Source organism: Mus caroli, unplaced genomic scaffold (genome assembly GCF_978045245.1).
Source record: "Mus caroli unplaced genomic scaffold, Mus_caroli_1 scaffold_15, whole genome shotgun sequence".
NCBI lineage: Eukaryota > Metazoa > Chordata > Mammalia > Rodentia > Muridae > Mus > Mus caroli.
This window is the reverse complement of record NW_028227270.1, coordinates 57380557-57451920: the sequence shown is the minus strand read 5'-3', so window position 1 is coordinate 57451920 and position 71364 is coordinate 57380557. Positions and strand designations below refer to the sequence as shown.

Here is a 71364-nt window from a genome sequence, read left to right as displayed (position 1 = left end):
ATATTTTTTTAATTGGCCAGTCTGGGATAAGATGAAATCTTAAAATAGTTTTAACTTATATTTCTCCTGTGGTGTAGAACACTGAACACTTAAAAAAAAGTTTCTTGGATATTAGTATTTCATCTTCTGATAACTTTCTGTCTAGTTCTATGGCTCATTTTAATTGGGTTGTTTGTTTTCTTGACATTTGTCTGGTTTTTGTTGTTGTCGTTGTTGTTGTTTGTTTTAATCATCTTAGTATTTTATTTTTTAGATAGTGTCTATATAGAGCTGACTGTCCTGAAGCTCACTATGTAGAGCATGTTGTCCTGAAACCCACAGAGATCTTCTTGCCTTTGTCTCCTAAGTACTGAAACTAAAGACCTGTGCACCCACACCACACTTGGGCTTTTTGTTTCCATATGTATTCTCATCATTTCCTTACAGAGATATACATAAGATAGTTCTCACATCAAAGTGAGTGTATCAATGTTTATGCCATATTTGCCAAGTTATGCTTCTATTAAAGCTAGCTAGTTCCAGAATATTCACTTGGTTCAAAACAAATTCTATGTCTTTTCTCTGCAGGTTTCCTCCTCCTGTCCCATTATCTGTGCTCTATTCTAAAAGGGTCCTATAAAGAAAGTCATAAAGTAGGTAACTTTATGTCTGCCTTGTTGATCTCACACAATGCTTTTAACATTGTAGTGTTTTAGGATCTTTTAATTATTGCTAAGATATTTCATTATAATAGTATAAATTGTGTTCATGCATGCTTCAGCTGATGGACATTTGCTGCAATTTGTGGCCAGTAGGATCAATGCTGCTAGAATAATTGTGCCTTTGAGTACACATTAATGATCACCTTGCTTGTTTGTTTTTGTTTGTTTGTTTGTTTGTTTTCAAGATAAGGTTTCTCTGTATAGCCCTGGCTGTCCTGGAACTCACTTTGTAGACCAGGCTGGCCTCGAACTCAGAAGTCCGCCTGCCTCTGCCTCCCAAGTGCTGGGATTAAAGGCGTGCGCCACCACTGCCCAGCTCATTTCATATATTTTTTTAAAGGTTTATTTATTTATTATATGTAAGTACACTGTAGCTGTCCCCAGATACTCCAGAAGAGGGCATCAGATTTTGTTATGGATAGTTGTGAGCCACCATGTGGTTGCTGGGATTTGAACTCGGGACCTTTGGAAGAGCAGTTGGCACTCTTAACCACTGAGCCATCTCCCCAGCCCTCATTTCATATTTTAAGATGAGTATCCACTGTGAAATCACTCTTGACCCATGCCTTGCAGATGCAATCCTTAAGACACCATCTCCTGAGAAACTAGATTTACAGGCTTGAGCAACCAGTTCCAGCTTGTGCTAGACTTCCCAAAAGCTGGGGCTGTGCTTGGGTTTTTTTTTTTTTTTTTTTCCTTGCCTGCTGTCTGTAATAGTTCCTTAGTTCCTTGATCTGGCTATCTACATCCGAGTCAGCAGTCACAGGGAGTTTGAAAAAGAAATCGGAACTCTTACATTATCTTACCAGTATAGTATTCTTCTCTAGGACCATTAGCAGAGTCCTTTGATTCAGAACTATGAACTCAGCTGTAAATTTCCAACCGTCAGACAACAGTGGTGGTGTTCAGTATAACATGTATCTTCTATCCAGTATCAAATTTGTCTATGGTTCTTCTTTCTGTGTTTTAAAAAGGACCCAGTAACCTGGGTCCACAATACTTAGGCTCCATCCCTATGCCAGTATAACCTTGTTTCCATTTCCTAGAGGACTTTTGGGAACTGCCCCAGGTTTGTTACACACTGGATTATCTATCTGACCAGCCACAGTACGAGACCAGATCTAGCATGAACCAATGCTTTCTTTGTAACTTGTATGGCTACACTTATCAATTTTTGGAGATGTTCAGATTCTTATGGGCTGATGGGTTACAGCTCTAGTCATTTCCCCTCCCCTGCGGTTCTCCAGCAAACTTTGGCTATAATATATGTACTGATTTAGTCCTTTTGATGATGTCCTTTGACTGAGGACTGTGGCCTGTTAAAAGATAGGTATTTTTCCAAGGACCATCAATCTATACTGGATTACTTATGTAAATGATGGTCCATTTCTGCTCTGTAACAAGTGGGAGAATTTGCACCAGAACAGCTGTTGCTACTTCTCTGGCATTCTCAGTACCGATGAGAACAGCTTTTATTCGGCTAGGATATGGTTCACAAACAGACACCTGACCCTGGTGCAAGAGGTCTTGTAAGCAGAGTCTATTTGACAGTCCTCACCTGGGCAGGTGTCTCTTCTCTGTGCTGGTTCAAGGAATGGGACAGGGCATGAGTGGACAGAACACTTTTTACTGTGGTGGTTAATCCTTATCGTAGGAACAGTCAAGTTGCCATTTCTAAGGTGGGCCTCTCTTTCTCAGTGAAATGAGTCATGTATTATTTATTTTCTATTGTACTATCTGGGGGAACAACACTTGGCTCACTACAGATTTTAGTCTTCTTTGCTCTCTTGTGAGATGTATACTTTGGATGTACATAATTTACTTTGTATTAAAACTTTTGAGTCTATAAGACTACCTACTTCCTGTAATTACTAACCAGTTTCCTTGGCCAACCTCACATATGTCTTCTGATGGCTCTTGTAGTATCTGAATGTCACTTGAGAGGGGAATTGTATGGTTCCCAAAAGATTTTTGATAATTTCCTTATAGTTTATGAGTGAACTCTTGGCAATTAACCATTCTCCTCTTTCTTGAAGACCATGAAAGCATGCTTTAAAGAAGTCCAGATGTTAACTCTTTTTTCCTTCCCCGAAATAAGTCCCCTTGTTTGGTATATTAGCTTAGCATTCTTGGCCAACAAAGAAGGGGATATTGACGCCACATCAAATGCTGCTTTTTGGCTGACCACTCTGTATCATGTCTTGTTCTTCATTTAAAGGTAACAACTCCCATCAGTAAACCAGTCTCTTTTGGACTGGCTAGATTGTTCACTTAAGTCCCACCATTAGGCACAAGTGAAGCAGATGGTTTCAGTACACAAGTGTTCTACATTAGAACAGCTTCGGTGGGCATAAGCAATGTGGGATTGAGTGCCACACATTTTAATAGCTACATCTGGGTTGTCTAGGAGGGCTGCCTGAAGAATAATTCTGGTCTGTATGACCTTTACCTTTTAAGATGTGAATGCTTTTAATGACTACCCCAAAGATACTTTACAAATTTCTTCAACTGACAGTGTCATAGCAATGGCAACTGCTGCCCAGTGGGGTCTCCCTGATGTTACATCTTGTTTCTTTGAAGAGGAAGCCAGAGTTCTCAGTTCAATCACAGACCTTAAGTCAAAATGCCAAGGGCCAGGACTTGCTTTACTTCTTCAAATAAAAGAAGGCCTTTTGAAGATTTGAGAAATCCAATGTTGAGACTTCTTCAAAAGCCTACTTAATTTGATTTAGGGATGTTCCAATTGAGAAGCTGTGAATGTGGGAACTTGGTGACTTCACATACAGGCTCTTCCATTAGTCAAAAGTCAGGAACCCACACTTGACAAAAGCCACTGGTCCCAAGATGAATAAAAGCTGTCTCTTTGTTCTTGGGGGGAAGCTACTTTAATCAAATCATGACAAGGACAATTGTCCTTCCCTGAGAGTCAAGATATGTGACAAACATTGTATTTGTGTGGAGTTATCTGGAATCTTTCAGGGGAGCAATCTAAAAGCTTTGGGAGAACAGGGAGGTTGGGGCTCTGATGGCACTGTTGTCTAGGCTTTCTACAGTACAGCTACATATTTAAATTTCATGTTCATATCACAGAGTGGCTCTTGGTAGGAAAACTAGGTCTGTAAGGATTTTGCTTATTTCTCTAGCAAGTGCCAAATGTTAGTACATAAAACATTTTCATAATGTTCTAGCCTAAAGTTGGGCTGATCCTGGACCCTTGAAGTAGAACTTTCCAAATGTACTCCTGGGACCCTCAAAAGCAAGCAAGTACTAAGTGGCTAGGTGTGAAGGATGGCAGAAAGCAGGCATATTTCAGCTCTGATGCTCTCCCCTTAGACTGAGGGAGCTGAGGTAGGATAGAAAGGAGTGTACAGGAGAGTGGATAAGCATAAGGTCTTGTGCTATAGCTGTCTGGATGTTTTCACTATGTTCAACTTCTAGAAGAACCCAAGTGTTTCATAGGTAGTGGTAAGGGATCAACAGGACATGTTTTGGAACTCATCTTGAGTGGGTGTTGGTTTTGTTTGGTGTAACTTACATAGGATTTAAGTGAATTTTTATTTGACATGCAGGTTTCTCCTTAAAGATTTACTTTTGTTTTTTATTTAAGTGAATATCCGTGTGTGCAACATGTGTGCATGTGTCCCAATTCTACAATATCCTGAATCTTATTTTAGCCCCAGCACCTGAAATGGCCCAAGATATCCTAACAGAAAAAGAACCTAACTTTCTTACAGTCATGTGTAGTGGCACACACTTTTAATCTCAGCGTGCAGGAGACAAAGACAAGAAAATATCCATGAGTTTGAGGCCAGCCTTGTCTGCATAGCAAGTTTCATGATTTCCAGGACTACATAGAAAGACCCCATCTCAAACAACCAAACTGCTTATCAAGAGGCTCAGAGATAGCTAAATGGTTAGGGAGGCCTGCTACTCTTCTAGAGGATCCCAGAACTTACTTTGGGCAGCTTACAACCACCTATAACTCAAGTTCCAGGAGCTGTTACCACTTCTGGTCTACGTAAGAGGGAATGATTGAAAAACACCTCTTCTATTCTGTATAGACCCTGTTGGAAAGCTCCATTACTCACTCACACTCAATCTGAATTACCTTTTTTTCTGATTCATTGGTGTAATTGGGAAAACATGGAGTTGGCTTGGAGCACTACTGCATGGGATAAGATAGTTCATCTTGGGGTTACGGCCCATTATACTCTCTTTGGAAAAAGGGCTGGAACACAAACTAGCCAAATGCCAAAGGTGTCCCCTTTAGTTCTGTCTTTTGATAGTCCCTTTCCTGGGTGAGAGTCATGAAAGTATACATAAGGCCCTTTAAACTCTTTCTCTGGACTCCTACAAATAGGTCCAGCTTCGGAATAATGTAGCTTCGATTTCAATTCTTTGACCAACATTCCTTGTCATCCACTTTGTACTGAGCCTAAGGCATCACACAACAAAATATTGGCCTCTCTTCTTTAGAGTCTCAGAATCAAGTTTATTCCAATCTTCAGGATACACTATATCAGAGAGTTCAAAAGAACTGATGGTGAACTTTCCTTGATGACTCAAAGAAAGAAAGAAACAAAGGAAGAAAGATAGGTAGAAAGAAAGAAAAAAAGAGAAAAGAAGAGAAGAATAGGAAAGAGAATGGGGAGCGTATGAACTGGTGTGACTAAGGCAGCCCTCCAATTCATTCCATGTCCTCAGAGACTCGATGGGCTGGAGCTTCCTCTTTCCAGCTATCACAGTCTGGACAGCCTAGTGTAACAGCAAAGCCCCAGAAGAACTGAATACACTGCTGTGAGGATTAACTCTTCTGGGATTACTCTTTCCCCTGCTAGGATTTGAAGCAATTTCCTGCATTATCTCTTGTTGCAGTGCAGCTGCCTCTGAGGTAAAACCATCCATCCTGGAGAGAAGATTATTTGAGTGACACAGCTGCCTTTGGGTCATTTCTGCTCTTGTAAGTAACCCCAGCAGAACTCCATAGTTCACCAAGCTGCACTTCTGTCATATCCATACATTGGTTTCCTATCTGAGGTCAGTAGATATTTGTCTACATCTCCAGAGGAATAATGTCACCCAACATCTATCCCCCTGGACAACATCCCACAATATTTGGATGCAAGTTCCTGCAATATGCACCTCTGAGGTTATATGTTTTACCTTGGTAGAATAAGACCTCTTTCTTCAGAGGCTAAAAAAAATACATAAATAAATAGCCGCCCATACTATCAGGCCTCTAGGTTTAGAGAAGAGGCTCACTTGCAAAACACTGGCTTTTGTTTTGCTTTGCCATCCAGGTAAAATGTGGGAATGGTTGTGATTTTATCTCTAATTTAATGGTCATAGAAATGTCTTAGGATTGCCTATAGTAAACGAACAGGCAGAATTTGAGAGCAGTTGCAATATGATGAAATAGATATAACCAAGACATCATGTAGGGACAGGAGAGGGGTGAAGAGAGGAAGAGCATGCCTGACTTGCATCCTGGTTCCCAATGCCTGGACAGCATTTGGCTTGGCTTCCTTTCCCCCAAGGAGTTGATCTTATAGGACACCAGAACTCTGGCGGGAAGCAGGTTCCTCCTACCCCCTTTATTCCCTCATGCCCTCTGCCCGACATATGGGCACCATTCTTTTTGTTTGCCATCACACAGCTTCCATCAGTAAATTTAATTATAGCTGTCTTTTGCCTGCAGTTGGTGGGGTGTTCCACTCAGTCATGAGCTTAATCTCTTCTTGGGCTTCTGGAGTTTTCCAGTCTTTCTCTGCCAACTTTGTCTTCATGTCTCTAGACTCTCTCCCTCTTTCTTCACCCTACTCTACCTCGGGGCCACTGTGGAACCCCAACAGTTTGACTGGCTAGAGGTCTCCATAGCAAATATCATCTATATTTCCTCTAACTATGGGCAGTTACAACCTTCATCTACACATTCACAGATGTTTAGCAGGCAATTGGGTAGGCATAGGATATCTGTGTAACAAAGTATCAGTAGCTATCTTGCTGGGTGGGAACTACCACATCCCAAACCAGGAGTTGTTATCTTGGCTTATGTACCAGACAGGATTTCCTACCCATTAGGTTCTAATCCAATTTTTAAAAAAAGGGGGGGTGGGAAACACCTAGAACAGCCATCCATCTGTTTTATCATCAAACTCATCTTGGCAGTAACACACAAAGGTGACAGTTCTATAGCCCACTCTGCCCAGTGCCTTTTGGAACTACAAGTGCTACTGGGCATCAGGGAAGCTTCCAGATCAGCTTGCTTTCTCTGCTTAAGCAATCCTTACTAACTAGTATGCCTGCCACCAACAGCAGTGGGAATAGGCTGTGTGTTTTAGAGATTCCTTCATCTCCCTAGCAACAAATCACAGAGAAGTAGTTCCCCCATAACACTGGGGTTTTGTTTGGTAAGTGTATTTCTTTTCTTTTCTTTTCTTTTCTTTTCTTTTCTTTTCTTTTCTTTTCTTTTCTTTTCTTTTTTCCTTTCCTTTCCTTTCCTTTCTTTTAACATTTATTTATTTACTTACTTAATTATTTATTTTATGTGAGTACATCACTGTCTTTAGACACACCAGAAGAGGGCATCAGACCCCATTACAGACGGTTGTGAGCCACCATGTAGTTGCTGGGAATTGAACTCAGGACCTCTGGAAGAGCAGTCAGTGCTCTTAACTGCTGAGCTATCTCTCCAGCCACTTCCCATTTACATGGAGGTCCCTGTTTAAATCACTTGGCTGCCTTTTTTTTTTTTTTTTTTTTTTTTTTGCAGTTTTCAAGAAAGATTTCTAAATGTGTAGCTTTCTAGGAGGTCAGCATTACAGCATCTGTGCCGAGACCTCTTTCCCCAAGCGGACAAGATCTCTGAAAGTCCCTTGGAGAGAGAGGTGAGTTGTAGACTGGAAATCAAGCAGCTAAGGAAATATGATAATGTTAGAAGACCTGGAAGAGCTCGAGACCCTCACAGTACCTGACTTGTTGAAAAGTAAATTGATTGGTTTCTGTGCATGTCCATATTTTCCCGGAGTCCTTACTTGATATTGATATCCAGCCTTTTTGAAATGTGGTTGGAAAATATGCATGATTTGATTTTGATTCTCTTTAAGTGCGTTGTGACTTCTTTGTGGCCTGTCCTGGTTTTTCCTGGAGAATGTTTCCACACTGATGAAAAGCCTGTGTCATCATCCACTGCTGGACAGAACGTTCTGTAGGTTTCTGTTACTACCATGTGGCCTAAGATTCCATTTAACTCTTCTGATCTTTTTGTTTTTAATCTGGGTAGTCTGTCCATCTGTGACAGTGGGGTGCTAAGGCCCTGTCACTACTGTGTTCTAATCCATCCCTTCCCTGAGCTCTAGGGATGTCTATAGGTCTTGGCGCTCTGTCCTCGGTACACACATATTTAGAACTGTTGGCTGTTGGCTAAACTACTAACCTTGACCTTTGTCTGCCCGTCCCTTCATTTAAAGCCTGTTTTATCTGATACCATGAGGGCAAATTCCACTGTTCCCTCAGCTTCAGTCTACAAAGGCAAGGTGAAGATAATTTGCTGTAGTTATGGCACAGTTGGTCTGTTTCTATTCATTCGTCTTGACTTTAATTGCAGTATTTAATCTAATTTTATTTAAAGCCTTTATCAAGAAGACATTGCTTAAAAGCACTTTTAAACTTATTTTCTAATTTTATTGTTTACTTTTTCCCTCTTTCTCCTCGAGTATTCTTTACACAGTAAGATGATTTACCCTAATCTTGTATTTTTAACTCCTTACTCAGAGAAGTTATAGTTCATAAATTGTGTTTGTTTTGTGGTTGCCATAGACTCATAAGAAAAAAAAAAAATCTTAGCTGGGCAGTGGTGGAGCACGCCTTTAATCCCAGCACTTGGGAGGCAGAGGCAGGTGGATTTTTGAGTTGGAGGCCAGCCTGGTCTACAGAGTGAGTTCCAGGACAGCCGGGGCTACACAGAGAAACCCTGAATCAAAAAACCAAAAAAAGAAAAAAACATCTTTGGACTGTATCAAGCTATTTTGATCTGGTGGCTGCTACTTAGCAGAACCATACAAAGAAGAAAATTAAAAAAGGAACTGGAAAAAATTTACATGTTACTTGCTGGGCCTGAGTCTTATCATCTAAGTGCTGTATAAGCTTTCCTCTAGGATAGTGAGGTGCACTGGTACCAATGGTGCAAGTTCAAACAGTCCTCTGAGGGGAGAGTGAGGATGATTACAGAAAAGACAGAAAAGAAGGCTCAGAGACAAAGGTTAGAAATCAGGAGGGCTGTCCAGTCAGTACTAAGCAGCCCTGAGTTGAATTCTCTTAGGCTTTATAGACTTTACAGTATCATGGGAAGCAAAGTCACAAGCCACAATGGCTGCTGTACATTCGATATCTGTACCTAGCCAGAGGTCTCCCTGTTCCTTCTGCCAAGATTAACAGAACATTCAGCCCCTTTCCTTGGGATAAGAAATAAGATAAAATCCTTGGGATTTCTTATCATTCCATGCCTCTGTCAGTAGACCCTGGCCTGACTTGACTCTGTCTGACCCGTAGGCTTTCACAGTAGCAGGCAAACTGGCTCCCAGCTGTGAGGGAGGCTACAAGATAAACTGAGAAAATGCAAGCTGCAGGCTCAGGGAGAGTCCTGCCTTAAAGTGATAGAGGACAAACAAGGACCTCTTTCAGCCCCCATACATAGACACTTGCATATTCTCTCTCCCCACCTCTCCCCCTCCCTCTCTCTCTTATTCCCTCTCTCCTTTTCCCTCTCTCCTTCTCCCTCCCCCTCCCTCTCCTTTCCCCTCTCTCCCTCTCCCTCTCTCCTTCTCCCTCCCCCTCTCTCTTCTCTCCCCTCTCCTTCTCCTTCCCCCTCTCTCCTTTCCCCCTCTCCCTCTCTCCCTTCCTCCCTCCCTCTCCCCCCACCCATACACACACATTCACACACAATCTTAAAAAACAAAACAAAACAAAACAAAGGAGAAGTGAGTGTGGTAGCCCATGACAGGGGCAGACAGAGCTTGCTAGTGAGAAAAATAGCAAAGAGAGACACACACACACACAGGGAAGAGGGGGAAAGAGATTTTTTTTTTAAAGATTTATTTATTATTATACATAAGCGCACTGTAGCAATCTTCAGATGCACCAGAAAAGGGCGTCAGATCTCATTACGGGTGGTTGTGAGCCACCATGTGGTTGCTGGGATTTCAACTCAGGACCTTTGGAAAAGCAGTCATTGCTCTTAACCACTGAGCCATCTCGCCAGCCCAAGAGATGTTTTTTAATTTAGTTACTCAATTAAAAAAATGTCTAGACAGATTAGATAAATGTATAAAGAAAATTGGAAAAAATATAACAAAGTAAAAAAAAATGGTAGAAATAAAACCTTAACAGAGGAAAAAGGGAGGGGGCAAACCTAAGCGCAGAAAGGTGACAAACAGACCAAATGGTGCACAAGGCAATTACCACCCATGCCTCATTAGCCTAAGCACAGAACGACTGACTGACCAACCGGGAGAGCTCTTCAGAAGGTTCACTGAGACATTCAGTCATTCCTCAGAAGACTGTTACAAGGAGGCTTGTTGGTGGCAACAGATCACTGTGAGGTGCTTGGAGCCTCTCACCTCAGTGACTCATTCCCCACAGAGCAGAGGCTGGTCTGTGAAGGAGAGCATCCTCCTCTGTACATACCATCACCAGTCACATTGTGATATGAATCTGTGATATTTATTGGTTTTATTCTCCAGGCACCTGAGGCATCTATTCCAATGCAAAGTGCACCAGTCAGGATCAGGACCACTGGTGATCAACGCAGAATCTGATAGAAAGAAGTACTGGCTGGTCAAGAACAAGTATAGACTGCCAGAAATCTTTATGCTTCCAATTCCAAAGGGATTTCTGTTGCAGATCCCAGAAGCTCTATCCCAAACTATCAGTGTATGGTCATAACATTAAGACTCTTGTCGTGGTTGGCAGGGTTGTGATGGAATTCGCACCACTGTATTTCTGGTTCTGAGCCACGTGTGGGTGGAAGACAGCCTGTCTGTGCCCCCGGGTGGTTTTCACAATCCTCTGTGATATGACCGGAGGTATTCAGGAGTTGATCCTCTGCCTTTTCTGGATCTGTCTGTTAAGTGTCACCTCTGGTTCAGTGTTTAAGGGAGATGGGTATGTGAAGGCTGTGTATTCTTTCTGTTTAAGGGTGAACATGCTTTTCTTCGAGCTGGGGTGAAGACTGGCTACGTAAAGATGGCCATAGACAGGAAAGACAACTGTGGAATTTCTTCAAATGCTTGGTATCTTGTTGTGTGAGCTGCTGTACAGTAAAAAGAAAGAAGTAGGCTGTGGCATGTACAGAGGAGGATGCTCTCCTTCACAGACCAGCCTCTGCTCTGTGGGGAATGGCAGCTGAGTCACTGAAGGTCCACATTGTGATATGAATCTGTGACGTTAACTTATTAAACACTACTGCTACTTTAGGAAAAAAAGTTCTGGGTTTTCATTTTTAAAAAGATATACAAGATTATATCCTTAAAAATAAGACAAAATGGGGCTGGTGAGATGGCTCAGCGAGTAAGAGCACTGACTGCTCTTCCTAAGGTCCTGAGTTCAAATCCCACCAACTACATGGTGGCTCACAACCATCCGTAATGAGATCTGACGCCCTCTACTGGTGCATCTGAAGACAGCTACAGTGTACTTATGTATAATAACAAATAAATCTTTAAAAAAAAAAAAAAAAAAAAGACAATGCCGGGTGTGGTGGTGCACACCTTTAATCCCAGCACTTGGGAGGCAGAGGCGGGTAGATTTCTGAGTTTGAAGCCAGCCTGGTCTACAAAGTGAGTTCCAGGACAGCCATGGCTACACAGAGAAACCCTGTCTCCAAAGAAACCTGTCTCAAAAACCAAAAAAAAAAAAAAAAAAAAGAAAGAAAGAAAGAAAGAAAGAAAGAAAGAAAGAAAGAAGAAGACAAAATGAAGTTGAAGTTGGCTTTTTTTTTCTGTTATGTCTAGTGACTAGTGACTTTTTTGTGGTCAAATCTGTAATTAAACCTGAAGTCAGAAGCAAGTATGATACTGATATTCTAGGAGAAAGGATGTGTGGCTCTCCCAGTTCTCAAGTCAGAATTCCACTCCAGTTATGTTTGCTTCCTAAGATTTTCCATATCATGGTCTGAAAACACTAGATCGAAAAGCCCAAAATTTTTAAAGTGTGTATTAGTATGCTGTTGTGTGCCTGCAAATACTTTACAAATTTAATTGATCAATTAAATACATATATACTTGATCAACTTCATATATATATATATATATACATACATATGTATATATATAAGTATATATGTGTATATAGGTATATATAGGTATATATGTATATGTGTATATATGTGTATATATGCATATATGTGTGTATATATACATATATATATATAAAGTTTTATACATACATATCAACTATCTTTCAAACCAATTGAGATTTTAGAGGCCTATACTTGCTTACTCTTGACATAATTTGACCAAGGGTGGAGCCATTTGACAAGTTTGACTAGATTTTTGTTAAACTCTAGAGCAGTGGTTCTCAACCTGTGGGTCACGACCCCCTTGGAAGTCAAATGATCCTTTCACAGAGAGTCAGATATCGGATATCCTGCATATCAAATTTTACATTATAATTCATAACACAATTAGTTATGAAGTAGCAACAAAATAGCTTTATCACTGGGGATCACCACAACATAAGGAACTGTATTAAGGGGCTGCAGCATTAGGAAGATTGAAAACCGCTACGCTAGGGTCTTTTATAATAGTTCCCCAAAAATGAATATGCCAAAATTGAAAACTGTAAGCATTCAGTTTAAGTATGAACTCTACGTCGTATCTGACTTTGCGGAAAAGTAACCGTATTTTCTATGTGGGCTGCTTACCATCCAACTCACACTCAAAGGGGCTCAGGGAAAGACTCAGCATTTCATAGCCTGAGATTCCTGACTCAAGACCAACATAACCAGCACCTGCATCTGCATACCCTATGTTTGTGAGCAGAGGAAGAACCCAGTTAAACTTCATACACTCTTTGACTGGTCACGTGACTTTCCCACTAGGTGGATGGGGGCCTATATTGCCCACTTAGGATGTTGTTCATGACAGAAGACCCATGACAAGAATTCTTTTCACATTCATATTTTTATTTTAGTCCTTTGACCGTATCTTTCTTTACCCCTGGCTTCTAACCCTGTCCTTAGCAGCAGGGCACTGTTCTGACCGTGACCTGTGTCACTTGGCTTCTTTGCCTTTCCTCCCATCTCCATTGCTCATTCATCTAGTTTTTCAATTGACAAAGACAAAGGGAAGCAGGCTCATGGGTTCAGGCTCACTACCTGCCTGCCTGGTTTCTCTGCACACAGCTGAGATACTCTTGCACATCCTCGGGGGACCCCAGAATGAGGGGGACTCGCTGGTGAATACTCTCAGGCTTCACATCCAGTACTGGCTGGGTGCCTGTGGTTGCCATACCTCCTGCTTGCTCAATGATATAGGCCACAGGATTGCATTCATACAGGAGCCGGAGCTGCAGAACAAGGAAAGGGGACAGGCATATACATTTTTCAAGTGGTCAGACACTCCACCGTCAAGACATGCCCCTAAATACTAAGAACAGTGTGAACTGCTGAGCTCTCTGTGTGAATCCTGGGTCTGTCTGAGTGTTTTTCTGGACCCATAGGAGCCTAGGCATGGGCTGTTGCCTACCTCTGGGTGCCATGGGCTAGTAACCTCTTAGGAGGCACCACTGACCAGGTGAAGCTCGAGCAATGTAACAGATAACACTTATGCCTATGTGAATGCTCAGTTTTTCATTTGTTTGTTTTCTGGCATTTATTTATTTATTTATTTACTTACTTACTTATTTATTTTTGGTGTTGCTACTGCTGCCTCAAGGATACAAACAAAATGTCTTCAGTCTCCAAGCAGTGGTGGCATCCGCCTTTAATCCCAGCACTTGGGAGGCAGAGGCAGGCAGATTTCTGAGTTTGAGGCCAGCCTGGTCTATAGAGTGAGTTCCAGGACAGCCAGGTTTACACAGAGAAGCCCTGTCTCAAAAAAACAAAACAAACAAACATACAAACAAACAAAAATGTCTTCAGTCAAGGCTGAAGAGACAGAGCAGGTTCAGACTCTAGGGGAAATGACTAACATGTCAGCCAAACACTTAGGATGCCTTCACTAGAGATCCTCATAGTAGCAGGCACCTGACAGAAGGTCTGACACACACAAGCACCCCTGGGACCTAATCATTAGCTTTCTGATCATCCACAGGAGGGACACTGGCAGCCACTCTGTCCTGACAGTTCAGCCAGGCAGATCTTTATCTTGAGTGCTTCTAAGCTTTGCTCTTCTTTTTTTTTTTCTTTTTCTTTTTTTTTTTTTTGGTTTTTTGAGACAGGGTTTCTCTGTGTAGCCCTGGCTGTCCTGGAACTCACTTTGTAGACCAGGATAGCCTCGAACTCAGAAATCTGCCTGCTTCTGCCTCCCGAGTGCTGGGATTAAAGGTGTGTGCCACCATGCCTGGTTGGCTTTGCTCTTTTCTTCCACCCTTTCTTTGTCTCGGGGTCTTGAGGACAAGTCAGACTATAACCAGTTTGTCAATTCAGATCTATTTCAAAAGCTCAACAGTAGCACATAATGTGATTTTGACGATGAGGATCTCAGATATCTTAGTTGTACATAAGTAGCCCTCACCGGAAAAAATTCATGGTGCTTTGGATCATATGGTCTCCTTTCTTCGTGGTGGTGGTGGGGGGGAGCATTTAAGATCTCAGCCATATGAGCCAAGCACAGAAAACAGGGATGTGAGTGTGCACATGTGCACATATACATGCACATGAACAAGCGCATGCTCATGCACACACTCATACACATAGACTCATGCACACACACATAGGCTCATGCACACACACATAGGCTCACGCACACAATGATGTGGTCACAGAGAGCTAAAATGTGGAGATCAGGAATTGAGGGTATCCTCAGCCTGGATAACAGTCATGATGCAGTGAACACATCTCTACATGGAACTGCCTGTGTCTTCAGGACACATTTATGTAACTGTATGTGGACATTTTGGGGATCATTTACAGTCATTCTAATAAACTTGTCTGTGTTCTACCTGCTGGAATTAAGCAGGTGGCAAGTGTAAGTTTATTCAAGAGTGTTACATCTTCTGCACAGTCTCATTTGATTCTCTGCTGTGCTTTTTTTCCCCTGTGGCCCTCTTGTGTAGACTTCTCTGTGGTCATGAGGTCAGCAGGTCCGTAAATGTGAGCTAAACACTCACAAAGAGAGGTGCCCCATACACAAACCTGTGTGTGACAGTCTTTGTTCAGACTTATGGGCTGTGATAAAGTTATCTTTGCTTTGAATCTGGCACTCCAATAGTGGAAATCTCAGAAGTCAGCTTAGAGGAAAATGCATGGCTTCTGTTGGCATGAGGAGCTAGCTGTGGCCAAAATACAGATACATTTCTGTTGACAATTGTTGCCATGATAGAAGAATTTGGATCATAAGGCTTCCACTTAACAGTGGCTGTTTTCAATATTGTATCATAAAGTTGTTACTGGCTCTTCTGGAAGCTACTTTTCTAGAGACATGGAAGGGGCTCTGAATAGACAGCTTTATTCTGACTTCTTGTGTGGAGCTCATGGCATATGTAAACCCTCCAAAACAGGTGCAAAGACCATGCTTACAAAATATTTTTCTCTGGGAAACAGATTTATTCCCTGGGGCCAAAGGTCCCAGGTCAGTTATTGCTGATAAAAATCAGACAGAGCCCACAAAAGTGAGGGAGAGATATGAATGAACCTGCATCTCTAGAGAAAGTAAGAGATGAGCACATGACTACAGAGAGATGAGCACGTGGCACGTGATGAGAAAGAGAGAGACAGAGAGACAGAGAGAGAGAGAGAGAGAGAGAGAGAGAGAGGGGAGCACATGACTGTTGCAAACAATGGGCCTGTAAGACTTGCCAGCCATAATCATAGCAGCCTTTTCTTCCCTAAAGCTATCACAACTTCAAATCTCACGGAAAGGAATAGACCTTATTTCTCTTTCTCTGTGATCTGAAGGACATACATGCCCAGGAGCAGCTCAGTAGCCACATAGCTTGCCAGGAGCAGATGAATCCCCATAGCTCGCTGACTATCATGGCAGCTAGTGGATGCAGACAGTTACCTTGCCATTAGGACTCTTCTGGTTGGCTGGGTACATGAAGATTCCTCCATAGACCAAGGTGCGATGCACATCAGCCACCATGGAACCCACGTACCTGGCTCCATAAGGCGCACTGCCATCCTGAAGGGCAAAATGGGAAGAGATCAGAACCACTAGGTTTAGCAGCTAGCTTGCACCAGTGCCGGGGTTAGAGGCCAAAAGGGCCTCAGCATTCCTGGGCCTGGAGAGATGGTTCAGTGATTAAAAGCACGGGGTGCTCTTCCAGAGGACCTGGGTTCCATTTCTAGCACCCAGATGTCAGCACACACCATCTGCAACTCCAAACCCAGGGGATCCAATGCCCTTTGTTGTCCTCCATTGGCACAAGTCATGCAAGCAGTACACAGACACACATGTAGACAAAACACTCATAAACATACAATAAAATAAAATAAAATAACTATATTTAAGAATTATTCGCCAGGCAGTCGTGGCACATGCCTTTAATCCCAGCACTTGGGATGCAGAGGCAGGTGGATTTCTGAGTTCGAGGCCAGTCTGGTCTACAAAGTGAGTTCCAGGACAGCCAGAGTTACACGGAAAAACCCTGTCTCAAAAAACCAAACCAAACCAAACCAAACCAAAACAAAAAGAATTATTCAAAGACCCCGTGGGGCAGGGAAGATAGCTAGATTAGGTAAGTGCTTGCATCCAGAAGTTTAATCCCCAAAACCCACATAAAAGTGGGGTATGGAGAAACATGCTTGTAGTCCTAGTGCCAGGGCGGTAAAGATTGGTAAACTCCTTGGGATCACGGTCCAGCCAGCCTAGCCTCCTTGGCAAGCTCCAGACTGGCAAAAAACAGATAGATTGCACCCAAGGAACTGTGTCCAAGGTATCTTCTGTCACACACACACACACACACACACACACACACCCCTCTATAAACACACACATACACACACAGAGAGAAAGACAACGAAAGGTTGTGCTGTTGAGCAGGTAGACATTTTTCTCTCCGTTCTTCTCTATACTGTAAGATGGTGTGGGTGCAGGGGGCAGCTCAGTCCCTCACTGCTTTTGCAGAATATATGCAAGGACCTGACTTGGAGCCCTGGCATCACAAACAATAATGACAACACAGGATTACCCACAGCTGGCAGCAAGATCCATGATAAGATAACCTGTAAACTGAACTGTCAGATATAATCATATTCCATCCTAAAGCAGAGTAACTGGGTATCCAATATCTATAGATTACAGCTTAGCAAACATGACCTGAGAGTGGTTCTTTCTGGCTGAAGTTATGAATTCTGAAAATGTGGGTCCTGACAAATTCCTAGAGGGACTGAATTGGGCAGTATTCATTTTAATATGTAACTTTTAGGTACAAAGAAGACTGATCATTTATGAAGAAGGGCAGAGTCCATCAGACTCATGCAGACGAGAGTTGTAAACATTGGTATCAACCCCTTTAAAGAGATGAAGAAGTCATACACATAGCACACCACAGAGACAGCCTGCTCCCTGCCACTGGCCCAGGCTGCCTTCACTCACCTCGGGGAATTTCTTTTTCTGTACATACTCAGCGGTAGCAGCATCAAAATACTTGGCATAGCCCTCGTTGAGGCTAAAAATTTTCCCTTTCTTCTTAATCCGGACATCTTTTTCCACTAGCACAAATTCTCCAAGAGCCTGAGGAGACAAGAGACTTCAGGAAGATGACCCATGCCAGAAAACAGAAGCCAGTAGCACATCACACAACGGTCAGAAGATGTTAGAAGATAGCAGCCTGCTAGGAGGGCCTGGGGCTTCCCTGCAGTCATCTGGAACCTGCCATGTGATATCTTCATAAGTGATAGGAAGAATAATATGATATGCCATCTTCACAGAGGCCCAACAGTAATAGAATAAAGAATAAAACTAATCAAAGGAAAGAGGTTGTGTTCTTTTTCCTTTTCCTCCATGTTTTCAATATCTTTTCTTTAAAAAAAAAAAAAAAGATTTATGGGCTGGAGAGATGGCTCAGTGGTTAAGAGCACCGACTGCTCTTCTAGAGGTCCTAAGTTCAAATCCCAGCAACCACATGGTGGCTCACAACCATCTGTAATGAGACCTGATGCCCTCGTCTTGGGTGTCTGAAGACAGCTACAATGTACTTACAAAAAAGAATTATTTATTTATTTATTTATTTTATGTATATGACTACAATTATCAGACACACCAGAAGAAAGCTTCAGATCCCAGTACAGATGGTTGTGAACCACCATGTGGTTGCTGGGAATTGAACTCAGGAACTCTGGAAGCCATCTCTCCAACCCTCAATGTCATTTCTAAGCCACCTAGTTACACTAATCCCCAGATTCTCTTCTCCAGTTTAATGTCTTGAGGGAGCCAACAATGAAAGAAAGAAACTACATAGATAAGAGATTATATGGTTTTACTATCAGTTTGTGGCTTAATTATTTTATGTTAATGGTTCTCTCTTGAAACCCATTACTATTTCCTGGTTTTCTGGACACTTCTACCTGGAAAAAAAGAAGAAATGCCTCCAGTCCATTACTGGGTTCACCCCACAAAAGGAGATAAATGGCAAAAACAAGAAGAGCCCTCAATAATTGTTAATAAACCTGTGCCCAATGCCCCAAGTTCCTGAAGAATATCTCTTAAGCAACTCTCCACCTAGTTCTGGTTATCACCTCCCTAAGAACTGATGAGGCGGTCATCCCATTAAACATTACTGTCTGCAGGACCTGGAGACCAGACCTGTGTTAATGCTGGTAACAGCTGGAAGAATGTGAAGGACTGACGTATGTACCGGTTCACAGCTGATGGTCAGGCTAGAAGCTGCCCAAGGAACACCAGTTTCATTCCCCAAATACATAAACAAAGCTATGCCAAACATGTCTGAAACAGGACAGAGACTAGAAAACTCAGCAACTGCAGGAAAATCTACCCCTTCCTCTCTCCTGATAAAGAGTAGTGAAGCGGCTTCCTTCCCAGGGAGTCTGTGTTCCTTAATCTGCCTGCCTGAAAGACGCTAGATGAAGATACCCAGTCCTGAGTTTCACCCACATCTAGACAGCATCTCATCCAGAACTGACTTATTCCTCCTCAAATTGCCCTAAGAATCACCAAGTGCTATAAGAAACCATCTCCTTTTCACAACTCTCTCTCCTTGCAAGGAAACCCAACTTCTTTTTACTGTAAGTCAAGTGTGCTCCTGGTAGTCTTTGGCTCCTGATATCAATCAGTCACTGTGGGCATCTTTATTTTGTGATAGCCTGATTTTATTTTGTGATATGCCACACTACCTCCAGTAGGATCTGTGTGACAAGTTCCACAGACTGGGGTGATGATTGTACTGGCTGGTTTTGTGTCAACTTGACACAAGCTGGAGTTAACACAGAGAAAGGAGCTTCAGTTGGGGAAGTGCCTCCATGAGATCCAGCTGTGGGGCATTTTCTCAATTAGTGATCAAGGGGGAAAGGCCCCTTGTGGGTGGTGCTGTCCCTGGGCTGGTAGTCTTGGGTTCTACAAGAGAGCAGGCTGAGCAAGCCAGGGGAAGCAAGCCAGTAAAGAACATCCCTCCATGGCCTCTGCATCAGCTCCTGCTTTCTGATCTGTTTGAGTTCCAGTCCCGACTTCCTTTAGTGCTGAATAAACCCTTTTCTCCCCAATTTGCGACTTGGTCATGATGTTTGTGCAGGAATAGAAACCCTGACTGGAACCGGTTGTGGAACTCTTCGCTGGAGAAAAAAATTTTGAGCCGTAGTTCTCATGGCAATCTGTTTTGTTTTCTCTTATTCCTTTTCTTATTTACATGTTCCTGGTAGCCTAGGCTAAGATCTTAAGGGAGAATAATGGGTAAGAAACAATTCCTAGAGATGGGGCCACTAACATGACCTTATCCCCAGGGAAACCAACTTTACTTTCTAAATCATTTACAAAACTGCTCTGATAAAAACTTTCCCAACAATAAAATTTCATATGGCTACACGTGTGTCATTGGAGGTGGGTTTTGGTATATGGTAAAGAAAGCCTTAATTAGAAAGAATTAAAATAGTTTAAATTTATACATTGAAGATTATAAAAAATCAGGCACTAGATGTTAAATAATAATTGACCACGGGGCTGGGGAGTTAGTTCAGTGGTTAAGAGCACTGACCATTAAAGATTTATTAACCTGCTCCTGGAAATATGCCACTAGCCTTGGACGACAGCGCTCACTGACTACATCCTTTTAGAATTGTTATATTTTGATGGTTTATAATGATGCTAACTGTTCTGTTTGTGATTCATTGAATACATAGTTTCAGAGTTGTAATGCTTGGATGATTTTTTTGTGCTTTACTGTGCCAAATGATTTTTGTTGGTATCTGTGATTGTTTCACTGGATATAGTTTCTAAGAGATGTAATGTTTGTTTGGGTTTTTTTTTAATGTATAAAATTCCCTGCTTGAGAGCTGAAGAATACACTCAGATCAAACTGTCTCTATGTTTGTTTCTGTTTGTCACCGCTGAATCCTTACCCACCTCGCTTCAAGGACCCTCATTTCAGGGGCCCCCATACCTGACTGGGGTGGTCCATGGCAGTGACAGCCTGATGTTTAGTTCAACTCCTTTATTTGTGTGTGTGTGTGTGTGTGTGTGTGCGCACGCGCTTATGTATGTGTGAGGGGTGTTTGCGTGTATGCATACCTGTGTGCTCATGTGTATGTATACCTGTGTATTCATGTGCATGCATACCTGTGTGTTCATCTGTGTGTATGTTCACAAGTTTGTATGTTTTTAAGTGGGTGAAGGTTGTTCATGTGTGTGCACACCTGTGTATTCAAGTATATGTGTGTTTCTGTGTACACACCTGTGTGTTCCCGTGTGTGTATATGCTTGTGTGTATGTCTGTGTGTATACCTATGTGAGCACTTCTGTGCATGTGTATGCACTTGGGTGTTTGTGTGTGTGCATATATATGTATGTATGCTGTTGGGAGCCATTAAGATAACACAATTGTCCTGATCTCTGAATTGGGCCTCTACCCCAGAGAAGAAAAGGGGGTCAAAAGCAGGCCACCGACACACCGATTCCAAGAACAACCACAGAATATTCCAGCCCTAAGTCATCGCTGATGTCCTGACTACACCCTGATACCACCAAGTTCCTGCTTCCCCGTGTAGCTGCCAAAAGAAAAAATTTCTATTGCCCTCCCCGCACTGATAAGTACTTCTCCTTTTGCTTGTGCAATTCTATTGCCCCACCCCTCCCGATGATAAGTATCTGTACTTCCCCTTTTGCTTGTGCATTTAAACCTTGGGCCTGGCTAATACATTGGGGTCTTGATGCAATTCAGAACGTTTCCGTGTCGTTATTCGCACAAAACCCTTGTCTCTCTCTATCCCCCATTTGGTTCTTAGAAGAAGGTCCCCTCGAGACCCTCGAATAACTGGACCTGCTGGACGGGTCAGTGTGCAAGTGTGTGAACCTGTGTACAGGAGTGTTCATATATGTGTTCATCTCTGTTTGTGTTTGGGTATATTCATGTATGTGCACAGCTGAGTGTGTTTGCAAGTGTCTTCATGTGTCTACAACCTTGTGTGTGTGTGTGTGTGCAGACACACATGTGCCACAAAACATGTAGATGTCAGAGGAGAACCTGTCAACCCTTGCCTATCATACTGCCTGAGATGCGATCTCTCATGCTCACTGCTGTGTCTGCCAGGCTAATTGGCTCATGAGCTTCCAGAGATTCTCTCTCCTGTGTCCTCCTCACAATCCTGGGGATGTCACATGGGGATCACAGATGCCTGTGCCTCTGCATCTACATTTTACAGGGGTGCTGGGGACCTGAACTCAAGTGTTCATGCTTGTAAAGCAAGTACTTTACCCACTGAGCCATCTATCTAGCCCCTGGGTTCACCCTTTAAGAGATCCCTAACTTTTTATAAAGAAGTGTTCTTCTGCCAGGTGTGCTGGTGCTGGCTGGTCTGTAGAATCCTAGTGCTCAGAAGACTGAGACAGGAGGACCATGATTTTGAGGGCAGGCTGGGCTAGATAGTGACAACCCATCTCAAAATTAATGTGTGTTTCTTTCTCTCTCTCTCTCTCTCTCTCTCTCTCTCTCTCTCTCTCTCTCTCTCTCTCCTCTTTTAAAGGTTTATTTTATGTGTATGAGTACACTATAGCTGTTTTCAGGCACACCAGAAGAGGGCAGGCATCAGATCTCATTTACAGATGGTTGTGAGCCACCATGTGGTTGCTGGAAATTGAACTCAGGACCTCTGGAAGAACAGTCAATGCTCTTAACCCCTGAGCCACCTCTCCAGCCCCAATGTGTTCTCTTTAAATGCCAGTCTAGGAAGTCTCTGATTTTAGCTGTTGTGGATATGACATATCCTAAGAGTTGGATATTTCTTCCCAAGCCTTGAAACTGAGCAAGAGACACATAACCAGTGTGCAGCATCAAGACCTGGCCAGACAAAATTCAAGTCTACTCCTAACCTTACTGTTTCATGTTCCTCTAGACCTATTCATGTCTGGCCTGGGTCCTTAGCTCTCCCAACAACACATTACCACCTTTTGCTTGGCTGAGGCTGGATCACTTTTCTCTTGCTCATCATAAATGGCTAAGCACTAGCATAGTCATCTAAACAAGGATATCCACCAGCCAGGCTGCACACAGGGGCGTGTCTTGCTTCAGTATGGCCATGGAAAGCTTTTCCCTATCCAGGCTGAGTTGGGTATGGGGACCCTCAGGCCTTGGAGTGTTGTTCCTTGTAGTAGGAGTTAGCTACAGAAATTATGCTCCTCTATTCTGACTGTGAGGTCACCAATAGTCACTGATGGTCACATGGCCTGCCACACACTTCACCAAGAGCACCTGGTTATCAGGAAATAGGCCCTTGTAACTTAGACCTACTATCTCCCACTTACAAACAAATTCCCTGAGGCTACAGTTTGTTTTCTCAGTTAAGAGTTTAGTTAACATGCATGAATCCCTCTGTGCCTGAACAAAAGATGTCATCCAACCAAATCAGGTTATCAGTCTGCAAATCCTAGCATCTGGCAAGATCTGGCCGACCCACCAGAGCACACTCTTCTGCAAACTTTGCTGCAGAACCTGTTGGTCACTCTCGAGGGAATTCCCATCTATGAAAACTGCCAAAGCTTTTTCAGCTTGAAGTCCCCATCCCAAAGAGTATAAAAGTGTCATAGACTTTTCACTGTGCAAATTTATTTTCAGCAATGAGGTGTAGCTCAAAGAAAGATCTGGAAAGATTGTGTTATAGTCTATATCTCTTTCAGATACAGAGACAAGTTCTCTTGCTTATCTCATGCTGATCTCTATTCAAACTGTCTTGGCTGCAAGAGCAGAAGACTGCCTATGTGTCCTAGAATTGGCTCTGTGTGTCCTATGGCTTCCCGAACCTCTTCAGAATATGATCGAATATGGCTTATAGTCAAGGGAGGAGAGTCAGAATTCAGCCAGTGACTAATATGACCTGAACAGTTCCTTTCTGTCAATCACTCACTCACTGTACCTTGCCTGACTCCTCAGAAAACTGGAACAAACAAGAATGACAGAGGGTCCCTCATTGGGCTGCTTTGACATCTGTAGGTGGAAATGGCACCACTTAACTGGTAGGCTGAAAATGCAGAAGAATTTTCTAAAGGATTTTGCCCAAAGGTCATGTTTGTGAAGCACAGAATCTCTCAGGGCTTTTCTTCTTCAAAATTAAAGAGAAGCCAGGACATTAGCAAGGTGGTAGGGAAGTGGGCTGGGTCTGTGGGGTCAATAATGAAAAGCTTTTATATCTGAAAAGCCACTGGGTGAACTGTATAGTTGCCCTGTTGGCTGACTCTGGGATTTCCATCTGAAAGCCTTTATCTCTGCTGTCTAGAGTGGCACTTTGGAGTACTGAAGGTGTTCAGCAAATATTTTCAAACTTGAAAACTGAAGGAGGGAACTCAAGTGAGCTGCAGCCATGATGGAAGAAGCTGAGATGGAGACAGCTCCGAGTCTGTCTTCCACGGATAGCAACTCTGTGCTCACCCTTAAGCAGTTCATGGAGCTAATACAGCACTTCCAGACAGACCCTGAGCCTAACGAGGAGACTCTGGAGGCCTCAGCTGAGTCACTGGAAATGACCAAAAGAGACACTAGGCTTTGGTTCCTGTATCGAAGAGGTGAGATGGAGCTCCAGCGGTTGTCTGAGGCCCACACATCTGAGCTGGGGTCAAGGGAACCCACCCTTCCGCCTCCAACTGTCAGAAGCTCTGGGTCAGACTTTGGCCTAGGAATTAGTTTAATGTACAGATGGGAAAGGAGTTGGGAAAAGTACACAGGGATATTTTCAAACCTGAGTTAAAGTGAAATGCTGAGTTTTCCACTAAAGTGAGTTCTGCAGTCTCTGAAGCAATCTTTGATCATAATTTGGGATTTTTCATAAAAAGCTCAGCCTCTTCAACAAAGCATATTGCCACTGGTAGGTGAATCTCCTGTCATTTAAAGGAGAAATTCTATAACTTGGAAATACTTTTTAATTTTTTTTCTCTGTTTTAATTTGCCCACCTCAGAAAAGATTAGTCTTCCTTTTAGAGGCGCTGTCTTTACCCAGCTTTTTCTTCCTTTGGTCAGGACTATGCTGCCACAGCTCTCATCTGTCCAGAGACCATACCTCTTCATTTCCTACTGCCGTCATGAACAGTGAGGAGAATAACACAGTCCTGGAAGGGACCATTTTCCACCCACTCTTCTTGCACAGTGGGGAAAATTCTCTAGGCCCTTGTTGTCCACAAGGGAAACCACTAGTCATGTGGGCCTACTTTAATTAATATTTTAAGTAATGTAAACCTCCCTTCTTTCATTTATACTGGCCATACGTCAAGTGTTCAGTCATCACAGAAGTGGGCTGAGGGACCCATCATCTCACAGAGGCTTAGGAATGGCGCTGCCCTAAGGATCTATGACATCATCTGGACATTGGTCTGGGACTATTACCTCTCAATGCTCTGTAAACATGTAAACAGGGTGAGTGCTTTTGTAGAGAAGAAATTCTACTCCGGAAGCTATACAAAAGGAGGCTGAATGTTTTCACCAAAGAGAAATGATAAACATCTGAAGAAAGATATTTAACATGATTTATACATCCAGAACATTACATGGGACCCATTGGGTATGAGCAATTTTATGTTTTTATGTTTCTGTTACAATAATTTACTTATACAAAACATTGCATGGAGGCTCTTCATATTGTTCATGATAGTGTTCTCTAACTCCAAAAACATGTACTCAGAATGACTGGGAAATTATCCCAGGGAACAAGAATTCAAACACAGGAGCCCATAGAGCCCCTGAGAACAAACAACACCGTATTCAGTGCCTACCGGGTCCAGCATGAAGAGATCCACTCCTTGTCCTGTGGAAAGAGCCACCAGGGTTGCACTACCATACAGTGCATAACCCGCAGCCACGATGTTGCGGCCAGGCTGCAAGGCATCCTTCTCAGAAGGCTCATCCTCCGTGGTCTGTGGAAGACAAGAAGAAATGCACAGTGCGTTATGCCTGGAGAGCCAGCCCTTCCTTCACCAGGGGCTGCCCCTCAGAGCTCCTGAACAGAGTGAGAAATTTTTCAAAAAACCCGAAAACCCTTCCCCATTTTGCCTGTTGCAATTGCTTTTCACACATCTTAGCCAGTAAGCATCGTCAAGTCTTGTCCTCGACAGGAAAGTTGAGATTTGCTCCACCTACTTGGCTGCAGTTGTGAACTGGGTATGAAGTGGCTTTAGCTCCAAAGGCCCGTGTGTGAGGTAAGGCTGGGTACACAGCTCATGGAAATATTTGGGGGACATTCTGGAAACTTTGCAATGTTGGACAGCACATCTTCATCAGTGTGTTTGCAGTCTACCTTTCATTAGCGACATCAGAAGAGGGGCTCAGAGGAAGGAGGCCAACGGTGTTATGACTTTGATGGCTCTCTCTTTTCACTCTCTATGTCTCTCTCTGGTTCCTATCCTCCATCATATGAAGAATCTTCTCCAGCATACACTTCCACATGATGATGTCTGTCCAAGTGTGTGGCGCCAAGCAACCATAGATTGAATCCTCTAAAACCTATAGCCAAGGCAAAGCCTTCTTCCTCCCTGTGAAGTATTCTATCAGGAGTTTGGTCACCATGGTGAAAAGATAACACAGCCACCTCATGTTTAAACCATGTATTTGGACAAGGATGGTATGTACTCACTAAGAAGTAGATATTAACCAAAAAAGTACAGAATACCCAGGATACAATCCACAGAACTCAAGAAGGTTAACAAGTGGAAGGGCCCAAGTAAGGAGGCCTCAATCCCACTTGGGAGGGAGAAGGAAGCAATCATGGGGGGGCAGAGGGAGGGAGGGATCTGGTTAGTAGAGAGAACAGGGAGGGAAAGGGGGAACATAATCAGATATTGGGGGGTTGGGGGAAGCAGGACTGAAGCCCCGAGGACCAGCAGAAAGAATGGAAACAGGCAATTTTGGAAGATAGGAGGTGGAGGGACCCTCTGGAATATTCCAGACACCTGGGAGGTGAGAGACTCGCAGGATTCAAAGGGAGGGAATCTGAATGAAGTGCTCTACAGTGGGGAGGGGGAACTTGTAGAGTCCACCTCCAGTGGAGGGACAGAACATCAAGTGGAGGGATGGGGTTACCATTCCACAGTTAAAACCCTGACCCAGAATTGTTCCTGTGAAGGAACTGCAGTGACAAAAATGGAAAAGAGGCCAGGCGTGGTGGCGCACGCCTTTAATCTCAGCACTCAGGAGGCAGAGGCAGGCAGATTTCTGAGTTCGAGGCCAGCCTGGTCTACAAAGTGAGTGCCAGGACAGCCAGGGCTATACAAAGAAATCCTGTCTCTAAAAACCAAACAACAACAACAACAACAACAACAACAACAATACCCAACAACAACAAAAAACAAAACAAAAACAACAATGGAGAAGAGCATGAGAGAAAGGAGGTCCAGTGACAGGCCCAAATTGGGATCCAGCTCAAGAGGAGGCCCCAGGACCTGACACTGTTACTGATGCTGTGGCGTGCTTGTAGACAGGAGCCCAGCAAGAGTCCCAACAAGCAGCTGTAAGTCAGATGCAGATAGTAGCACCCAACCAATGGACAGAAGCCGAGGACCTCTCTGGTTCAACTGGGGAAAAGCTGGAAGAAGCTGAGAAGGGCTGCCCCATAGGAAGACCAGCAGTCCCAACTAACCTGGATCCCTAAGATCTCTCAGACACTGAGCCACCAACCAGGCAGCATACACCGCAGATTTGAGGCCCCTGACACATATACAGCAGGGGACCGCCTAGTCTGACCTCAGTGAGAGAAGATGCACCTAACCCTAGAGACACTCAAGGCCCAGGGAGTGGGGAGGTCTGGTGGGATAGGGGTGGAGGGGTGGGGTCATCCTCTTAAAGACAGTGTGGGATGGGTAGGAGGTATAGGATGTGGAGAGATCAGGTGGGGGCAGACTGGCAGGGGGATGAAGACTGGACTATAAAAAAGGATTAAAGAATAAAAAAAGAAAAAATATTTATTTCAGTGGTTATGGGATGCTGCACAGTGGACAAACTCGGGTGACTCGGGAACAATTCTGAGCTGCAGAGAGCTCATCCAGAGGATGTGAGTTACTGCCTCATGAACAGCTCAGACTGAGAGCCAGAACCAAGGCTGCTCTTGTGTCTCCATGGGAGTATCTGTTCTTGAATCCTGTCAAGAGCACTATAAGATGCTCACGTCACCCCCTCCCTTGTAATTCCCACAAGCCATGTCCCTAACTCACTACAGTGACCTCTACTCAGCAGCCCTACAAGGTAAAGGCCAGAAGACACCTTAGGTTTATCCTTATGAACCCTGTTGACCTCCTTTTGAGACAACACCCCTCATTGGCTTGGAACTCACCAGTTAGGCTATACTGACTGACCAGTAAGCCCTAAGCATCTTCCTGTCCCCACTGCAGCAGCACTAGGATTTCAAGTGCATTCTACCATACCTGACATTTTTTATGTGGGTCCATGGGGTTACAGTCAGGCCTTCATGTTTGTAACTAATACACTTTGTCTACTGACTGTAGGTAGGCCCAACCGCAGCTCAACATTCTGACTTTATGATTTGGTGTTCCAGATACCTGATGGTATAATCAGATATGTCTTCTCTGATGCCTAGCACACCCTCATTGGTGTGTTTGGAGTCTACTTTTTCTTTAGAACTATAATCTCAGGAGGCCCATGGTTATATGGACTGGCCATTAGAGCCTGTGCTTTGTTTTAAAACTTGAGGCAAAACCCTTGTGTCTTGAGTCTCTCTAAACTCAAGCATGATGGCTATATGCCATGAATAATAATACCCCTTTGTTTCCAACGTAGTTGGTCTTCAGATGTTAAAGGCTGCAGTGATGGAGTTGGGGAACCCATTTAAATTGTCATCCGGCCATTGCTGACACAGTGAGCTACACTGAGTTAATTCTCCTTCTCTGTCCTTCTACTGCTCCTCAGTCAAAGGGTCTCCTCAGCATCAGTCTTTACCCACTTCCTGGGACCGAGGCAAAGACTTAGCCCAGACATGGTGGTTGTCAACTCAATGCATCTGGGAAGAAAGAACTTCCGTTGAAGAAGTGCTTCCATAAAATTGGCATGTGGGCATGTCTACGGGGTGTTTTCTTGACTGTTAATTGATGGAGGAGGACCCAGTCCACTGGGTGTGACACTATCCCTGGGCAGGCGAGCTTGGGCTATGTAGTAGAGAAAGCCAGGTGGGTGAGCCAATAAGCAGTATTACCCTATGGTCTGTACTTCATTTCCTATCTCCAGGGTCCTGCCTTGAATTCTTACCTTAACTTCCCCCAGTGATGGGCTGTAAGATGAGATGACCCCTTTCCTTTCAAGTTGTCCTGAAAATATTAGTCCTGTCTAAACAAATGAAAGCTTGAACTTACTTGGCTCTCAAGGGCAAGTCAAGGAGACTGAAGCAATGTCAAGGAGGGGCTGTCTTAGCGACTCTGAGAGAAGGCCATGGGACCTTTGTGAACTTTGAAACTGAAGAAGTTACAGGCCAAATACAGGCAGCGTCCAGAAGCTGAAAAGGACTCCTCTAACAAAGAGGGAAAATACTTCTGGTGTACTACAAAATGGAACTGAACTCCACCATCAGCCGAAGCTCACATTAACCTAAGCTCACCTGGAAGCAAATTCTTCCCACTCCCAGCTTCTAGATGCTGAAGAGATCAGATTGGCTGGCTTATGGACCCTAAGTAGATAAAGTTGGCAGCCCTCCTCTGATTTAGTATACAGATAACCAGTGGGTGATTAGGTATTCCAAGCCTTCTCTGATTTAGTGAACAGATAATCAGTGGGTGTTTTAAGCCTCTCAGAGGCTTAAAGTACACAGCAGCAACAGAAAACCAACAGTAAGCGTTGAGTCTCACTCGGAAGCAGAGGATGTGTGTGCTTAGAGCCTAATGAGAGTGGACTATCCCTACTCTTACACATGGTGGCACGTGCCTGTAACTCCAGCATCCAGGGGCGTAAGGCGAGAATATTGTAAATTCAAGGCCAGCTAGAACTACCTAGCAAGACACTGCTTAAAATAAATAAATAAAATCCTCTCATACCTGAAGCTTTTTAAGTACCAGTATGAGCTCATGCATGGCAAATTCTGTACCTGACCCTGGGTTGCAGGTTAGAGTACTCTAGAACATATACTGTATGAAGTTACATGCAGGTGATGGGTACAAGGTCTATGAGAAACACAATTGAGTTTTGTGTTCATTCCCAAAACAACTCATTATGTTATTTGCAAAAATTTCAAAATCTCAAATCCCGATAGTTCTGCCCCTTAGCATTTTGGATGAAGGATATTCAGTTCCATCCAGACAATCAGAACAAGGTCCCAATGGGAGCCCTGCCATTTTTCTCTCCCAGGAGAATGTTGGGAAGAAGGTAGATGAAGATTCCCAGCGGAGACTGCAAGGTAGGGAGAAGGGAGAGGTGTTTCTGGAGTTGCCTACGGCGCTTTGTCTAGTGAGTGAAACAAAAGATAGGCTTCCAGACTAGGAACTAAGTGGAAAGATGCTAGTCTATCTACTCACCTTTTTGTAAATAGCAAATATAGTTCCGATGGAGGCCAGGCAGTCAATGTTTGAAGATCCATCCAGAGGGTCAAAGCAAACCACATATTTCCCCTAAATTACAGACAGAAAAGCACCCGGTCAGCACACCTACCTATTGGCCCAACTGTGCTATATTAGAGCTACATGTGACTGACATTTGTGCCAACAAAGAGATTGAGATCCATGGGCCTTCCATGTCTGCAATGCCAAAAGACATTGCTTATGGACATAGCTCAACAGGTATCTGTTATATGTCTGGTGTATGCTGAAAAATACACTCACAACCACTTGCTGCAAGGCTCGGGTGGTGGAACTGATGTTCAAACGCAGAACAGTATTGTGACTGAAGGTTGACTGAATTTTTGACCACCAGCAAACTTCAGTCTTTTATAAGTCTCTGTGAATCTGCCGAATGTAACCCCTTTCCATGTGTTAGCAAACTCTGCCGAGGGCACAGGCTGATCATAAACTGTTCCCTGAATTCGTCTATTTGCTAGGCTAATCTATTTGGGAAGAGCCACTCCCTCCAAGGGATTTTTGCAGCCCTCTTCAGGACTTGGGTAGTGAAGGCCATAGATAAGAAATCTTGGGGGTGGGGGTGGGGCTGAATCAGAGACTGCACTGTACAGCTCTTGTCAAAGAGAAGGCTTCCCCAATAAACCCTCCTTATCCCTGGACTCTACAAAGTCCAAGTTCATCAAAATGACGCCAAGGCCTGTTTACTGACGCACTGAACATGAGACCACGTACAATTTCCCGCTGAAGAACTGAGAAATGCTTTGTTTCCAGAAAACAAATGTCATAAAATAGACAATCCCAGAAAAAGTTTAAGCAAAACAATCCGTTCTCTCAGCCCAGTAGCACCATCTACTGCTGACGGGAGGTACTGCATCCGGCGCTAGCCTCACCCTCCTCTCCTGGGCTGTGATCACCGCCTCTTTATTCTCTTCCGAGACGAGCACACAGGTGCTGTAAGAAGACTGAAGCATGTTGATGACCAGGGAGTTGGACAGCACGTCCAGTTTCTTCACCTCATCTCCTGTCACATTCACGCTCCCCGAAATCCCATACCTAAGAAGACAAGGGTAGATTAAGTCACCGAAGGGGTCTTAATCCCAGCAAAGAATGTGAGGAGCCCAAACCAACAGTACATGTACCCTTCTCTCCCGTGCCTCTTCCATCTCCAAATTATAAATACATAAGGGAGCGTGCTATGACCCAAAGCAGTGATACTCAAGGTTACTTCCTTTGCACCTTGGGGGCATTGTCATGTCTCCTTGGTCTTCCAAGGAAGTTGACCAGATTCAGCCTCACTAAAATGCAGACTCCTGCGTGGCACTGGCAGCTAGAGGGAACGCGAGAGCCCCTAAGGATTAACTAAGGATACCAAAGAGTGAATGGTCATAGCTTTTCTACACTGGAACATAACGCTTCAACTTCAAACATCTCTACAGAGGCTTGTGTTTTAGAGCCATAATATACAATCGCCTTCTCACGCCTCAAGCCTTCAGGGTGTCCCCGATAACCTCGGGCTTGTCTCACTCTGGGCTGCTTTAATTCTGTCAATTTGAAGCAAAATCGAGTCACCTAGGAAGAGGGAACCTCAATCGAGGAATTGCTTCAGGAGATTGGCCTGTGGAAACATCCGTTTTCTTTATTACTGACTGATGTGAGAGGCCCAGCCAACTATGGATGGTGTCACCCCTGGGTGGGTGGTGCCGGGTAAGCCAGTAAACAGCGTTCTCCGTGGCTTCTGCTTTAGTTCCTGCCTCTGGGTCCCTGCCTTGAGTCCCTGCTCTGACACACCCCCACCCCCACCCCGCGCGCGCCCGCCCCAGTGATGGACTGCTTTCCTCCTCCAAGTTGCTTTTGGTCCTGGTGTTTATCACAGCAATGGGGAAGCTAACTTTAACCCACAGTCGGAGTCGGGTCCTGCTGAACTATGGAGAAGGGGTGGGAAAAAAAAAGCCATTTGCCCTCTTCCCTTTACTTTAATTCCATTTATTTGTTGAAGAAATCCTCCGGTGATGCGAACAGGTGACTCTAGTTGAGAGCCGCATATGGACGCTGACGTCCATAAAAAGCACCGCCCCCACTTCTCTAATGACGGCCTCCCCTCCCACTTTACTCCCATCCAGAATTTGATGTATGGTATGATGAGCCTTGGGAAACAACCTCACATCAAACGTCATGACCTCAAAGGCTGTTACCCCTTGGTTCAAAACAGCAGCGTGTAAGCAAACAATGAGAACAATTAAATTGGATTGCTCTGCCTCGGGATCACAGTCTCCTATGTAAGCAGCTGTTGCTGGGGCATGAATTGCTGAGCAAATGTGTACAGCCTGCCACCTACTGGCCATGTGCGTGAATGCTGCCCAACACATCTGTAAACCTCGATGTCCTGTCACGATGCCTAAAGGCTGGACACAGCTGCACTGGACAAGGCCAGGATACCTGCAGCCCCTGTCTCCTCCTCACCCCCTTGGCTGCTCTCTGTGTGAGGAGGTTAGGGTTTCCCCACTATGAAGAGCGGTCCAGGGACCTAGGACTCTGCCTGCCACCACTTCCAGGGCTGAGCCTGCCACCAAGTGGTCAATCACCACATAGGCCGGCCTGTAAGTTTTTCCTCGAATGGTCTCAGAACCATGGTAGCTAATAGTGGGGCTTATCTTGAGTAGTTATCACTGTCAGAACCATAGTCCCAATGACTTACTAACCCTTGTAACAGCCCTTTGTGTTAAAACCATTAGTACCTCCCAGATTTACAAACATGGAGGTCTTAGCGAGAATAAACCATATTCCACAGCCACAAGGTAAGCAAAACCAAGTTAAATAAAGCACTGAACTACCTAGACCTTCACGGCCCTTGGTCGGATGCTGAACCACTGAGAAGCAGACTGTGGCAGATACACAAGGAACGCTGCCAAGAGAGTTGCCGTGCAGCCGAGAGGCCTGCACGGAGGAGGGGTTAAAAGTGTGGGCAAAAGTCCTTAGTGGTCACAGGAAACCACCCTAATTATAGCAGAGCGGGAACACAGGAGTAGCAAAGACGCTATCTAATGTTACTCGGGGATGATCGTCACACATGCAGGCACCTCCCATTCTGGAAGCATGCTCTTAAAGGCAGAGAGCGCTTGGCCGTTCTTGCCAAATGAAGTAATCACACAGTTAAGGGACAGCATGGGCAGGGGAAAGAGCCAATCAATCATCTTTAATTTGGGTCCTGTTACCTGTTCCTAAACACTTACATAGTAAGCTCTGTGGTGGTTTTATGATTGCAATTATGAAATTAATGCTGTCACAGTTTGGGAATAAAGGCACCACATGGTTGAGAATAAACATTTTAAATAGGTGGACTTTGTTGGCTCTTCTTCGAGGGTCCCTCCCCCCACCCCCCTACATGTATGTCCCTTCCTTCGACTTCAGAGGGGCCCTTCACTGGAATCAAAATGGAAGTCCAAAGGAAGTGATTTCTTTTTATCATGCCTTAAAACTGTACTCCTGGCTGTGGCCATGAGCAACTCCAGCACGAATGTGGCCCCGTTCTGCAAAAGAGAACCAAGCAAAGGTGCTCTGCTGTGCCTGCCCTAGCCCAGCCTGTCCAGATTCCTGAACACCACGTGAAGATGAAGAAAATTGAGCCAGGTTCTTTTTATGACTGTCAAGCCCCCTTAACCTGTGTTCTGGTGATTTCTACCCCACGGTACTGACATAGGTCATGACAACTGAACACCTGTACGGGGTAAAAAAGGCATCAAAACACATTTTAAAGTCCCATTAAGACTTTGCAAATATAAGTAATGAGAATTCGATATAGGTTTTGAGGCAACAAGCTATAGTGTTACCATTATAATCCCAAGTAACCCGTAATCACACTTTTCTCTGCAGTTTGTTGCTAAGCAGTTTTTCCCTTTCTTTGCAAAACATGCCAAAGGCTGCTTTATCAAAGCAGGCTTAAAGAATTTAAATGCAGTATCCTTAGGGCACAAAAAGCAAACTAGCTTTGGACCCCGTTTCTACCACAAGCACCGGTCTGTGGCTTCCACACCCTGGCTTGGGTTGCCTGCGCATGCTCTCCAGGACTTACAGGTTGGCCAGGCCGGCCTTGCGCACTGCGGAAGAGATGGCTTTGATGGCAGTCAGCATCGAGTTGAGCAGCTGCGTGAGTTCTCCGGTCCCTTTGGCCTGTCGCCCCTTTTCCATAACGTAACGGGTCAGGGTCAGCATGTCTGTCTCAAAGGGGCTTCTGTCCGTCATTGTGGCAAATGAGACCTCAAAGCCTCCCTTTCCTCCTTGTAGAAATCCTTGCTCTCTCAAGGCAGCAGCCTCACAGCCTACACGTTGAAGACACACCTGCACTTGACTGTGCCAAAGTCCAAGGGAAAAGAACCCCACCCCACGTGACTCAGATAGCTGGACAAGCCCTCAAGGAAACTTCCCTGGCCTCCCTCCCTGACGGTGGCAACTGCCACAGTGCAAGAAGCAGGCTGTAAATAGAACTGCACTACAGGGAAGGGCTGGCCTCAATCTCTACACCTGATTTTGTTTTGTTTTGTTTTGTTTGATCCCAAGAAGCCAGGATCAGTCACAGGTGAGAGAAGACTAGCTAATAAAATGACTCACAAATTCCTCCTGTGGGAAGCAAGAGGGCTTTCTGCAGCTAGCCGCCACTGGGTCTCATTCTGCACGGTTGAGACTCTCAGATGGCATATTGGCAGATTCTTTATCTGGGGCATAGGTCACATAACAAACTAATGGCAATCCCAGGGTGACTGGAGCAAGAGTTCTTTCAGGATTGCTTCTATTAAGCATGTGTAACTAGAGGGAAGAGGAAGATAACATTACATTCCTAGCAGAGTGTCTAGTCTCAGGGTTGATTTGCCAGTTTCTCTGGATTTTTATTTTTATTTTTATTTTAAAAACCCTTGATTTGAAAACATACATCAGGACCGCACTGGCTGCTCTTGCAGAGGACCTGGCTTTGAGTTCGAATACCAACTTTTACTCTAGTTCTGGGAAGCTCCAGTGCCCTCTTCTGACCTCCAGGATACCAAGCATGTAAGTGGAGCATGTGTAGGAGACTCTCAGACACACGAAATGGTCTCATAAAAATGCTTAAAGAGCCGGGCGTGGTGGCGCACGCCTTTAATCCCAGCACTCCGGAGGCAGAGACAGGTGGATTTCTGAGTTCGATGCCAGCCTGGTCTACAAAGTGAGTTCCAGGACAGCCAGGGCTATACAGAGAAACCCTGTCTCGAAAAACAAAACAAAACAAAACAAAATGCTTAAAGAAACACTTTTTAAAAGTGACCTAGAATTAACTGCTTAGAGATGGCCATGCTCTGTTTCTGTGATATCCTAACTTTCTCTGATGGCAGACAGACCTGGTTCTGGGTCCCAAGCTGGCTACCCAATATGTGGATTAATTTGAGAGTATTGCTCAACATGTAAGACCATGCTTTCCTCATAAATTCAGACAACAACTAGTGGAGTGGCTCTAAGTATTCAAAATCAGTCGGTGTGCCTGGTATCCAACTCGGTGTCTTAGAAACCTATATCCTTCCAGCTCTTCAGTGTACCTAGAACTATAAGTATACATATAAATAATTTCATATATCTCCACCTACTTGGAGAGCTGAGTCAGGAGAATCCCAAGTCTGGGCAATATATCAAGACTCTATATCAAATAAGTCAACAAAACGGAGGGTGTGCACGTTGCCTTACAATTTTATATCCTCCCTTGATAATTATTTCAATTAAATTTGTTTGGTGGGGCTGGTGAGATGAATAAGCGGTTAAGAGCACTGGCTGCTGTTCCAGAGGTTCAGTTCCCAGAAACTACATGGTGGCTCACAGCCATCAACAAAGGCATCTGATGCCCTCTTCTGGCCTACAGATATACATGCAGACAGAACATTCATAACTCAGCAATTTGTACATGACTGTATTTTGGTTTTCCAGGCTGTGGCTGTTGCATCCTCTCAGGTACTCAAAGGTCCCCTTTGAGAGCCTCATTCAGAGGCTGGAAGGATGGCTGGATGACTGGGTTCATTGGTGAAGTGCTTGCCATGCAAGCCAGAGGATCTTTGGATTTTTCAGCACCTATGTTAAAACCCAGACATACTGGAGTGCACCTGTGATTTCAGCTGTGGGGAAGAGACTAGAGCCAGTCTAGTCGAATCAATAAGCTCTGGGTTCAGTAAGAGACTCTGTGTCAAAAAATAAAGAAAAAAAATGCCTAATGTCAAGTTCTGGCCCATACACAAAGCTGCACTTAAAGGGTAGACGTTCAAGTTGCCCAAGTGGCCTGAGACAGCAGCTGCTGGCCTTTCTGCAAATGCCAAAGTTCTTCCAGGGTACACAACAGACTGGAAACTCATAGCGTGGCCACAGTGACAGTCTAGATGCTGGGTGGCAGCTGCCCCTCCCAGGTATTTCAGGACTGCTGACATATTAGTGACAGAGTTATTGAGGACCTGGTTGTGTTCCATGAAAACCCCACCTCTGAGTGCATCAGGACAAACAGACCCTGGAACAGTTAAGGCTTGTAAGACCGTCCACCAGAGACCTGGACATAGAAATATGTTTCTGAGAGATTGTCTGAGGACCCTTCCTGCTGGCAAAACTGCTTTATCTAATCCTGTCATGTGATCCTAGTGCACCTGCATGTGGCACCTTTGTGGCCTAGATGCAAAGGAAGCTTCTTGGAGACCCAGGAGATGAGGCGGCTGAGAGCTGCCCCACAGAGGTGTTTTGGGACCACTGGCACATTAGTGACATGTCTCATGTGACATGACACATAGTTAACGTGTGCCCTTTTCCCTTTCTGGTTCACAGCTACCTCCACCTCCCACCACTATTGGAGGAGGAGTCCTCTGGGCTGTCACATGGGGGCCTTGTGATATGTGCTGGGAAGACACTTCCCAGGCCTGCCACACAAAGTCACAAACCAGGTTATTTAAGCGACGGGATGTGCAGCTGGGGAGATGGCTCAGTAAACGGGTCAATGGTGTGATAGCCATGCAAGCACAAGGACCCAAGTTCCAGCCAGAGTGACCATGTAAAAGCCAGATGTGTCCTGCAGTCCCAGTACTTTAGAAACAAAGGCAGGATTCCAGGGGCTTCTTGGCCAGCCAGCCTCACAGTCAGTGAGCTCTAGGGTCAGGGGGAAGCCTTGTCTCAAAAAAAAAAAAAAAAAAAAAGATGGGGATCACCTGAGGAAGACATGGAGCACCAACCTCTGGTCTCCATATGTGTGCATACTACATATGCCTGCACTCAGACACACGTGCCCGCGTGCGCACACATGCGCGCACACACACACACACACACGTATTGTTCCATACAACACACCCATCAATCCAGGATTAATTTTATTTTTAAGCATTTTGGAGGCCCAAAGCCCAGAACCAAGGTGTCCATGCTTCCTCTGAAAGCTCTGGGGAGTGCCCTTCCTTGCCTCCTCTGGCTTTTGGTGCATTCCTTGGTTGCCATGGCTTGTGACATCACTCTGGTCTCTACTTCCACTGCCATAGTGTAAGGTGGCTAATTGTGGTTGTCTACTGCATCTGGAATTAACTAAACCCCAAGCATCCGGGCATACTTGGGAGGGATTTTTCTTGGATCATTTGAGGTAGGAGGCCTACCCTAAATCTGAATCATTTGAGGTCAGAAGACCCACCCAGTATCCAGACCATACCTTCTGGTGGCCAACCACATAAATAAGACGTGGAAGGAGGAAGGAAGGTTTTGGCAAGTTCACCAGTCAAGCTGATCCCTTCCTTTCCTGGTGTTAGGACATATTTCTTAGGAACGCCAACATAGACTTGCTGATCTCTAGGTCCTCCCTGGAATTTTAACACCAGATTGGGACTGTTAAATCATTCAGTCTCATAGAGCAGATACTTGATCATTAGTCTTTCTTTTGGAGACAGCCACATCCTGTAAGCCTGTAAGCAGTAACTAACACTCTGTGTGTGTGTGTGTGTGTGTGTGTGTGCGCGCGCGCACGCGCGTGTGTGCTCATTCTGTCACTTGTGGGTTTTTTTTTAGAGAAACCTAATACACATCCTCCCCCTATGTGATCTTTTTTTTGTTTTTTTTTTGTTGTTTGTTTTTTTTCGAGACAGGGTTTCTCTGTGTAGTCCTGGCTCTCCTGGCACTCACTTTGTAGACCAGGCTGGCCTCGAACTCAGAAATCCGCCTGCCTCTGCCTCCCGAGTGCTGGGATTAAAGGCGTGCGCCACCACGCCCGGCTCCCCTATGTGATCTTATAAAGACACTTCCTGCATTTAGGGCCCCATGGAGGGGTCTAGCTTGAGCTCATCTCAAAAATCATCAGCTTAATCACAGCCACAGTGACCCTTCACCCAGATAGGGTCACATTGGCCAGCCAGTCCCAGAGATTGTGAACATATCCTTGAGATGGCACCAGCCGGAAGTGATTCCCAAGCCTGAGGCTGGGGATCAGGCTGCAGTTACTCCAAAGGCTTTGAGAATCTCCACCACGCCTGACCTGTTCCATCCAACGCCCAGCCATATACACTGTGTGTAACCAGCCCTTGTTGGCAAAGCCGGAGCAGGAATGGCTTCCCGTTGTATCAGAGGAATGTCCTCTTTCGTACACAATGGATGCACCCTCTGCTGGTTTGCTGTGCGATTTAGGTTGGAAGATAAGAGGCATAATCTATGAAAACTCTAAAAGCAAACCCAATGGAGCTTCTTGACACTTCCTGCTTCTGCTGATACTGAGGTCAGCAAAGAGGCCTGGCAGCCTGCATGTGAGGGGAGGCTTCAAGGGCTGTTTGCTGAGGAGATGCTGTAAGTGGAAGAAGGGTCACCCACTTCTGGGCAAGACCAGCCCATAGAAACGAAGTCTCCATGCATTTTTATGGATAGGGAGTGTGTTGTATATCCAAGGACTGCATCTAAAAACGTCAAGGCTGAATCTGAGACATATCAGATGAGGATGGGCGTTTGTGCTGTTATTGCCCTGGCTCAGGGCTACATACAGAGGAATGCGCTCAGAGAATACAAACAAGCATTCTTGAAAACATTCCATTAATCGGATCCAACTCCCGATCAAAAGACACCAGGTGGGACACACAGACAAAGGCAGAGGAAAGGAAACTTTTGTGGCTCTGCTTGGGTTCATCGTGGTACTGGGGTGTGCATTTCTGGATGCTGCACCCTCCTCACATGCTGTAAGACCGTTGTAAGGCAAGTGGAGGGTGAAGAGATGACTCAGTCAGCTAAGCACTTGCCTTGGAAGCATGGGGACCTGAGTTCAAGGTACACGATCCATTATTTTAAAAATGAAATTAAAAATTATAAAATAAATGGCACCTGAGGGAAAAAACCCAACATGTGAGGTCGTCCTCTATTCTCCACATGCACATACAGATATGAGCGCACACTATACATACCCCTCACACACACACACACACACAGAAACGGTACTTTTTGAATCCAGAGGTTTTCCTGAGAAGACTAGTCACAGATGGAGTCGGAGGAATGCTAGGATTTCAGTTTCGTCAGCAAACAAAAACAAACCCAAGGCTTGGGATTGAACCAAGTTTCCTGTTTGAAGGACATGAAATCAGTGGAGTGTTTCATTCACAAGTGTGGGGAGGAAGCACATTTTAAACACACACCGAGAGAGAGAGAGAGAGAGAGAGAGAGAGAGAGAGAGAGAGAGAGAGAGAGAGAGAGAGAGATCTCACAAGAGTACAGGGTTCTAACATTTGATATAACTTACCATAATCTGGAACTTCTGGTCCAGAAAGGGATGAACTGTGTGCAGAATAGACCATGCACCAAGCAGGTGTATTTCTGCATAGCACCAGCTGTGGCAGGTCCTCTTAGGAAAGCCCCCCCTAACTCAAAAAGTAACCACTTGGCACATAATCTGTTTCATTAAATTTAGTTCTTAGGGTTAATCGTCTTCACCATGACAACTGGACCCTCCCTAGGGGTTATATGGCTTTGTTATTCAATACTGTCCTTGCATCAACAGCACCATTGAATAGTAACATAAACTGCCATTGTGTCTCGGATGGTTATAGACACCTGGGGAAAGTTGAGAAGCCGGACACTTGCTCATTTCTAGAAGGGCAGAAACAGCCAGAACTGAACAGTACTGCACATAAATGATGCGACGTTGGCCCAGTTTATGGCATGAGAAGTGACCAGGATGCCTGCGTTCACCTCCCAGCCCTACCTGCCACCTACTGGCTGGAGACCACCAGAAGGTTTCCTGGACCTTCAGATCTCCATGTTACCTTGGATAAAATGGACCCGACCCGGTGTTCCAGTGTGGCTGCCATTGTGGGGAGTGAATGAGTTGTCTAGTGTTATACTGACAAACGCACTAAAGAAAAAATAATTTATAAAGGAAGGATGTGTTTATTTCTCCTTCACCTACTCAAAATATATATTACCTGGTACAGTGGCATTATAGCATGAGGATGAGGTGACCTTGGGCATTGCAAAGCATTAAGCCGTGAAACTATCCATGCTGTTAGGTTTGTTTCTAGGAATGTACAACATGCAGAATGGAGTAGCGTCACTTGAGCTCTGCTCTGGGGCAGGGGCAAGGCCCGTCTTCACTTGGCTTTGTGCTTTCTATAGATCTCCAGGAACTCCTGCACATCTTCAGAGGACCCCATGACGACTGGTGCCTTCTGGTGGATCTCGGTGGGAACGATGTCTAATATATCTTTGTCCCCCGTGGTGGCGAGCCCACCGGCCTTCTCCATGACATAAGCTATGGGGTTGCACTCATACAGCAGTCGCAGCTGGAAAACAAGACCAGAGGCGCCAAGGCCCTCAGCCAGAAGCTGCACCTCAGGGTTGGGGCGCTTGTACTTTATCTTTTTATTTTTCTTTTATTGAATATTTTCTTTATTTACATTTCAAATGTTATCCCCTTTCCAGGTCTCCCCTCCAGAACCCCTTACACCACCACCACCACCACCACCTGCCTCTATTAGGATGCTCCCCAACCCATCTACTCTCGCCTTCCTGCCCTGGCATTCCCCTACACTGGGGCATCGAACCCCCTCAGGCCTAAGAGCCACTCCTTCCACTTATGTACAACAAAGCCATTCTCTGCCAAATGGGTCCCTCCATATGTACTCTTTGGGAGAGCTTGTTCTAATGTAAAGCTCTGCCTCAGAGCTGGGGGGGGTGGTGTTCCATGCTCTCTCTCTCTCTCTCTCTCTCTCTCTCTCTCTCTCTCTCTCTCTCTCTCTCTCTCTCTCTCTCTCTCCTTTTGAATTAGGAAAGTTCCCTTGTGTCCCAGAATGTATCAGAGACAAAAATCATTAGGAATTATGGTTGAATAAAACCATTCATGGAACCAGAGCCTAGCCAGCCACCTGAGGCAAACATGAGGCAGACCACCTGGATTTGGGACAGAGTGACATTTTGGCAGCACTAACAGCTCCCAACTCTTTACAGCCAGTGACTGGACTTAATGAGTGATTCCGTGTGTGTTGGATGGAGCTCTGTCTGTTCCCAAAGCGTTTTTAAAATCCACAGTGGTGTCTGGCTGCAGACATCTGGAAGGCAGACTGGCCCCTCCAAACAGTGGTCTATTGTCTCCAGCCCTGTTCATTCCTCGTGGAAACTGCCTAGTGCTCCAGGGTTGGGATTTTGTCTGCTGCCATGTATCTTGGTATTTGCTTTTGAATATTAATTTTTTTATTGCATACGTTTTCGTGCCATTGGCCTGTGGAGCAGACCGGCTGTGCTCGTGCTTCCTGAGTCTGTTTCCATATGGGAATCAGAGCCAGACCCGAGAGCCTGGATTGGGGAGGGGAGCACCTCCACACTTCTATTGAAGAAAAGGAAAGTGAGTCGTTTGGGGAAAGTGTGATAGAAAGCAAGCTGGATAGAAAGCAAACTATATATATATATATATATATATATATATATATATATATATATATATAGAGAGAGAGAGAGAGAGAGAGAGAGAGGTGCTGGGGATGTAGCTCAGTTGCTAAGAGTGCCTGTCCCTCATGACAAAGCCCTCAATTTGAGCCTTAGTACTGTGTAGAACCCAGCATGGTGGTTCACACCACCCAGCCTTCAGGAGGAGGTGGAAGGAGGATCAGGAGTTCAAGGTCACCTTGGCTACATAGTTCAAAACCACCCTGGGCCACAGGAGACAGAGGGAGAGGGAGAGGGAGAGGGAGAGGGAGAGGGAGAGGGAGAGGGAGAGGGAGAGGGAGAGGGAGAGGGAGAGGGAGAGGGAGAGGGAGAGGGAGAGGGAGAGGGAGAGGGAGAGGGAGGAGGCGGAGGCAGAGTCGGAGGCAGAGGTAGAGGGGTGATGGGTAGCAAAGAAGACAGGAAAGGAAGCATTTTGTCCTTTTGTGTGAAGAAGAAAAGAATCTCCCTTAGCCAGCATTAGAAGGCACACTAGCCTTGTGAGTTTCTGGGAACTGGGCCATAACACAGACCAGTGCAGTCAGTAGAAAAATCCACCTGGAAGCTCTGGGTTTCCCCCTAGTCTTGTCCCTCGTCAGACGACATTGCTTCCCTCATTAGCTACATCTATTTTAGGCCTTTTGGGAGCCATCAAAGCACACCCCTCTCTGCAATGCATATTTGATTTTCTGTCTTGGTAATGAGACAAGACTATTTCATTTCCCTCTATGAATGGAACCCATTCTGCCCAAGCCAAACCAATGCCCCTGGAAGCTCTGAGCACTTTTAGTCCCCTGCTGGATCTCCATTAATTCTCTTTTGCCATCGCCTCGGCAGAGGACATTAGCTGATACAACCTGGGCCTTGCCTCAAATCTAGAGACTATGTCACAGATGTCTTAGCAACCACAGGAGTATTCATCAGCTCCATGGCCTTTTTTCCCCTAATGAAGTCAAATCCCCCAGGCCAGAAACGAATTCCACTGCCTCTCTCTCACTTCCTTGGGGGATGAACATACCTTTCCACTTGGGCTTTTCTTGTTGGCAGGGTATAAAAAGATCCCTCCATATACCAGAGTGCGGTGAATATCAGCCACCATGGACCCCACATACCGGGCACCATAGGGGGCTGAACCATCCTACAAGGTTAACAAGAGCAAAGGATTAGGGCTGTGGGAGATGAGAGGCATACTCCTCGTGTCCTGCTGCTTATTCTTCTCCACAGCAACTTACCAAGGATCTTACAAACACTCTCTTTGAGCTGGGATAAGACATGAAATGAAAATCCCATTCCAGAGAACAAGGGAAGTTATGGGGACAAGGCCTATTCAGTTATCTCCCAGCAGGTCACCTTCTGGCAGTAGCTTCCAAGGAGAGTGTGGTTGGTTCCAGCTATGGGGTTGGAACAGGCAATATCAATATTTTAACTTGAAGGTTGACAAGGGTTCTGTTGAGCTAAAAGAACTGGGCAGGTGAAAAGCTGTATGTTTTGTGGGAGAAGACACCATACCAGCCAGGACTTAATAGCAGAGAGGTAAGGGCTGTTGCCACAGGGTCTGCTGGCATGTGTGTGTGTGCGGAGGATTGTGCTTGGGAAAGGAGAGAAACCCATGCTAGAGAGGAAGCCTGGGGCTGGCTTTGAGGACCCCGGATGCCATGTTAACATGTGGAATGCATTCTCAGAAAAGCGGATCAACCGTAAGGCAGAATCAGACACCCCTGTAGAGCCCCCGGACATATCAGCCATCTTTCATCTTCATAGTCCCCAATTAGTAACCTCTGTAGTGAGATACCAAAGTACATGTGTGTGTGTGTGTGTGTGTGTGTCTGTCTGTCTGTCTGTGTGTGTCTGCATGGGCATGTGTCTGTGTGTACATGTGTGAATGTGTATTTGGTGGTGTGTATGCATGTTTCTATGTGCAAGGGGTTATGGGAATGTAAAAGCATGTGGAAGCAAGAGATGGACGTCTAGTGTCTTTCTCCATCCCTCGCCACCTTGGATGCGGAGACGGGGTTTTTCACATAAGCCCGAAGCTTGATGATTTGGTGTTCCTAGATTACTGCTCGCTCAGGAGATTCCATCTCTCCCTCCCCACACGAGTATTCCGGGCAGGCCTCCTGGAAGCTGGACCCGGAGGACCAATCTCCTGTTCCCATGTTTGTGTAAACACACAGTTTACACAGCCATCTCCCCTGCCTGACACTGACCATCTTGATACAACAAACAGAGATCCACCAAGGCATAGGCCTGAAGGTACAAACCTCACATAGTAGGTGCTTGGGCGCCAGTCCCCCTCCCCCCTTCCAAATAGGAATGTTTTATTGTTGTAAAGGAACTCATGTGGTTGACGTTATTGTCCAGATCTTGATATGCTGAGAGATAAAGATGAAATCATACTTGGGTTTTGATGTCTCCGAGCAAGCTTTCCAGCCCCAGCATCTAGGGCTCTTCCCACCTCTCTCTCCTTCATCTCCAGGATAAAATGCACATCTGTAGATTTTCTCATAAAGAGAGAAGTCCAGACCCTTCTCAATGGCAAGTGTCCCTTTTGCTCTCAAGGACACTCCTCCCTGGGCTGAACACCCTACCAGTCCCACCTGCCATCTCACTCACCGGAGGGAACTTTTTCCTCTGGAGATACTCATTGATGGCAGGGTCAAAGTCCTTGGCATAACCCTCATTAAGGCTGTAGATGTTACCTTTCTTCTTCATCTTCACATCCCTGTCCACCATAATGAATTCTCCAATGGACTTTGAAACAAGAGAGAAAGGTAGAGAGATGACCAGTAAGCTCCCCCAGGCATGAACAAAGCATGGAACATGACCACGCCTCATTCCAGTGCACAGCGACTGCAGCCAAAGGCTCCAGTGGTGAGAAGAAGAATAGAGTGCAAATGATTTCCACAAGGCCAGACATGGGAGAGCACAACTCTTATCCCAATACAAGAGAGGTTGAGGCAAGAGGATGAGGAATTTAGGATCAACCTGGACTACATTTTGAGACCCTGCCTCCAACATCATAGATGGGGGAGGGACTCACGAGGCCCCACCCATCCATGAAGAACAATTATCAGTTAATGTTTTGAGGGTCATTTTCCTCGCTGTCATGGTCATTGATAAGTTGCCCATGCCCCTATAAAGAGCCCCTGCCCGTGCCTGGTACCCATACAAGAAACCCTATTTAAGCATTCTCTCTCTCTCTCTCTCTCTCTCTCTCTCTCTCTCTCTCTCACACACACACACACACACACACACACAGAGGAGACATGAAAGTAGGAGAGGACTGGCTAGCAAGGGAAAGAGAGAATCCAGGAGATGAAACCTACCAAAATCCATTATATACGGAAAAGCCCGCTAAGACGCATGAATGAAAATGAATGAAAGAGGTATGTGGAAAAGTCGATCAGTGCTATCAATAAATAAATAAATAAATATGAGGACAAGACTCATTCCTGGAGATACAGAGGGGTGTTGAGGCTAGGGAGGGCTGAGGAGGAGGAGAAGGGGGAATTAACCAAGATCACAGAGTGCATCACTGCAAGTGAACCTTTGCTTTTTTACTTTTGTGCCTTCTGGTCTCAATCTCTAAATATTTGGGCCACAAACCTACAGGAATATTTTTGTATAGTCAGGAAGACAAAATGAATATCTCCACCTAAAACATCTGAAAAAGGAAACTCTCTCACAGCAAGCATCTGGGGGCTACCTGCTGAGCTCAGGTACCAGTGCTCCCTAGGCAGCCATCTTGGTATGCAGCCTGAGTACCCACCTGAGTAGGTGAAGGAGAGTCTCCTACCTATAAAGGCAGGAGCTATAAAAGCTCAGTGAAAGCTGACACCTGTGGCCACAAGTGAGTCTTAGCCCTCAGACTTGTCCTTGCAGGGAAGACATAAGGAAGGAAAAGGCACTTAGCATCTCCCTGGAGTAGCCTTGCCTCCATCAGGCCAAAGAGCAAGCAAAAGGGTTCAGATCTAAAGAAGCCCTGGCAATCAGCAAGGGAACATTCCAGCTGCTGCACTGATCCAGCAAACATCTGTATCCGGGGACGGAGGGAAGGAGGGAGGCTCCTGAATACCCAGAAACCCACCCGTTCACAAGCCTGTATGCAATCAACAGTCAAGAGACTGATTCCCCCCACCCCCTACATGTCTGTCAACTCAAAATTAAGAGAGAGGGCACCAGGAGCTCATCCGAGGGACTGGACAATGTGGACAGGAGAGACTTTGGCAGACATCACTGCTATCAGAGGCTGTACCCGTCTCTCAGATTAAAGATTAAAGGTCCAGGGCTCTGGACCTGCCCTGTTTTCCCCTGGGGCCTTATGCAGAGATTTTGACTTGTGTATTCACCCTCCTCTCCAGTCTTAGTTTGTTAATTAAGTGCCCCTGCTCCCAGGAAGGTGAAAGTGCAGTTTTGCTAACCATGTACAGATCAAAGGTAGAGATGGTGTTCTGGTTCACAGCAGTTCGCCACGCCCCAAGCAATCTCTCACCATGCTGTGCTTTGTACCTTGTGTGTATGGTTTTTGTTGTTGTTTTGTTTTTAAGGAAAAAGAAAAAGAGGAGGAAGTTAGAGAGATGGTTCAGCACTTGCTGCTCTTCCAGAGGACTTGGGGTCAGTTCTCAGCATCTAGGTTGGGTGGTGGGTGTGCGCGCACAAACACACACACACACACACACACACACACACACACACACACACACACACCAGGTACAAGCTCAAAGCTACTAGCTAAACACTCTGCCTGAGAAATGTCTCACCGGGTCCAGCATGAAGCAGTTGACACCACAATCCATGGCAAGGACCAACATGGTGGCACTGCCATAGAGCGCATACCCGGCTGCCACCAGGTCCCGGCCTGGCTGCAGAGCATCCTTCTCAGAAGGCTCACCAGTACTTTTCTAAAGCAAAGGAGAAAATAAAGACATGTTTTCCGTTTGTTTCGTGGTCCTTTTACCAAGTTCAGCCATCCACAGGATGTATCAACAGGATGCAGTACCACGGTTCTCAACCTCCCTGATGCTACGACCCATTAGTAACAGTTTGTGTTGTGATACCCTCAACCATGAAATTCTTTCTGTTGCTGCTTCATAACTGTACTCTTCCTCCTGTTGTGAATCATAATATAAACATCTGACATGCAACCCCCAAGGGCATCAAGACCCACCGGTGGAACCCACTGTTTTCACGGAAGCTACTGATATCCCATCCCAGGTGTTGCCTCCCTCCCCACACTAGCAGCATTCTGATTGCACCGGGCTTCCTGAAGGGTCCCTGCATCCTGTATCAGGATCTTTCTTTCCAGTCAACAGCCTCCTAACATCTCCCTGATTTGATATTCCCTTGTGTCTCCATTATCACTTCCAAAAAGCAGCACATATTCTCGCCAGCTCCATAAAGGTAACCTGATTACAGGCCCCAGAACCATTTACCTGCCTTTTCCATCTTTATTTAAACAGATTAGCAAAGGGCTGCAGGGCCGAGGATTTCATGAGAAAATCGATTCTGTGAGCTGTTGTCAATTGAAACACACGCTCACTGAGCGGTGTGTGGTCAGTTACTCCCACGGCAAAGAAATCCTCAGAAACAGTTTGTAGCATCTCTCTGGAGTCAGGAGAGGACAAGTTAGATGCTGCTCAATTTTTTTTCCCCAAAACCTAGAGTAAGAACACATTTTAAAGCTCATCTCGCAGAACTTGAGAGGGAACGGAGGTTACCAGAGGCTGGGGGAGGAAAAGAAAATTTGTTTTTCTTTTTTTGTTTGTTTTTTGGTTTGTTAGTTGGTTTCCCTAAGGCTTTTCTCTCACAAGAGCAAAAAAAAAAAAAAAAAAAAAAAAAAAAAAATCATTCCTTTTACAGTTCCATTCTTGGTTATGGGAACTGAATACGTTTTGGTTCTGCCAATTACTAGAGGAAGACTAGACTAAGAGAGAGGTGGCTTGGCTCAAGTGAGAAGACTTGTTTGCTTTTGTTCTCTGTGTTGTATGAAAAGAAGCTTTTGGCTTAAAGAAGAAAGCAGTGGGGCAGGTTGGGCTGGTTTGGGGAGGTTGTCACAATATCTGCCTTGTCATCTTTTGTAAAAGAGGGAGGTAGCTGAAAGAGGGAAATGGCCTCTCTGTCCACCAGCATCCTACCACCGTATCTTAGCAGTTTTGTGGATCTTTCTTGCACAGTATTTGCAGGGCAACGAGGCTTGGCTGCGGATCTCTTCAAGCCTCGCAGCTTTTATGCTCCATGTTTATTTTCTGATCAAAGCCAGGGGCTCTGTACACTTTACCTGACTTCACTTTACCTTTTTGTAAATGCCAAAAATGGTTCCAATGGACACAAGGCAGTCGATGTTGGATGAGCCGTCGAGGGGATCAAAACAGACAACATATTTGCCCTAGGCAAAAAACACAGAAGGCAAACGAGGTGAGTATGCGTTGAATGGACTCTAAAGGACAGGCAGGTAAAATGGTCTTATTTATATTCTGTTGGGGAGTATGAGAAGATGGATAGACAGACAGGCAGACAGATAATTAAATCATTGCTTCCTATGTCACTGAGTGTCTGGGCCATCAAAGGAAAGAAGCAAAGCAGTATTAGCCATTTGTTTCTCTTACTTTTAAGGCCTGAGGGCAAGAGAAGCCATTCTTAGCACTTCGGTTTGTAAGACATTGGTCACTCACATTTGGTAGATGCTACTTGTAGAGAAACTTTCTTAAAAGCATGGACCATCAATGAAGAAGCCAGTGGCCAATGAGCTGAGGCAGAAAACAGGAGGTGGGACACAGGCAGGAAGAGAGAGGATTCTGGGAAATAGTAAGAGATAAAAGAGAGCTGAGGGGAGAGATGAGAGAGATAAGACCAGAGATGGACTGAGGAGATGGATATAAACCAGCAGGTAGATGAATGCAGAGAGACACTGAGGAGACAAGAAGGAAAAAGTAGGCCAGGATTGAAGGAGAGGTAACCAACCAAGTTGTGGGCATAGAATAATTTAAATGGTTAAATAAGATATCAGCTAGTCAGGGAATGAGCCAAAGCTGATAATGCCTAGGCATTTATTAATAAATATTTAATCTCAGAGTCATTTTAGGAGCAGGAATTGGGAGAGGAAAAATTGGATTATTAAAATAATTATTATAAATGGTGCACCATGTTGGGCACCATTTGCAAGTATATTCTGTTTTTCCTTCCCAGACTCTGAGGTTAATTATTTAACCCATTTAAACTATTCTATGTCTACCATGTGGTTAGTTACCTCTCCTTTAACCCTGGCCCACTTCTTCCTTCTCGTCTTCCTAGGTTTATTTCATTTATTGGCTGGTTTATGTCTCTCCAGTCCATCTCCTGTCTTGTCTCTCCCAACAGCTCTCTTTTAGTATTTCCCAGAATCCTCTCTCTTCTTGCCAGTGTGCCACCTCCTGTTTCCTGCCTCAGCTCATTGGCCACTGGCTTTTTTATGGACTCTCTCTATGGATACTCTAGACTGTCCTGCACAGATTACTCAACAAAATCCCTGCTATGACTCCTAAAGGAAATGGCTTTCTGCTGTAGTGGCACTCGGGCTGGCCAGCTCCAGCTCATGAGAGCTGAGAGCTCGAGAGAGCTCGTTGAACAGGCTCTTCCAAGCTTCGTCAGGGACACTACAGTGACCGTGTGCAGGCAGGCCAGACTGAACATTTATACCACTAAGTTCTCTCAGATCAACAAATCGGAGACATTTTTCAAGGGAGTCAGTTTACCAGCTCATCACTGGGAGATTCCCATCAGCAATTCAATTGGATGTGTTTAAGTCTCTCCCAGAGTCAGGGGACTCCCTCATTGCCTATTCTTAACAAGTCATTTCCACAGATGCAGGAAACTGTAGACTGGAAAATGAGACAGCAGCCACTATGATGGCATGTCATCAGGGCAGTGGAGGGGGTAGGTAGGGGTATCGGGCAGAGAATTGGCCAACAATGTGGAGATGATCAGGGACTTCTGTGGCAGGTAGTGATGTTTTGCAAGGGCTGTAAAGCAGGTCACATTAGGCTGGCTTCTGCCCCTTACTGAATGTTTAAGCTGAATTTCTTTCCCAGTTCTACACTTCCGTGCTGTCAATTCGCCTTGATGGGGGGAAAGATGATATGACTAGCTGCTATTGTCTTATAGGAGCCAAATAAACTCTGCCCTGCAGCGTGCCATGCTCAAAAGTCCCTGGGTCTCTCTGCAGTGTTGAGCATGTCCCCAGCAGTTGCTTCACCCTCCCCAGCCTGTTTATCACTGAGTCCTACAGCATGCTCCTGTGGAGCTAGATGGTGGGACACACAGACTATTGCTTTTTCCTCTTCCCCCACAAGGCACTCTGAGCACCAGAGAACCCCAGTGCCTGAGCCAGGCAGTTCAGCTTGGCTGTGGGTCTAACACGAAGGCTGGAGATTGGTCATGATGAACAGGCAACTACCAGAAGTCAGGCTGTACCGATCCCTTAAACACAGCAGTGACAGAGACGTACCCTGGAGAGATGGGGAGAGCAGGATCAATGGGACCTCTGGGACTAAGGTAAGAGGAGAGGTTTGGGAACACAGAACAGAGAGTGAGCTTGGTAATCGGTAGAAATCTAGCTTAGACAAGTGAATAAAATCTTCCATGAAGCTGAGAAGGAAAATGGCTACAAGCATGCCTTCAGAGGCGTAAACACAGACCCACCCTCTTCTCAGGTTCTATTATGATGGCATTTGTGTTTTCTTCAGACACAAGAACACAGGTAGCGTAGGACGACTTCAGCATATTGATCACCAGGTCATTGGAAAGTATGTCCAGCTTCTTTACTTGATCCCCAGTCACATTGGTTGAGCCAGCGATACCATAGCTAGAGGGAAGGAAAACCACAGAAAATAAGCCAGGGGCACCAGAGCCTCGATGAGAACAACCATGAATGGATCTGGAAGGAAGGCAGACATGCCAGGCATGCCTGGTTCAGGAAGGGCAACGGAGGGTGGACTTGCCTGGCGGGGCTGGCAGAGGGGAGCAGAGACACTGTTTGGAAAGCTCAGTGCCAGTGCTGAGGTCACACAAGCCGCTGGTCAGGTACATGTTTCCTAATCTTTTTCCCACTATAGTGCTCACTACAAAGCCTTTTAAAGCAATCTTCCCCACTCCCCCATGAAACGTACACTTTAGAACACTGACAAAACACTGCCCTGTTTCCAGACTGTGTGTTTGTTTCTGTGTCTGTGCCTTTTACAGAACAAGGGGAGATTTCTATGTTTTTATTTTGTGCAAGAACCAGTGTTTAGCCCCACCGGTAGAAGTCCAATGCATCAGCTGAGAACAAGGAAGAGAGTCTGGGGTGAAGGGAGGGAGCTGGTGTCTGAGCTAACCTGAGAGACACTGTGGGGAAGGATCAGATGCCAGCACCCAGTGGACTTCACATGGGCAAGCAGGGTTGCTGGCAGTGAGCTGCCCCTACTCTAACTCCCAGCAGGGGCTGCTCCTAATGGTCCTCTAGGTCTCTGGGTAGAGTCAGTCCTCCAGGGTGGGAGGACCAATGAGCTTTGGTTCTTACTGTCTGTGTGAGCTACCTGCAAGTCAGTCACTGCAGAATTCCCAGAACCTGAGACATTCATCCAGAATGCAGCCTGGCCTGCTTGAATGCAGGGGAGGCAGGTGGTCATCAATGAAGAAAGACACAGGAAGGAGGTGCAGGACACAGAGTGGATGTGAGGGTTCAGCCGTAGAGCTGGAAATGGGTTAGGAACATGGTGGCACCCTGAGATATCTAGGATCTGGTTGTCATGGCTTCGGTGACTGATTCCTTCAACTGTTTCTCTCTCTCTCTCTCTCTCTCTCTCTCTCTCTCTCTCTCTCTCTCTCTCTCTCTGACAACGCCTCACAGAGCTCTTATTGGCCCTGAACTCTATATAAAGTAGTATGACCTTGAACTTCTGATCCTCCTGCTTCCGCCTCCACACCCAAATACAGGAACTGAGGATGGAGTCCAAGGTTTTGTGCTTGTTACTCAAGCACTCAACCAAGTGAGCTACAACCCTTGCTTCAACTGCTGAGAATATACCACCATCCCCCAAACCTAAATTGCATCTGTATGGCTTGGAAAAGGACAGCCCAATCTAGAAATGACCAAACAAGGGGCCCAGTTGTCTCATTTGTCAGCACCAACCACCATCGCTGTCACTCTCTTCTAGACTGGAAAACAGTCCTGCCCTCTAGCCCTTCCACCTCTTCTCTTCTGCCTTGTCTCTCCTGCTTCACTAACACCAAGCAGCCCATAGCCTGGCATTCTGCCTCTGGCTTTGGGCCTCTTTGGGCTCAGCTGCAAAGCCCACATTGGTGGAAGAGGGTGTCTAGACACTTGCTGGGGATTACTATCTCTGGCACTTCTTCTGCACTGGCCCCATACTGACAGCTTTTCTCTCTCTAGCTTAAAGTTGCCACCATCATGGCCAGTGTTAAATCAGAAGGGGAATGGTACTGACAGGCCTTAGCATAAAGATGCCAACAGCAGCCCCCTTGTGCAAACCTCAGCTCTGTGAATCCCTGGTCTCTGAGTCTCCCTCTCTTTCCTGCGTGCACAGAGGGAATGGCAACTCCCATGTGAGGCTGCCATTAGAAAATACACACACACACACACACACACACACACACACACACACACACACACACACAGAGGGGGGAGGAGGGAGGGAGGGAGGGAGGGGGGGAGGAGAAAGAACTCAGCACAACCCTTAGCACCTGGGCGGGGGAGTAGGGGGGGTACAGATGGGAACAATTCTGGGGAGCCTAAAAACTTGGGGCAGAGTAGATGAAAGCCCAAGGCAAGGATTAGGATTTGGGCACTGCAGACAGGCACCTTGCTATAGTTTATCACAACTATGTGGAGAATCTGAAGCAGAACTGAGCATCCAAGGAAAGATATGGAAGACACAAACACAGTACCAGCTTTGACAAGAACCTTTTTGTCCACACCACCTCGCTGGTGAGTGACAATAGAGTACCTGGGAAAAGGAGACACAGCAGGTGAGACACAAAGCCAGGGTAAGGGGGAGGGGCCAACTTGCCACCTCCCACTGGGCCCCACCTCTTAAAGGTACCAGCGCTTCTCAACACAACCTGCATGCTGAGGGCTAGGCTCCTGGCACAAGATCCCTTGAAACTTAAACCATAGCAAGGTGAGTTTGTGGGGAGAATGGACCTCCTACCCATGGGCCCCAGTCCCCCAGTGAATTCTACTTAAAAACCCCAGCCTTCTTAAAATCTACAAATAACTTCCTGGGAACCTACTGTGCTAGGGCAGCATTGCTGAACAGGGCAGACCAGATCCCTGGCCTTAGGGAGCTTAATACTGCAGTGAGAAAAGACAAACAAGGAAATGGCTGTTTCCAAATGAGTGTGATAGGTAAGAGAGGGGCTATGGATGTCAGGTAGCAGGTTAGGTGATTAATTTAGATGGTCAGAAAGGCGCTCAATGCTAGGCTTCGCTCGATGCTTGGCTTCCAACTGCATGAACTTTTTTGTTGGTTGTTTTGGTTGTTTTATTTTTTGTTTTTGAAAGAGAAGATACTCCAAATCCCCAAAGAAGCCTGAACCAGTCAACAATGACTACAAAGCAAAGGCACATAAGCAATTCAGAGGAAATAGTCCATTTTTCTAGAAGAAAGGGGCTGCATGCTGTGCTGTATACACATCTGTAGAAGTAGCCTTTTAGAACTTTTGACGTCTTTTTCCCCTGACGACTGAGTCCTGAGATGTGGTAAAGACAGTGACCACTCAGCTCATTTTTCTGAGCTTGGGAGCCCTGGCGCTGTGCATCCTGCCCTGGGCTATAAGAGGTTACAGTGGTGTCAGCTGAGGTGCTTGATAGGTCAAGCTCATACTGAGCACTTGCACCAGGTTCTTAGAGGGCATGACCCTGGGGTCACAGAGGAGACAGTGTGGAGGGAGCCAAGAGTCACAGAGGCTTGATTCCTGTCCATGCAGAGATGCTTCCAACCCAAATAACACCCCACAGGTTTCTCCACTGCGCTGAAATACCAGTCTCACCCAACACCTCCAGAAATCCCATTCACCTTAGTGCAGTGGCCACCAAGTGACACCACTCCTCCATCAGAGCTCCTTTTTGCTGCCAAAGAAGCCTGGGTCAGGGAAGCCTACTGGGGGGAGGGTAGCTGAAATTCCTACCAGAGGGGGATGTAGACTGAAGTGAATACCTCCTGGTGTGAAGCCGGACTTCCAGAGGAGGGAGAGAGACAGCAATCCACCCACAAAACCTTCAGCCCCAAATCTGTCTTGCCTACAAGATGTGCAGGAATAAAGATGGAGCAAAGGCTGAGGGAACAGCCAACGGATGACTGCCCCAACTTGAGACACATCCCATGTGAGAGAGCTAACACCTGACACTATTAATGATCCTCTGCTATGCTTGCAGGCAGGAACCTAGCATAACTGCCTTCTGAGAGGCTTCATCCAACAACAGATGGAAACAGAGGCAGAGACCTACAACCGAATAACAGGCAGAGCTTGGGGAGTCTTGTACAAGACTGAGGGATAGAAAATGAACAAGTTGGAGGGGTCAAGGACACCACAAGAAGACCTACGGAGTCAACTAACCTGGGCCACTGGGGGCTCACAGAGACTGAACCATCAGCCAGGGAACTGGACATAGCTCCCCTACACATTTGTAGCAAATTTGCAGCTTGGTGTTCATGTAGGACCCCTAACAAGTGGAGTGGGGGCTGTCTTGGTCTCTGTTCCTTCCATTGGATCCCCTTCCCCGTACCTAGACTTCATAGTTTGGACTCAGTGGGAGAGGATGTCTAGATGTCCCAGAGTGGAGTGGTACCCAAGGGGGATTCCCCTTCTCTTAGAAGAGTAGGGAGCAATGGGAGGAGAAATTTGTAAGGGTAGGATTAGAAGGAGAGAAGGGAAGAGGTTGTGATAGGGATATAAAGTAAATAAAAATAAATTATTGGAAAAAGAAAGAAAATTATTCATCACACACATGGAGTTTATCTTCTCCACACAATTTCAAATCTGCACCCACAACCTCTCCTTCAGAAACCATGAGTCTCTGCAGAGCATCGGTCAAACCTCCTCAAGCATTGTAAGGTAAAGAAGCAGGGGTCTCCACAACCCGTGTGGCTCTTGGAGCCTGTCTGACCCACTGAACCAGTGTGACCTCTCGAGTTTCAGGCAGACTTCAGGAGGACTTGGGAGTGGGAGGGAGGGCCTCCATGTTCTGCAGGGAGCTTCCACACCAGCATCTGTAAACGGGAGGGGAAGTCACCAGCTGCCCTCCGTGGGACAAAGCCCCTCACACACCACCCCGCTCACTTTGGTTCTCTGGGACCAGATCAGGGTGGTAAATTAAGTTTTCCTGACCATAGAAGCTTTTTCTGAGGCCAGCTGGGCCCTGCTACCAATGAGAGATGTGAGCACAGAGAATGAAGATAGCAAGGGCCTCAGCCGGGCAGATGTGTCTAGGCCCAGCCCCTTCTGCAGCCCCCCAGGATAATTCAAGTCAGTACCAGTGGCTTCCAGGAGGCCATGGCTCCCTCTGCTGCAGGGGAAGCTTGTCCTAATGGGAGTTACTTCAGAAAACAAAGGCAACACCTCAAGCTGTTCCCCAGCTCTCTTTTGTTGGGTCTCAAAGGACAAATGTCAAGGCACAGTGGTTATGAAAGAGGAAACAGCTGGAGGACTCCCCAGGAAGCAGTGGGCAGAACCCAAAAGGGTAGGGTGCCTGCCCAGGCCTGAGCACCACTGGCTACTAATGTGGGCAATAGAATGTAAGTGCCCAACCCAGTCACAGCCAACCTGCCCGCATACCGGGACCCTGAACCCTGAACCGGGGGTGTCAAGTTCATTAAATCTGCATTTCAGATATGCGTGGATTATAGCTGGCATTCAAAGGTTTCAAACAAGGCCTGGGCATGTGCTCCGCTTGCTTTAGCATACAAAAGGTTCTAAGATCAAGCTCCAGTACATTTGCATATAGCCCAGTCAGAGTTAGGAAATCTGAGACTAGAAAAGATAACAGTGACCAGCACAACACAGTGACTTATCCCTTTTGAAATCTCTGTGTCATGTCTTCGCTGGCTGGGCCAGCCCAAGAACTACTCTTTCTGTGCAGGCCTCTTCCTGAGGAAGTGGCAGCCTGCTTTGTTTCTGGTGAGATCTGATGCCGGAACTGGGGCTTCAGGGGTGTAAGGTAAATGCTGGGGGAATTCAATTCGTTAAAGGAACTGACCTTACAGCTGGGGCATCGTGGCATACACCTTTAATCCCAGCACTCAGGAGTCAGAGGCAGGAGGATTTCTGAGTTCGAGGCCAGCCTGGTCTACAAAGTGAGTTCCAGGACAGCCAGGGCTACACAGAGAAACCCTGTCCAAAAACAAACAAACAAACAAACAAACAAAAAAAGGAACTGACATTACCAGAGCTGGCACATCTGAGAATTTACAGTTCTTGAGCCTGAACAAAAGAGCATTTCTGTGCTGGAGAGATGGCTCAGTGGTTAAGAGCACTAACCTACTCTTCCAGAGGTCCTGAGTTCTAATCCCAGCAACCACATGGTAGCTCACAACCATCTGTAATGGGGACCTGATGCCATCTTCTGGTGTGTCTGAAGACAGCTACAGTGTACTCGTATAAATAAATCTTTTTATTTTTTAAAGAGTATTTCCTTCAGCTCATATCTCTAACTCCAGGAGCAAAATCAAAGCAGCACAGGTTAACACTCAAAGCTACAGGCTGGAGCTCCAGAGGTCGGAAATTCCAATCCCAGCTCCCCTACGTGCTTAGCAGCCCTTTGTAAATCACTTGTGTAAGACATCTCTTGGTGTCTTGTCCTTCAACTGTAATGTGGGGATACAGACATCAGCTTCATGGTACATAGTAAAGGGGGACAATTAGTTGATAGGGGCCAAAGGCTCTAAATAATACCCCTGTTTAGACAGACATTTAAGAACTGTTATCATCCTACTTCATCTCTGGTTCTGTCAACATTAGCACATCCGTGCTCAAGAACAGGTGAGGCCCTAGAAAAAAAGTCAGCAGCACAAAGACCTGGGTTCAGATTCTCTCTGTTCCTTCTACCAAGTATGTGACCTCTGTCAGTTTGCCTAAAACTCCCTGGCTCATCAATATAAACTTAGCCAGAAACAGGGAGCTTGGCAGACCTGGGCTATCGATATGTCCCTGGGCACGCCTGACCTCCTAAAATGACAGCCAAGGTTGTGCTTAACAGACTCCCCAGAGCATCCACTAAGCAAGCTTTTGTCGATGGGTGGGTGAGAGATCAGTTCTAAATCACTTTGGCAGACAAATTCTAAGAGGGCGGCTGGCCAGCCGACACAGGATTGTCATCACAAGTAAATGGCACGAAGAAGAGAACAGCTCCTGTAAGGTCCTGTGACATTTCACTAGGGCTCTATTGCAATCATCTGGCCTTCAGCTCAAAAAGTTAGAGCTGAGGAAAATGTGTCATCAAGAGCCTTAGACTAGGGCCGGCTCTGAGACCTCCGGAAACAAACATCCTCTTCCTGGAGTCCACAGACTAAAACCAGCATTAACAAGTGCTTTGTAAATCTCATCTCTTACTTATACTGTCAAACTCAACATTTTACTCAGGTTTTTTTTTTAAAGACTTTTTTTTTAATTTTAAGAATTATTAATTTTATTTTATGTATGTGAGCATACTGTAGCTGTCTTCAGACATACCAGAAGAGGGCATCGACTCCATTACCAATGGTTATAAGCTACCAAGTGGTTTCTGGAAATTGAACTCAGGTCCTCTGAAAGAGCAATCAGTGCTCTTAACCACTGAGCCATCTCTCTAGCCCTTTACTCAAGTTTTTAAAGATATAAACTATTTTAATTAATAAAAAAATCGAATTCCTTAGAGTGTGGGTTAATTTGCTCAATATGTTTAAAATCTTTGAAAGTTTAGATTAAGTATTAGTATTTTATGCAAAGTTTGCATATGATTTCTAGTGCAGCAGGAGGCCATGAAGCCTCTAGAATTTTATAAGCAGATTTAAATTTTCACAGAAGAACGAAGGCCTTGAACCGCTTTGCTATTTTAATTGTTTTTTATTTTTGAGAATCTCATACATGTATACAACAAAATATGAACATACCTACAACTCTCCCCACACCCCCCAAATGATCCTTCTGACTTCATGTCACCATTATTAGTAGTATTACTATCCTTTTATCCAGTTCGTTCTGTACTCATATGTGCACGGATATGGGACCATCCACTGGATCATGGGAATTTTACAGTCCCACATTCTCCAAATAGAGTAGGTCTCTCTCCCCTAGCAGATAGCCATTGCCAACAGCTCCTCAGTGAGGGGCAGGGCAGGAGATCTAGGCTGGAATTTTGCTTGATCCTGTGCTGGGTCTTCTGGTGGGAACCACAGCTGCTGCAGGTTCATTATTTTGATAGCCATGTCATGTCTGAACCCTAGCTCTTCACGGCGCTCCTTCCCATCCTCTGGTGCTCACATTTCTGCTTGCCTTCTCTTCCAAGATTTTCCCTGAGCCTTGGAGGTAGGAGAATATAGATGCTCTGTTTGGGACTGAGCATGCTCAGTTGTTTACCCAGTTCTGCGTCTCTCCACAACTGCTCCAAAGAGGAGCTTCTTGGACCATGACTGAGAGATGCCCAGGTCTGTCAGAGCCAGGAGCTGGGTTGTGGGTGTGTGTGTTTCGGGGAGGGCTATGTAGCCTAGGCTTGCTGTGCATTCCAGAGTGACCTCGAACTTGTGATCCTCCTGCCTCCATGCTAGACAAGCACCTTACCACTGAGCTGCAGCCTTAGCTTCCTTGAGCAGCAAGACTGAAACCAGAACTGCCACAGGATGGACAAAGCCCTATCAGACACTCTAGACTTTCCGACTGGCAGGCTATTTTCCTCCTTCTGGTGTCTATACCAGAGTAGCATCTTTGGCAGCACACAAGTGGCCCACACTGATTTTCAGAATACCCAACCAAGAACAAAGGGGGTTTGGGGGAGGGAGAGAGAGAAAGAGAGAGAGAGAGAGAGAGAGAGAGAGAGAGAGAGAGAGAGAGAGAGAGAGAGAGATTATGGTTTAAATTACTGAAGTCCTAGGTAAACCTGCCTCCACCCTGTTATTCATTGATCCTGTGGCAAATGACCAACCATTCACCCAGTGGTGGAGAAAATCCTGGGGTTATTTGAGAAATACTTGGAAGAGGCGTCAATCAAGCTCTTTCCAAGGTCACAAACCCAACCCTGGCTTTTGTCCATGCAGGTTGGAGACAGACAGATGCCAGGGTATGGGGCCAACTGTGACCCTGGCCCTGGAATGAGATTTACAGCACACTCGTGTCATATGGTACAGATAAGCCAAGAAACAACATGGAAATCTGCTGCTCTTCTCAGCAGTTTTGTGCCATAAATTCTGCCAGCCTGCAGACAAGCATAAGCACACGTCAGCTGATGTGCAGTTCCAAGCATCGAACTGGATTTCTTTATTGTTTCCCTCTGTCCAATAAGGGAGAAGACCACTTTTTTTTTTTTAAGAACCATTTCTGGGAAGCTAGAGAGAACACTCAGTTGGTAATGTGTTTGACACAAGAGCAAAGTGTCTGAACTCAGTTCCTAGAACCCATGTTTTAAAAAGCAGAGCGTTGGTTGCACACAGTTGTGATCTCGGTCCAGCGGAGGCAGAGACAGGCAGATCCCAGGAGTTCACTGGGCAGCTGGCCTCGCCTAACCAGTAAGTAAACCCCAGGCCAATGAGAAAGGCTGTCTCAACAAACAAGGCAGACAGCCTCTGAGAAACAACAACAACAAAGGTTTGACCCTGACTGGCATGCACGCATGCATGCATGCAGGCACACACACACATTCACGCACGACTTCTCCAGATGTTGTAACCAGAAATATATTCCAGCTGATATGCATGTGGGTAGCTGCAGAACAGGATGCAAGCAAAGCACAGACGAAACAGTTTACAGCAGAAATAAAGTCTCCAGGAGGGCAGTGACGTCATCTGGATGTGATTAGTAAGTTCCTTCATCTTCACAGCAACTCTCTAGGGTTGAAGAGCAGGTGCCCCTATCTTACAGTAGGGGAAACTGAGGCCCTCAGATGCTTCACCTCCATCCACCCATATCATCACCCAAATTGAATGGTAGCCCCAGGAATTTAAGCCTAGCTCCTTGTCTCTGAAGTGGGCTCTTGGGTTCAGTCCTCATGTTCTCTTATTCTTCCCCTCTGCCTCGGGGCAAAGGTGCCAAGGGGTCTAGATGCCCCCAGACTATGACTGTGTATTTCTACAATAGCCTAATAGGCTTCCAAAGTGCCACATCCCCTCGCTGCTCCCAAGCCTCTAAAAAGTAGTCAGTATTTCCTTGCTTCTGTTTTTGGTCTTGGGAGGCATGATGTGACTATCATTTGTTAGATAGAACCAGCTCTTTGAAAGCAATCCCCATTGCCTTTCAGATTGAATCCACACCACACCCCTGCCATTTCCACTATAAAAGCTCTGCTTACATCATCTTTTTCACCCATTTCCCATGTCTTCTTCAATTCCGCAGTATGTGACCCCTGTCAGTTTGCCTAACACTCCCTGGCTCATCAATATAAACTTAGCCAGAATAGCCTCCCCTTCCCCAGAACCTGACCTGGGCTATATTAGATGCTGCCACAGGATATGTTATATATTTATACTATTATATCATTATATCAATCATATGCTATATATCATACATCATATAATGTCACATCATATGGAGCAGTGGAAATGACTACAGTTGGCGACTTTGAGGTTGATGGAGGTAGAGGAGCATAGTGACCCATAATTATACCTCTGCTGATTTCCCTGTGAGATAACGGGTTGAAACCAGTCTTGGTGGGGTTCTTGCAGATCTTCAACCATCCCATCCCTCTGGGTGAGTGCTCTTCTAAGGCCAACTGGCAGCCTTAATAAGCTCTTTATTATGGGCACACTGGCTCTCCATCCAACACATCAAAGCCCAAGTGAGCCTAAATGAATGGTCTGTCTTTGAGATCTCATCTGCCTGCTAGTGGTCTGACTGCTTATCGTCCTGTGAATATCAGACGCTTCCTGTCCCACAGAATCCAACCTCTTCCCTCAGCCAGCATCAACACCTGTTCTACCACTGTAATAGCCGCAGTAGTGAGGACCTAATGCACTCAAGCTACAGAAGGGCTCCATTTCTCATGAGATGTCTGCAGCAAGTTAATAGGAGGTGGTGGATTGTCACATCCTGGTGGCAGAGAATGTTCATTATATAGCTGGAGAAAAACGCAGCAAGTAGAGTCCCATTTTATTTGCTAGCTACAGAGGAACGTGTAAATGCACGTTCATGTACACATTTGTGTGAGCATAAAAAACGGGTCTGGGAAAATAACCAAGAAAAATTAACAGTCAATTTGGTGTGTGTGTGTGTGTGTGTGTGTGTGTGTGTGTGTGGTGGGGCAAGGGGATCGTTTTCCTTATTATCCTTTGAATGGTTTGGTGTTTTTGTCAATAGGTGCAGGGCCTTAAGGAATCTGGGATGACCTTTTCAAAGCTGATGCTGTGACCATCTAGTCTATTAGTGCACATTCTCTTCTGTTCCAAACTGAGCACCTCCTACCTCTAACCCCCTTACCATTGTCTGAGATGTGAGTTAAAAAGTGAGATATCTTGAGGGTGATTAACCTAACCCTAGGTCTCTCTGGGGTTGTGGCAAGTACTGGTGCGTTTTTAGAATAATGTAAGAAATGGCAACCTTCGTCTCTCACAAAGCCCCCAGGTGCTGAGAGAGCTAAATCCTTGAGCTATAAATTTAATTTGAAGTGAGACTTTTACCTGAGTGTGCTGGCTGAAAGGCTCCTTAGGGCTAAGAACAAAATATCGAGGGCGTCATCACTTCTAACATACATGTCCCTAGCTTTCTCTAGTAAGGCTTAGCCTTGCTTGGCATCTGAAGTAATCGTCACCCGGTGTTTTACGCTTAAGGATTACCCACCAAGCCTCACAGCAGCACCAGAGTTTTTCAGAAATAAATGCGCACATAGCTAACACAGGCCACACGGTTGGAGGAGCATTTAAAAATCCATTTCAAAGGATTATATGTTCAAGTTAGCTACAAATCTCACGTATCAGTCCCTCATTGCTCGTAGGAAAAAAAATTTTTTTAAGTATGATATTTGTTAAGAAAGTATACCGATAACCTGAAAACCCAGGTTCCATTCAGTTGTGTGAAAACCAGTTAGGTCCCAAACATGTTGCTCAGGCCAGAACAAAGTACAGAAGTGTTGTGTAGTTTAAAAAATGAAGGTGTTCTGAGACTCCATGTTTCTTCATTTGCTCCTACCTACAGTACAAAATACGGACCATAGCATTAAAATCACCCACCATGCTAGGTATGGTGCTTCATGCCTTGAATCCCCACTCAGGAGGCAGAGGCAGGTAGACAACCCCTGAGTTCAAGGCCAACTTGGTCTACTCACAGTGAGTTCCAGGACAGTAGAAGCTACATAGTGAGAACCTGTTTCTAACCCTAACCTTAACCCCTAACCCTAACTCAGGAGGACCTACATAGTGAGACCCTGTCTCAATAAATACATAAAATTCTTCATCTTCTTCCTCCTCCTCTCCCTTATCATCATCATCATCTACCACAGGGAACTTTTCTTATTCAGCCCGAAGGAGGGTCTGCATAACAAAGTCCCCAAATGGTTCAGGGGAAGGAGATTGGATTCTTGGCTTTATCAAAAGCAGTCTACTACTTCTGCTCTGTCTTTAAGCTCTTCAATAATTGGGCAAGATCTGCTCCTAGCATTAATGCAAACAGGGAGAGATTTTGGCGCTCAGGAGGTGAGTCTACAGCTGGCCCCAGAAAGAGGGAGCGCCCGGAACACTGTGTGGCGGCTCCCTTCCAGACTGACAAGTGATGGGATACTCTTTATGGGGCTTGTCTAGGTTAAGGATGATACTGAATTAGAAGCTGAATTTGGGACTTCAATTTCCAAGGAGAGTAACAGAGGTTAAAAGAGAAATGGGGAGAAAGGCGCAGGTATTAGCACTTTATAGAGTCCCGGGTGGGCAGCTGGTAAATCACTCACTTATACCAGGAATCTGGGAGGAGCGAAAAGGAGAGTTGAGACCAGAAGAGATCGGGCAATTGTGCACCAGGAGAAAGGGGAATGAGGGCTGTGTGCAGCAGAGCAGAATCTTAAGTGTCAGATGGGACACTGGCAATCAGCAGGGGTCCAGAGAAGCAGACCCCAGGTGTTCTAATGGATAAGATGCGGCAGCCAGAGGCCTAACTCACAGCTGTGCGATGCCCGCCTGGCGCACCGCAGACGAGATGGCTTTGATCGCGGTGCAGAGCGAATTCAGCAGCTGGGTCAACTCCCCCGTGCCCTGAGCCTTCCTGCCCTGCTCCATGACGAAGCGGGTCAGGGTGCTGATATCCGTTTCGAAGGGCGCCTGGTTCGCCATTGCTGGGGTCTGGCGCCGGTGCTGGCTAAAGGTGCTGACTAAAGGTGCAGCAGGTGGAGCCCACAGGTGATAGTCACAGCGGGAGGACTGAAAGCCGTTCAGTGTCTGCAGAAACTCATTGAACTTGAGTCCTGGGGGAGACTATAGTCTCCAGGTCTCCGCCCCCTGTCCCAGGAAACACCCCCTTGCTCCCTTCCTCTACCAACTGCCATTCTGCCCGCGGACCAAGGTCCTCCTAGCCTCTCCCTCCCTCCGTTCCATGCACCCTCCCCTAGATGCCAAGCTGACATCGCTACTTCCTCCTCTGTTGCCCCACCGCCCACCTTGCCTCTGGGCTACCTGCATGATTATCTCCTCCAATGCCCGCTATAACCTGCCAGAGAGGAAAGCATGATGGACTCCTCCTCCCATAACCCCCTCCTCCTCCCCACCCACCCACCCACCCACCTGCTTAAAATACAAAGCAAATTCAGGGAGGTTGAGTAACTAGTTCAGGGAAAGCCGCACTTGAGCCTGAGGTGGCTTGGTTTCAATCCCTTAGATTCTCCCATCCCCATCCACTCTGAATCCTTAATTGTTGCTTCCTCTCAGTTTCTAGAGTTGGAGGACTGTTGGGAACCTTAGTTTCTAAGTGTCTTCCGCAGAGAAAACTAATGCAGACACAAACAGCTATTCTCTGAAATCAGGCTGTTCTGCAGCCAGCGTCCTTACCGGTTTCTGTTCTAGCTGTCACAAGTCATAGGCTGATTTGTAGAACAATTAATTACTGAGCAGGTACTGTGCACCAGAACACCGGCTTTCTTTGAGGTCAGAGCCCAAGGAGTACAAACTCCTGCCCTCCTTGAGTGTAAGATTGACAAGTAACAAAAAGAAACAAAAACAAACCATGGATCAGTTTGCTACAGGAGCCACTTTGGCATAGAGAATCATGAAAAGAGAAAGATACATAGAGAATGCTGGGAAGAGTAAACTGGGGCTTCAGGGAAAAGTTCACTGGGAAAATAATATTTGAGCAGAAAGCTGAAGGATGCAAGAGAAGAGCCAGAGTGGACTTGTCTGTGGGACTGGTTAGCCAGCCAGGCTAGTGCAATCAGCTAGTACCAAGCTTATCAGAGACCATCTCTCAAAGCAAGGTAGACAGTGCCCAAGGAACAGCGCCCAAGGCTCACATGTGTACCCGACAGGCACACAGACACCAGGAAAGAAAGGAGAAAAGAGAGAGAAGGATGATATTATGACAGATCTCACAAACCATAGCAAATCACTTGTGGGTTCTATTGGTAGTGCTGGAAGAACCTCTGGAGGGTTTTAAGCTGCAAAGTGATGACTTGCTTTATTCTACATGATGAAGGAACAGAAGGTCAAGAGCTGAAGCTGGGAGAGCTAGCAGCATGCCTTCCATCTAGCCTGTTTGTGTTCCCTGTCTGATGTACAAAGATTGCTATCAAACTGGCTTGAAGCTTCCGGCCCTGCCCTGGGCCCAGTGCTTCTTGGCACTCTCTTCCAGGATCACCCTCTCTGGACACACTGCCTCTTGGCACGCCCTCCACTACCACCCCCTTTTTCTCAAATTCCTCTTCTTCACCTACCTGCCCCACCCTGTGCTCCAGTGACTCATTTTCTTAAGAAATGACCCTCTCCTCCCTGAAGAAGACAATATTGAGCAGTCTGATGGTCACACCAGGGTGGGATGGAGGATGCTGAGCCATAATACAATAGCAATAACGAGCTCAACAAAGTCCACAGAGATCCCTGAGGCTGAGATGACCCTTCTAAGCTGGCTTCACTGGCGTAGTCAAGATGCTACATACCAGGTTCACATGTCATCCTCTGTGGGCTGCCCTGGGAGGGAACCTGACACAGGAGGGGTGACAGTCTCTGCCTTCAGCACTGTTTAACCCAGCAGTCCCAGAAGCTATAGAAGTTGTTGTTCTTGAGGGACTGGGTGGTACCTGCAGCACTCATTGTCATCACCAACAGAGAGGCCTGGCTGTCTGTACCTTGTGGCTGTCCTATGCTCTTCGTATTCTCATATGATACTCTTTCCCCATGAAATTACATGTACAGCCACAGGCATTGCCAGACGGCTCCAGCAACTCAGCTTCTCCCTGATTGCAGCTGGAACCCTCTCCACATTTCAGCCTAACTGCTACTTCTCTAAGCTCCCCCAGGCTCCAGCTACTTTTCTCAAGGCTCCACATGCACTCTCTTACATTCTCTATGACTGTGAGCCTGTACCTGTTGAGCTTGGACAACTCTCCTAAGGTCCTGAACCAAAGACCAGTACAGAGGATCATAAGTACTTCCTATTTATTTTAGTTTATTTATTGTGTGTACATGTACGTAAAAAATGCATGCTATGATGTGTGTGTGTGTGTGTGTGTGTGTGTGTGTGTGTAGGTCAGAAGACAACTTTGGGAGTCAGTCCTCTCCTACCACCTTGAAGAACCCAGAGATCAATTCAAGTTGTCAGGCTTGATGGTAGGCATCTTTGCGTACGGAACCTCTTGTAAGATCATGAGCACGGGGGCTGGTGAGATGGCTCAGTGGGTAAGAGCACCCGACTGCTCTTCTGAAGGTCCAGAGTTCAAATCCCAGCAACCACATGGTGGCTCACAACCATCCGTAATGAGATCTGGCGCCCTCTTCTGGAGTGTCTGAAGACAGCTACAGTGTACTTACATATAATAAATAAATAAATCTTTAAAAAAAAAAAAAAAGATCATGAGCACTTCACTAAAGGGCTGAAGGCTTGCCCGTGGACTTCTTACACATAATGGTTCTGAAAGCCTGACTTAGAGAGGCAAGAGGACAATTTAGAAAGGGAGGCAGAGATATGTCATTTGCTAGGTTCAAATAGGTAGCCTTACAGCCTTTCATCTCAGGCTCTGCAACAACATAAGTTTTCCCATAACACAGTGGAGGAATCTAAAGTTTAAACAGGTGACCCTGTGCTGAGTCCTGCTTGACCATGTGAGGGATTGAACGGAGCCAGCCTGGGTCTCCACAAGTATTGATGGTAGCTGTGGGTGTAAGTCTTATTTGCATAATAATGTACATGTTTTCATGTTCCTCCTTCAAAGAAGGTCCTCTCTGCCAATAACTATATGATAATCAGAGACAGCATGAGTCTAGGAAGAGAGGGAATGTCTATGTCTCAGCAAAATGGTAGAACACTGTGACCTTCAGGGCAGGCCTTAAGGCTGTGGGAAAGAATGCTGATAACATGAGTTTGAAAATACATAATTTCTCAACTAGGCAAAATATAAGGATGCAATATGAACTGTACAACAAGCTTCACAGATCTAAAAGAACAGAGGCAGCTGCACTACGAGCCAGCTTGTCAGAAAAATACTAAGGAAGGAGATAAAAAGATTTAGGGAGTGGTGATCACAGGACAAGAGCCCATACAGCTAAGTTTTTTGTTTGTGCTTACAAAGGCAGGCAGATTTCTGAGTTCAAGGTCAGTGTTGGAAAAGGTCCAGGCATGGTCAGAATGGTAATCTCAAGATAGGATCCCACCCAGCTAAATTTACAAAGGTAGGTAGATCTCTGAATTATTTTGCAATGTTAAAAAAAAAATGTACTTGGGGGCCGGAGAGATGGCTCAGTTGTTAAGAGCATTGACTGCTCTTCCAGAGGTCCTGAGTTCAATTCCCAGCACCCACATGGTAGCTCACAACCCTCTGTAATGGGATCTGATGCCCTCTTCTGATGTGTCTGAAGACAGCTACAGTGTACTCACATACATAAAATAAATGATTCTTTTTTTAAAAATATTTTTTATTACGTATTTTCCTCAATTACATTAAATGATTCTTTAAAGACAAAATGTACTTGCTGTCCCTTTCCTAAGAGTAAAGAGGCTAAGGCCATGGAATGCTGGTTCATGGGATGGTCAAGAGGGAACCTGGAATAACTAAATTGATATGTAAATAAAAGAGTGGGCTTTTGGTCTGAATAAGATGAGTTAGCAGAGAGGGATAGCAGTTCTTTTTTTTTTTTTAATTAGGTATTTTCCTCATTTACATTTCCAATGCTATCCAAAAAGTCCCCAATACACTCCCCCCCCCACTCTCCTACCCACCCACTCCCACTTTTTGGCCCTGGAGTTCCCCTGTACTGGGGCATATAAAGTTTGCAAGTCCAATGGGCCTCTCTTTCCAGTGATGGCCGACTAGGCCATCTTTTGATACATATGCAGCTAGAGTCAAGAGCTCTGGGGTACTGGTTAGTTCATAATGTTGTTCCACCTATAGGGTTGCAGATCCCTTTAGCTCCTTGGGTACTTTCTCTAGCTCCTCCATTGGGGGCCCTGTGATCCATCCAATAGCTTACTGTGAGCATCCACTTCTGTGTTTGCTAGGCCCCGTTTATTTACATTTCAAATGTTATCCCCTTTCCTAGTTTCCCCTCTGAAAATCCCCTATCCTCTCCCCACTCCCCCTGCTCCCTAACCCACCCACTCCTGCTTCCTGGCCCAGGCATTCCCCTATACTGGGGCATAGAACCTTCACAAGACCAAGGGCCTCTCCTTCCATTGATGACCAACTGGGCTATCCTCAGCTACCTATACAGCTAGAGCCATGAGTCTCTTCGTGTGTTTTCTTTGATTGGTGGTTTAATCCCAGGGAGCTCTGGGGTTACTGGTTAGTTCATATTGTTGTTCCTCCTAGGGGGCTACAGACCCTTTCAGCTCTTTGGGTACTTTCTCTAGCTCCTTCATTGGGGACCCAGTGCTCTGTCTAATGGATGACTGTGGGCATTCCACTTCTGTATTAGTCAGGCACTAGCAGAGCCTCTCAGGAGACAGCAACATCAGGCTCCTGTCAGCAAGTTCTTGTTGGCATCTGCAATAGTGTCTGGGTTTGGTGGTTGTTTATGAGATGGATCCCTAGGTGGGGCAGTTTCTGGATGGTCATGCCTTCAGTCTCTGCTCTGAACTTTGTTTCTGTAATTCCTTCCACGGGTATTTTGTTCCCCCTTCTAAGAAGGATTGAAGTGTGCACACTTTGGTCTTCCTTTTCCTTGAGTTTCATGTGTTTTGCAAATTGTATCTTGGGTATTCTGAGCCTCTCTGCTAATATCCACTTACCAGTGAGTGCATATCATGTGTGTTCTTTTGTGATTGGGTTACCTCACTTAGGATGATATCCTGCAGATGCATCCATTTGTCTAAGAATTTTATGAATTCATTGTTTTTAATAGCTGAGCTGGCTAGAAATCTCTGGAGCATGAACATAGCTCTTTTAGAATTTTTTCTAGAAAATCCAAGAACTTTTTTTGTAGCAGCTTTTCTTTTTTTCTTTTTTTTTGATTTTTAATATTTTTATTACATATTTTCCTCAATTACATTTCCAATGCTATCCCAAAAGTCCCCCATAGCGCCCCCCACTTCCCTACCCACCCATTCCCATTCATTTGGCCCTGGCATTTCCCTATATTGGGGCATATAAAGTTTGCAAGTCCAATGGGCCTCTCTTTCCAGTGATGGCCGACTAGGCCATCTTTCGATACATATGCAGCTAGAGAGAAGAGCTCCGGGGTTCTGGTTAGTACATCATGTTGTTCCAACTATAGGGTTGCAGATCCCTTTAGCTCCTTGGGTACTTTCTCTAGCTTCTCCATTGGGAGCCCTGTGATACATCCAATAGCTGACTGTGAACATCCACTCCTGTGTTTGCTAGGCCCCGGCATCCTCTCACAAGAGACAGCTATATTTGGGTCCTTTCAGCAAAATCTTGCTAGTGTATGCAATGGTGTCAGCGTTTAGAAGCTGATTATGGGATGGATCCCTGGATACGGCAGTCTCTAAATGGTCCATCCTTTCATCACAGCTACGAACTTTGTCTCTGTAACTCCTTCCCTGGGTGTTTTGTTCCCAATTCTAAGAAGGTGCACAGTGTCCACACTTTGGTCTTCATTCTTCTTGAGTTTCATGCGTTTAGCAAATTGTATCTTATATCTTGGGTATCCTAAGTTTTGGGCTAATATCCACTTATCAGTGAATACATATTGTGTGAGTTCTTTTGTGATTGTGTTACTTCACTCAAGATGATGCCCTCCAGGTCCATCCATTTGGCTAGGAATTTCATAAATTCATTCTTTTTAATAGCTGAGTAGTACTCCATTGTGTAAATGTACCATAATTTCTGTATCCATTCCTCTGTTGAGGGACATCTGGGTTCTTTCCAGCTTCTGGCTATTATAAATAGGGCTGCTATGAACATAGTGGAGCATGTGTCCTTTTTACCGGTTGGGACATCTTCTGGATATATGCCCAGGAGAGGTATTGCTGGATCCTCCGGTAGTACTATGTCCAATTTTCTGAGGAACCACCAGACTGATTTCCAGAGTGGTTGTACAAGCTTGCAATCCCACCAACAATGGAGGAGTGTTCCTCTTTCTCCACATCCTCGCCAGCATCTGCTGTCACCTGAATTTTTGATCTTAGCCATTCTGACTGGTGTGAGGTGGAATCTCAGGGTTGTTTTGATTTGCATTTCCCTGATGATTAAGGATGTTGAACATTTTTTCAGGTGTTTCTCTGCCATTCGGTATTCCTCAGGTGAGAATTCTTTGTTCAGTTCTGAGCCCCATTTTTTAATGGGGTTATTTGACTTTCTGGAGTCCACCTTCTTGAGTTCTTTATATATATTGGATATTAGTCCCTTATCTGATTTAGGATAGGTGAAGATCCTTTCCCAATCTGTTGGTGGTTTTTTTGTCCTATTGATGGTGTCTTTAGCCTTACAGAAGCTTTGTAGTTTCATGAGGTCCCACTTGTCAATTCTCGATCTTACAGCACAAGCCATTACTGTTCTATTCAGGAATTTTTCCCCTGTGCCCATATCTTCAAGGCTTTTCCCCACTTTCTCCTCTATAAGTTTCAGTGTCTCTGGTTTTATGTGAAGTTCCTTGATCCACTTAGACTTGACCTTAGTACAAGGAGATAGGAATGGATCGATTCGCATTCTTCTACATGATAACAACCAGTTGTGCCAGCACCATTTGTTGAAAATGCTGTCTTTCTTCCACTGGATGTTTTTAGCTCCCTTGTCGAAGATCAAGTGACCATAGGTGTGTGGGTTCATTTCTGGGTCTTCAATTCTATTCCATTGGTCTATTTGTCTGTCACTATACCAGTACCATGCAGTTTTTATCACAATTGCTCTGTAGTAGAGCTTTAGGTCCGGCATGGTGATTCCACCAGAGGTTCTTTTATCCTTGAGAAGAGTTTTTGCTATCCTAGGTTTTTTGTTATTCCAGATGAATTTGCAGATTGCACTTTCTAATTCGTTGAAGAATTGAGTTGGAATTTTGATGGGGATTGCATTGAATCTGTAGATTGCTTTTGGCAAGATAGCCATTTTTACAATGTTGATCCTGCCAATCCATGAGCATGGGAGATCTTTCCATCTTCTGAGATCTTCTATAATTTCTTTCTTCAGAGACTTGAAGTTTTTATCATACAGATCTTTCACTTCCTTAGTTAGAGTCACGCCAAGATATTTTATATTATTTGTGACTATTGAGAAGGGTGTTGTTTCCCTAATTTCTTTCTCAGCCTGTTTATTCTTTGTGTAGAGAAAGGCCATTGATTTGTTTGAGTTAATTTTATATCCAGCTACTGCACCAAAGCTGTTTATCAGGCTTAGGAGTTCTCTGGTGGAATTTTTAGGGTCACTTATATATACTATCATGTCATCTGCAAAAAGTGATATTTTGACTTCATCTTTTCCAATTTGTATCCCTTTGATCTCCTTTTGTTGTTGAATTGCTCTGGCTAGGACTTCAAGTACAATGTTGAATAGGTATGGAGAAAGTGGACAGCCTTGTCTAGTCCCTGATTTTAGAGGGATTGCTTCAAGCTTCTCACCATTTACTTTGATGTTGGCTACTGGTTTGCTGTAGATTGCT

The 71364-nt window shown here is 45.4% G+C and overlaps 2 protein-coding genes across 2 annotated transcripts; both read right to left on the bottom strand.

Moving 5' to 3' along the window:
• Window positions 1-12873: 12873 nt before the first annotated feature.
• LOC110308180 (fructose-1,6-bisphosphatase isozyme 2) lies at window positions 12874-34676 on the bottom strand. Its single transcript, XM_021180567.3, has 7 exons — window positions 34128-34676; window positions 30949-31111; window positions 30020-30112; window positions 25286-25426; window positions 17459-17596; window positions 15923-16042; window positions 12874-13265 (listed from the first exon to the last, which is right to left on the bottom strand). Exons 1-7 carry the CDS (start codon window positions 34295-34297, stop codon window positions 13071-13073), a joined length of 1020 nt encoding a protein of 339 aa, XP_021036226.1. The 5' UTR covers window positions 34298-34676; the 3' UTR covers window positions 12874-13070.
• A 5748-nt stretch (window positions 34677-40424) lies between these two features.
• Fbp1 (fructose-bisphosphatase 1) lies at window positions 40425-63653 on the bottom strand. The gene is made up of 7 exons (XM_021179848.2): window positions 63275-63653; window positions 50648-50810; window positions 48264-48356; window positions 46732-46872; window positions 44585-44722; window positions 42990-43109; window positions 40425-40836 (listed from the first exon to the last, which is right to left on the bottom strand). Exons 1-7 carry the CDS (start codon window positions 63442-63444, stop codon window positions 40645-40647), a joined length of 1017 nt encoding a protein of 338 aa, XP_021035507.1. The 5' UTR covers window positions 63445-63653; the 3' UTR covers window positions 40425-40644.
• Between the last annotated feature and the right edge of the window lie 7711 nt (window positions 63654-71364).

Excerpts from the sequence above, each read along its gene's own strand:
- LOC110308180 (XM_021180567.3), bottom strand. The coding sequence starts at position 34,297 with ATGACGGACAGAAGCCCCTTTGAGACAGACATGCTGACCCTGACCCGT. Across the intron at positions 31,112-34,127 it reads AAGGCCGGCCTGGCCAACCT|GTATGGGATTTCGGGGAGCG; the intron begins GTAAGTCCTGGA and ends TTGTCTTCTTAG. Across the intron at positions 25,427-30,019 it reads TATTTGCTATTTACAAAAAG|ACCACGGAGGATGAGCCTTC; the intron begins GTGAGTAGATAG and ends TGTCTTCCACAG.
- Fbp1 (XM_021179848.2), bottom strand. The coding sequence starts at position 63,444 with ATGGCGAACCAGGCGCCCTTCGAAACGGATATCAGCACCCTGACCCGC. Across the intron at positions 48,357-50,647 it reads TAATAGAACCTGAGAAGAGG|GGCAAATATGTTGTCTGTTT; the intron begins GTGGGTCTGTGT and ends TTTTTTGCCTAG. Across the intron at positions 40,837-42,989 it reads AGAAAAGCCCAAGTGGAAAG|CTGCGACTGCTGTATGAGTG; the intron begins GTATGTTCATCC and ends CTTGTTTTCCAG.